At 35.3% G+C, this 72,089-nt stretch overlaps 1 long non-coding RNA gene across 2 annotated transcripts; it reads right to left on the bottom strand.

The window, feature by feature from the left end:
* Positions 1-12,483: 12,483 nt before the first annotated feature.
* Positions 12,484-42,633, bottom strand: LOC116183493 (uncharacterized). 2 transcript variants are annotated; one of them, XR_013339619.1, is made up of 3 exons: positions 42,569-42,633; positions 41,831-41,920; positions 12,484-12,697 (listed from the first exon to the last, which is right to left on the bottom strand). It is a non-coding gene; the product is annotated as an uncharacterized LOC116183493 (long non-coding RNA). The 2 variants fall into 2 exon arrangements; XR_004148127.2 differs by lacking the exons at positions 41,831-41,920; positions 42,569-42,633 and adding an exon at positions 33,818-33,916.
* Positions 42,634-72,089: the final 29,456 nt, after the last annotated feature.

A 72,089-nucleotide genomic window follows, 5' to 3' on the forward strand; every position in this document is an offset into this window, starting at 1 on the left:
TTATGCAGAGATAGTAGTTTTATTGGGCTTTTTCTAATTACTAACAAGAGGAATCCAGGCTTTTCTCTTTTCCTCATTGATGAAATTTTTGAAACCAATTTTGTTGTTTTATGGAGAACCCCATAGAGCTATAAAATGTATTCATGAGCTAGTTTTGTTAACACTATGTCTTCCATTCTGCTAAAGGGTGTTATTTTAATTTCATCGTATCTGTTTGTGTGTCTTTAAGGGATAGCCATAAGCCTATGGTTTGGCTGTCTGCAACTGATTTAAAAACAAAAAATCAAAAAACACCATAAGTAGAAGAGAAAAAACCAAAGTCTAAACAATTCAGCTGCCTTGAATGTATTTCAAGCAGAAATAATTACTGTTACTCAGACCAAAGGAAAATCACCTTGCTTTCTAGCATGATTAACATTTTTTTTTTATATTGCCAATACTAAAACTAGTTCAATCATTATTTTTTGAATGTAAAGCATAAAACATTCAATACAGTATGTTATTGAGGAATATGAAAAGCAAAGGCCTAGAATTCTTTATTTCCTCTACAAATGCAATCAGTAATAATGGACAGCAATACTATGGAAAAAGTAATTTAAAGCTTACTGTAAACAAGAATTAAAAGACAAGTGAAAAATCCAGAATCTAGCACAAGAACTATTTCTGCAAGGGGAAAAAATAGTCTCAGTGCAATACTGAATGTTACTAAAGTGAGAGCTACCAGCACAGATGATTAATCTTCTTTTTTTTTTTTTTTTTTGTCTTGTAAAAGTAGACAAAATTTTAGATAATATTTCTTCCTCAAAAGATTTTTTCAGAAAATATTAATAGATGTTCCAGTTCACTTCACAATTTATACACAAGCTGTCATTTTTAGGAATAGAAACAATTAATTGAACAAAGAAAGAATAGAAGTACAGGTTTGAAAGTACCTTCAGGAGATGATTTGGTCTGTATACCTGGTCAAGGACATAACCAAATATGTCCAGACATAGTCTAAAAGAATGCTTTTGTCTGGTATTGCCTGAAGATGCCTGTTCAAAATAAGGTCTAATACAAATTGTACAATCTCCATCGGTAATATGTATAATGATAATTTTCTGACCCATATCAAGTATTTTGAGTTACTTTAGACTTTTTTATTACTATTATTATGCACGTCTACCATTGGTGGATATAAAGACATATTTGTACTATCAATTCTGTAAGAATGTCTTTCATATATTTTAATATTATAGTTATATTCTTAAATCTCTTTTCCCCTTCTTCATTTGTGATCTTTCCTAAATTCATTTTAGCAGCAGATCAATGTTTATTATCAGTTTTAACAGCCTCAGGCAGTTTGCGTTTTCCTAACTCATTCTAGTGGAAAAAATCATCCCTCCCCATAGTGTTGATAACCTAAATAAAAGATCAAATTGTGTCCTGCTTATTACGGTCATATCTTGAGACTGGTAAAACTGACACTTTGCAACAGTCACATAAAGAAGCCAAATGTACAAAGCTGTGTTGTTGCTACAACCTTAAGAGGGATTGTGAGTTTGCACTTGCATCAGGCTGATAAAACAGCTCAAAATACTGATTTTATATACAGTCTAGACTGTAAAAGAGGAAATTTATCAAATGGTTCATTTGGTACCAAAATGATCCATTATCATTCCTTTATATTAAGCACAAGACCTTAAACAGGAAAACCAAATTTTGATCTTGCTACGTCATCTGTAGCTGTAATGTATCTATCTATTGAAATGTCTTACCCATTTTTTGGCTAGTTGGGAAATTGTCAAATATGAACTACTGCTATAATTTCTATGAACTACTGATATAATACCAGCTTTTCATTAGCATTACAGGTGATTATAAAATAGTTATTTCTTTGAGTAGATGCATTCCCAGTGTACAGTTTCTGGAACTTTTTTTTCTGCGCATTTCTTTGTCCTCAAGAAAGTCTGCATTCTTTAAGCTACAATAGTAAAAGACCTTTTTTTATTATTTATTTCTAATCATTCCAATCTCAAGTATTTTGGAATCCAAAATCAAACTATTAAATAGATTTTTCCTAGATTAATTCTTATCTTAGCCCTAGTAGCTGTTGTTTCAATTGTTTTATTACCTTAGTGTACATAATGGTTGTTATGACTTTTACATTCTCAACCAAAAAAACAATCACTTTACTGTCTTTCAAGGTCTATGTAGGTTTTCTTTTCCAATTAAATATACTTTAATTGATTTGTATTTACATTGAAAATACTGCTGTTTTTAAAAAAATTAAATAACTATGATACAATAACAGATGCCTGAAAAGAAACAGCAAGTATTCAGGAGATTGAATACAGGAGTCATATTCAACTTTACAGCTATGTTAGTTTCTCACATTATAAACCGTGACAGGTTACCTCTACAAGAAAAGAGATAAACTTGTATTCCATTTGCCATCTGTTGGAGGTTGGGCAAGTTTGTTATCTTTTCCAAGAACAATGGTTTGCTCGAAGAGGTAATGGTTTGTTAATGGGCCATTGACTGACTCACTGCAGGCCTGGTAACATAACACCATCCCATTGTGAGATGCTCCACCCAGAGGGGGAAGCCAAGCACTCTTTTATTGTATAAAGGGGTACCTTTTGGGGGACAGAGCAGCTCTCTCTTTGCGGGATTTCCCAGAGAAGCAGCTCCTTTGGCGGGATTCCCAGGGAAGCGGCGGGAGCGCGGTGAGGCGGCGACGGCGGAGCTCGGAGGCGGCCCCGGCACAGAGGAAGACCTGCCCCACTGCCACCAGATCTTCAGAGAAAACTATACCCTTCTAAAGATCACCACTTCAGCTGCAATTCATCAGCCACTGCAAGAGGAGCAGCTATCATTTCAACCGGACTGCTACCAACACCCCAAATCCTCAGGTTGTGGACTTTATCACTAGTTTTGTTTGTACTGATTGCATTTGCCTTTTTTTAAATTGTTATCTAGTTTTCTCCTAGTAAAGAATTGTTACTCCCATTCCCATATCTTTGCCTGAGAGCCTTTTAATTTAAAAATCCTAGTAATTCGGAGGGAGGGGGTTTACCTTCTCCATTGCACAGGAGGCTTTTGCCCTCCTTCACAGACTCCTGTCTTGTCAAACCAAGACATTGGTAAAGTGACAAATTCTGTAATTAGACAAAATTATATGATTGGAAATATAAAGGTCAGCATGTTAACTCTTTTCTGACAGTATTTATCTTACTAAATATTTTATATATATATATGTGTGTGTGTGTGTGTGTGTGTATTATTTCTGCTGTGCATATATGTATCTCTGTGTAGGCACACAAAAAGACATTACTGTTTTATCACAATTCAGTAATTTTAAACCATCTCATTAAAGACTTTTGAGAAGAGCTGGATCAAACCTTTGTGGTGCAAGTTACATTAAAGTTCATGTAAATTAATTTCTTTTTTACTTCTCCACAGGTTTGTTTAACCACTTGCTGAATGGGATACACCACTTTCTTGATGGGATACACCGTCTGTTAAACTGGAGTCCAAGACTTCTCTCAACAGCAAACCTCTCTTAACATCCACATTTTAAACATTCAAATTCACATTAAAACATTTCTTCTGACTGTATTCCAGACAATGTTCATGGCCTTGGACATCATCTACCCTGGTTATGAAAAAATCAAGATGCAGGGATAAGGAGTGGTATGTGGTTTTCCTGATCACTGAACTGCTAATCAAAAATGGCTGGTTTTGGTTTATCCAGGGTTTTGGCCTGCATAAACAAACTCCCTCTCACCCTATGCCTGATCACAGAATCACAGAATCATACAATAACAGAATCGCTTTTGTTAGAAAAGACTTAAAGAATCATCAAGTCCAGCCATTAACCCTGCACTGCCAAGCCCACCACCACCAATTCATGTTCCTAAACAACATTAACAGGCTAATGATTTTAAATACCTCCATAATTGCTGTTAACCAATAGCAGCCAGCTTGAACAGGACAGCATGGTTTCACAGAAGAGTGGGGACATTAGCTTCACTTGCGCTAAACATGTTGTACTTGGAATCTGTTGTTTCCTGATATGGTTTTAGCAAATAAATACTCAGATATAATTGATTTCTTGATTCTGGGCTTCAGTGTTCACATCACACACAAAGCCTGAGTTTAATCTTGACTGCAATCAAGGCTGCAGACAGACAATGTAAGAAGGGTCCCGGGCCCCACCCTACTGCCTTTTCAGGTCCTCTCATTGGTGATGGAGGAACTTCCAAGGGTTCCTCTGTTGACTTCAATTAATTTTTTATTTGAACACAAAATTTTCAAATCTTACAGGACCATTTTTAAGAGAGGGTGAAAATATTTCCAAAACAAGTCAGAGAACATTGAAACAATCTCCTGGAGGCCGCTGTGTTTATTTTGCTTTCAGTGCTAAAACCTATCTATTTGTCTTGGAGTTAAAGACTGAAAACCCATTACTTTAATCTATCTCAAGCTGTTCAGCTACTTTACTTGAAATATAGGCACCTCTCCATGATGGAGGCAGCATTTGTGACATTAAAAAGCAATGAGGAGTTAATTACAGTTATTCAAATTTGTTAAGGAAAAAAAATAGTGTATTTACATCCAAGTGTTATTTGTTCACTTTTGTTCATGTAAGACTCCTTTCTAAAGTTTCTGTAAGATCTAGTCAATTTTAACCTTAGCAATTTCTAGTGCCTATGAGCTCTGTTAGCACCCTTTGGTCAGAAGCAGTTAGCAAGCCCCAAAATTGCCCCCTGAAAATTGCACTGCAGACTGGACATGTAGTGTTTCTTTATGTCTACCTATATAGCTGAAATGATTAGAACATCACTAGTAGAACAATAAGTACCTCCATTTTTTAAATATGTTTTTTGATAGCAACCTTTTCTTCAGAATTACAGATTTTTGCAACATTTCTTGTCTTCATATTTGCTGTAAGAATGTAATTAAACTGTATCTTAATTTCAACTCTGACAGACAATCAATTACAAGTTCTTCCATCTGTGGCCTCTAATTTAGAAGAGTATTTTGACATTACATGGATTTTTGACTATGATTTAGAATCATAATAGATTTTTCATGCCTTAAGATCCCTTGGTGCCTTTTGTATCCCACCCCTACAAGGAAGTAATAATTTATGAGCATCAGTAGGAGAATTAGTCAGGCTAACTTTTGTGCTGACCACAGTTCTAGCTCAGAGACACATTCTGACATTGTGATAGATGAGATACAGCTTTTTGCTTTTGATGCACTGACAGTGTGAGAGACTGAAATGTTAAGGGTTAATGACTCAAATAATTGACCATTTGCAAAAAAGAGGGTGTTTTGCTGATGATGTGCAAGGTAAAAGCCCAGGTGCAGAGGGATCCTGCAACCACCACTGGAGGTTAGTTGCTGGTATTTGAGCCAAAATATGTGAAGAGGCAGATCCTGTCAACGTGAAATAATGACTTTTATCACATCAGTGTTGTCTCCTACACAACTGACTTCCCTTCAGGGAAGGCTTCTAGACATTCACACATAGGCCTGAAGATATTCATTCCTTCTGATGGGTCATAACCAGCAAAACTACTCTGGGTGTGAAAGAGCTATCATGTCCAGAAGGTGTCATAAACTATCAAAGATCCCTCCCACACCTGGGCATTCGATCCGACCCTGAGCATATGAAATTTGTGCTTCGTGGGTTTTCTCCACCCCTGAGGGATCATGAGGCCACCATCACTTCAACCAGCAGACAATGAAATTACAACAATCAAATCTTGCCACTGGGCCCATGGGTGGTGATATCTTTCTACTTTTATGTTATTATATTGCTATTGATAATGATATCCAAAAAGACTACATACCTCTTTCCATTGCAGGAAAATTGTTTTTAATGAACCTTATCTATCTATCTATCTATCTATCTATCTATCTATCTATCTATCTATCCACCTCAGTGGATAGAAACATCATCATTCAGTGTTGTTTCACTCTTATCTGCCCTAAGGGGTCTATTAACAAGATCCTCAGTTACCCTCACCTTCAGGGGATGGGTCAAAACTGTTTTGGTCTGGATAACCAAGGGCATATTATTTTGCTAAAAATTCACACATTTTTCTATAGATTCATTTGGCATATATTTAAAATTTACAAGGATATATATTTAGAATCCAGAATTTTCTTGAAAGCAGTTCAGTAATGGAATGGTTTTGAAATTATTATTCAGAGCTGGGTGTTAAGGCAGTTTTATCTGATCCTGAATAAAGAGAAGTGACCTTCCTATTGCATTTTGAAAAGTTTATCTTCTCTATTCCACTGCAGGAGAAAATCGTTCATGCAATAAAATCAGTTGATCATGCTCTAGAATGATTAAAATCCAGGTAGAAATTCACTACAGAAACTAGGGAAAAATATAACTCTGATAAGGAACCAAGATCTTTCTAGCTTGGTTAATATCTACTAAATATCTATTTAACATACCTATATTATGGATAATTTTTTTGTGCTGAGTGCCTATATTGCCAACACAATAACATCATCAAATGCTGTTGCTTTCTAGCTCAAAGGTTTTATATGATTTTTCACGTGACAGTATGTTTTTGCATGATCTTATGGAATAGTGTTTCACTATCATTCTGTTCTAATGTTACTTGTCTTTCCTTATCTTTCCATTTCACCACTGCTGTATCCTATAAACGTTTGCCTTGCTGATAGTTTTGTATGCACATTATCACATCTATTAGTTTCCTTCTAAGGCATCTTACTCAACCAGCATCCCTAATGCATCTACTTCTTATCTCACCATGTAAGAGTAATGACAAATTGAGTTGTACATGAATTAAAAATCTGGGAGTATATCCAGCACAGAAAAAGCCAACCAGAGTCACATGAATCTATATATAATCTATTCCAAATAATATCTGGAAATTTTTCCCTGCAAAGCTGAAAAAATATGCTGGAAGCAAGGAGTTATAAGTAAAGGGACTGGAAACATTAACATTTATTTGTGAGTTTATTTAGCAACCAGCTTTTTTTTTTTTTTTTTCTGTGTGCATGATTTGTGAAGATAGTGCAGAAAAAAAATGGATAACCTATTTCTAAGAGATACAATTTTAGCAAGAATGTTGCAGAATAAGTGGACAATTTATATTAAATATGAGTAGTGAAAATTATGACAATAAAATTATTTCTATAAGTATCCATCTCTTAAAAATCTGCAGACAGGATTCACTTGAAATTTATTAATCTAGGTGGTATTCATGTAAATACATTACTAAACATAATTATATTTTGTATGGCCTAGAAATTCCACATATGAAATTGAACTGAGCTCTCATAATTGAAATTATTATGGGAGTGGGTTTGCCTCATGAAGTTTAATGTTTGAGCAGTTTTCACCTAGAAATCATAACCTGTGCATTTCTTGTTTCATTCAAGAGGAGCTATATTTGATTGCTTTATTAAGTGGGAATTAAAACTATTTTCTTTCTGAGTGTACTACATTTGAACAGCAGTTGATCCAAGAAAGCTTGGGTAATTTGGGAACATGGTTGGAGCATTCTGGTGTTCAAAACCACTCTAGAAGAAGAAATGTTTTTTCCCACCTTCATGGAGGAGCTGGAATTCTGTGTCCAAGAATTCATTCTAGGAAGAGAAGAAGAGGAAAACCCTTTGGTGAAACTGGTCATCCAGTTCCATGAGAATGGGTGGAAGAACAGATATCAGGCCATGCAGAAATTAGATGTGTTTTCTGATTAAATGAAATTAATATGCGTCTAGTATTGTCCCTGTCACTAAGATAAGAAAGAAATTACATTGAGAATACATGACTTATGAAGTGACGGTCTTTAGCATACAGGAAAAAATATAAAAAGATATATTATTATAAGCAGCAGTAATTGGACAATTCCATATAAATGAAATTTAAAATATGTTTTATGCAGTTAATGCTATTGTTGCCTTTGTCATTTGAAAATTTTAAATGCACACACAATTTTTTATGCTGATAGAGAGAGGGAGACCAAGAACTGACAGGTGCTGCTTTCAGATTTTTAAAAGTTTTTTAATAACTAATCACTAAACCAGAAACCTGACAATGTAGACACATTATTTTCAGTGTTCTTGCAGTCTATTTTTGAAGACTGACAAACTAGAAAATATCACATTTCTTTGTATCAGATAGGTATTCAGAGTTCAAGCTCATTACTATTTTCCTTTTATAAAAGAAACCAGACTCATTCTAACACCCTTGTCAGCTGTCAAAGTCTTCTCGTGTTTCTATTCATTGGCCCGGATAAAAGCCTCAGATAGGTCCATTAATTTCAGTGAAACTATGCAATTTATGCTTGCTTAATCCTGCTTGCTGCTGGAATAGTTCCTATTCAGTTTTTCTCCAAATTATCATCATTTCTGAAGAGAAAGGGAAGAGAAATAGGACCAGACACAGCATGACCCTTCTACCTCTAACCCAGACCAACATTTGCCTATATTATAGTTACATTTTTTTATTTCCTCCATGCACTTTCAGTGGTTTTTTTTCCTTTATACATATGTTCACATCTGCCCTCAATCCAGTTTTCTCACCATGACTCTTCTGCATCTGGCATTTCTGCCTGACCCATTACATGCATGTGGATAATTTCTTATATGTGGTATCACAATCTAATCTCAAAACTTAAACTTATTTTCCATGTCATGCTTATGGAATTTATTAGGAGGGTATAATTCTATATTGATATAATTTTGGAAATAGCAGAGCAACTTTATTTACTGATTTTTTTCTTTTTAGCAAATTATATTCACTAATATGAATACATTTAATATTATTTTTACTCTTTCTACCAAACTTTTCATTAGATGGACAAAATCATATGAATATGGAGAGTTAAAGTTAAAAGAGAGATATAACTCTGCAGGTCTGTAGTTGTACAAGTTATATTCAATAGCAGTTGATGACAGGACCTTAATCCTGTTGTTTGAAATTATTTTTCTGTCTTTTTATTTTTATTTGTCTTCTATTTTCTCTTCTGTGCATTTTATATTTGTATGTTTCTTTCCCTACTGTTCACATTATGTACATTATATGCAGTAGATATTAGAGCTGTACTGTCAATGTCTTTAGGTAGCAATCCATGAAGATTACCTTATCCACTAAATATAGTATGGATGGATGATTAAATGGAAAAGAAAGTGGTTGGAAGATCAGATCCAGAGGGCAGTCAACAGTTCAGAGTCCCAGTAAACATCAATAACAGGTGCTGTCCCTCAGGGATCCCTACTGAGACCAGTGTTTAATACCTTCAGTGATGATGTAGATGAAGGTGAGTGCCCCCTCAACAAATTTACCGACGGCACCAAGCTGAGTGGTGCTGTTGACACACCTGAAGGATGGATGCCATCCAGAGGGACCTGGACAAGCTTGATGGCTGGTCCCATGGGAATCTCATGAGATTCAACAAGACCAAGTGCAGTCTGCAGCTGGGGCACAGAAGCCCCCAGTACCAATCCAGGCTGGGGGATAAAGAGATCCAGAGCAGCCTGTCTGAGAAGGACTTGGGGGTGCTGTGGGTGAGAGGCTGGACATGACCCAGCCACGTGCCCTTGCAGCCCAGAATGACAAACGTGTCCTGGGATGCATCCAAAGCAGCGTGGGCAGCAGGGGAGGGAGGGGATTCTGCCCCTCTGCTCTGCCCCAGTGAGAGCCCACCTGCAGTGCTGCACCCAGCCCTGGGTCCCCAGCATGGGAAGGACATGGACCTGTTGGAGTGAGTTCAGAGCAGATCACCATAATGATTTGAGGGATGGAGCATGTCTACTCTGAGGAAAGGCTGAGAGAATTAAGATTTTTCAGCCTGGAAAAATTAAGACATCAGGGTGATATAATTGCAGCCTTCCAGTACCTGAAGGGAGCCTACAAGAAGGGTGGCAAGGACCTTTTTACCTTGTAGGGGCAGGACAAGGGGGAATGACTTCAAACTGAAGGAGAGAAGTTTCAGATTAGATATAAGGAAGAAATTCTTTACTGGGAGGGTGGTGACGCCCTGGAACAAGATGCCCAGAAGAACTGGGGATCCTCACACCTGGAAGTGTTCAAGGTCAGCTTGGATGAAGCTCTGAGCAACCCATTCTAGGTGTCCTTGCCCATGACAGGGGGTTGGACTAAATAATCTTTAAGGTCCCTTCCCTCAAACTATTATATCATTTGTCATTAGATATAAGCAGAAAGTAAATAGATGAACTTCTAAGCATACCCAGGCCAGTTCCTATTTACCTGATTCTAGTTTGACTATATTTGGTTTCTGCAAAGTACTTTGCCTACTGCCTGTCAATGACTTTAACACTGTCAAGGAATTCATTAAGAAAAAAAACTTCAGGCAATGTTTCCTGACATTTCATCTAATTTCATAACCAACTGCTGTTTAGTATTTACAAATATAATTTTCAGACCATTTGGGTGACATTTTAAATCACAATGTCAGAGCATGTGATTAATTGATTATGCAAAAATACCTGATAAAATAAAGATTTCCTTAAGTTTTCCTGAAGAGACTGAAAGAAAGCAACCACGACGTTAACCTTTCATCCTAAGAGTCACTTTGGGCATTCTGAACAGGTTGCTAATTAGGCCATCAAAAGTACAGGGGTTCACTTGTCAGACTTCAAGGTTAAAGACATTCTAGATGACAGACATAATTTTGGCTACCTCAGGAAATAAAAATGTTAACCAGCTTCACTGATTTTAAATTGCTGTTGACAGGATCTGAAAAAAAACACTGACCCTTGTCATATTGAATTCATCTGCTAGTCAGGCAAATGCTCATGGATGGGAAGACTGACACTGTTCACTGTCTTTGATGTGTCTAAGGTTGTAGTGTGTGAATATGTGCAGGGCTTTTCAAGGAGGCAGTGAGAATACAAAAGATTTAAGAAGGTTGTGAAACCCTGTAAGCTGGCCTGTTTCTCCAATTGTCATTTGGCTTAAAAATTCTTTACTTGGCTTTCTCTTTAATTAATGCTGCTGTTCAGGAACATAGTGACTTACAAGTACAAAACAAACACTGGACATTAGCTGAATTCTTGCTTACAGACTTTGACTTTTCTGAGTTATGAGAGATAAAGATTTACCCTATTCCCATATCACTAACAATACATTTTTTTTTCTTTAAATTTTTGAAAAATTTAAGGAAACACTATCTACAAAGAGAAGAAATTGCTAAATTTTTTTTGTGTGATAAATATAATAATAATTATGTGATTGTTTTTCTTCCTCCTTTTTCCCAGCTATCACTTTGTCATTGCTGCCAAAGCCCCACAAGGAACAGTTCTATCTGAAATCCCTCTAATTTCTTTTTTTATCCCAAATTACGTCTCTCTGCTTTTTTAATTTTATTAATCATCTCCATATTATAAGCAATACTTATTTATAGTATGCCTATAAATTTTAAACCACATTTTGGATCCTCTGATGCTACACTTAGCTGCTGTCAAATATTTGAAACCTTTAAAACAACAACATATAGAAAAAATACTAAAATCCACATACAATGAACACTAACAAGCAGGCAGAGAGGTTGTTCTGTGACCCAGCACAGAAAGGCTGCTGGTTATGGTACATAGAGTAACAGGACTTCAGCTGAATGAAGCTGAACAACCCTCCACAACCCAGGAGGAAGAGTTAGCTACCAGTTGATTTGGGTTGATATCTCAAAAAGAAGCAAAAGAAACAAATTTTGACATCAGCTTTTTAAGTTATACCTCACAGAAAAGAAATATCTCTTTCAGCACATACTTTATCAAAAGGTTTTTTTGGTACAAATGGCAGAAAAAACTCAGGATTGTGACACCTGAATAGGAAGACACAAGTCCCAACATCTCAAAATTGGGCATTTAGATCTGAGAGCATGAAAGGATTTCATTTACACTTTCATGGATGTGATTAATGTAATAAATATATATAATTAATTAAATACTTCCGTGAAAATAATGCAGCCATGATATACTGCAGTGTAAAAAGACCTGATCCAGGGAGCAGCTGACTCAATAGCTCACTGTTTCAGCACCTCACCTCCTCTCATCATCTTGAATGTGAAATCCTTTTCCTAAAGGCTTCAATTCCATTGTAACCAAAAAGAAAGCTTTCTATAGTTTTTCTGGTTTACTTTCTTGGGTCATGTAAGTGTAATTGGCTCCCTAGCAAAAGGAATGAGTGCAACTAAGAGCAGATGGAACATGAGGGTATGACCTCCTCATTCTGAGAATAATAAGTTGCTGGATTTGTTTGCCATAAATAGGGTTTAAATCTGCAAATCCAACATTAGTATTTCCCCTGCAGATTTTCAAAGGCAGAGTGTAAAATCCTTACAGCATTTTGGGGGCTAAATGTTATTGTTTGAGAGCAAACAGTTGCAAGAAAAAATGTCTACTTCATCTCTTGTGCTCCACTTTTACTTTAAAAAATACTCTGAAAATATATACCATAAAAAAGTAATAGAACAGGAGATCATAGTGTTATTCTCTTTATTTCAGCTGTTCACAACTTTTGATCATGCTTCAAACACCGGTTAGCATGAAATGAAATACCAGTGATCAGAAGTTCGCTGACCCAGTGATGTATTAGCCAAGTCTCATTTGAAGTGTGCCAGCTGGAACATGGCGCATTTTCAAGATGCCAGGCATGCACAAGTCCATTACTGGAGCTGGAAGGGCTACTCTGTTGTACCTATGTAAGAGCAAAAAGGTCAAAACTTGAGTCACATCATGGGGTTACAGGCTACTGTCATCAGGAACACATTATGAAGATGCACAGAGTATCAGTTTCAGTCACTACTGCAACAGGCATATGCTATTTTATAATTAAAATATTAATTTTAAAGCCTTATTTCTGCCAGTTCATAAGGCAGAAAATGTTTAAAATAAAGATAGATAGTGGTAGAACTAGTAGAAGTAGATATGTTAGCTATCTCTTGAGATGGAATCTTTACTTTTGTGTGATGGCTCTCATGCTTTTGGACATTGCAGTTTCTTTAAAAATTCTGTGGGGTTTCCAGCCACAAAACATCTCATTTATAACTGCTCTGTAGACACAGGCTTGGTTGAAAATGTGCTGCACTTGTTGAAATTGTCTTTGTTTCTCTATAAAACTAGGGAATACAAGATTCATCATATCAATGATCTATACTGTACAAACATACAGAAGAAGATTAAATGACCTCTAAAATAAAATAATCTTTCTTCATTTCAAAGGATCTACTGAACTTAATTCCCGAACAAGTATAGAAAACAATGTGAAATTACAGTTTTTATCATTATATAGTTGCATAATAGTAAAGTGAAATAGAATGTGCTGTCTGAATTAGATGGCCCACTGTTGGATAATATGCACATACTGTGTAAGTGTTCAAACATATACCCACATACATATTTTTTTAATTTTTCAAAATACTGCATATCATAAGGTATTTTAAAAAATGCAAGTAGAAGAAATTCTTCCTATTGTAAATAAAATAACAGAAGAAATATTTTCTTTGTCCTAAGCATATAGTTTTTCATATTTAATCCTTTATCTGGAAATATTACATATTTATAGGCTAGGTTTATATCTGAAAATCGAATAAATTTAAGACCATAGATAACATTTCTAACTGAAGTACCAATGAAATAAGACATACAGTTTTTAATGTTATTTTTAAGGCTTCTATTCAGAAATCACAGAATCACTGAATGGCTTAGGTTGAAAAGTCATCTAGTCTCTGGGGGTCATCTAGTCAAACTGTACCACCTGAACAGGGCAGCATGTCCAGAACTGTGTCCTGGTGGCTTTTGAATATCTCCATGGCCCAAGATCCCACCACTTCTCTGGATGACCTGTGATAAGTCACCCTCATTGAGAAAAGGTGTTTCCTGATGTTCAGTGTTGTGATCTTGTGTTCCAGTTTGTGCCCAGTATCTCTGGTCGTGTGACTGGACACTGCTTTAAAGAAGCTGTCTTTGTCCAGTTTGTAAGCATAAATAAGATCCCCGTGAGCCTTCTCCTTGTCACCCTCTGTTGGACTCTCTCCAGTACCTCCATATCTCTCTTGTACTGGGGGGGTCCCGTCCTGGTCCAGTGCTGAGCAAATGTGAGGAAAATGATGTAAGGATACTCATGTCAGCTAGCTGGGAAAGGAAAGAAGCCGCAAGAAATGTCTCAAATTTACATCCTTTTCAGAAGGGGTTAGAAGGATCTGAGTCACTTATTAGTGGACAGAAATTTAATGGGGGCATTGAACATGCTGGCCTTTTACTACCTGAATTGGTTTGGCACTAGGGAACTTTTGAAAGAAGTGGGAGAAGAAAAATACAAGTTTTTTACTTGATTCAAACCAAGTAAAAAATCTTTCTTATATCATGTCCTCTGACCTTTTATTACAAAGAAGACAAAAATTGTTCTCAACTTTTCCACTAAGAAAATAATTTTGATATATGGAGATAGCACCTTTTTGTTCCACTTTTGAGAAAAACTTTCCTTCCTGTGTGATTTGAAAGCTTTATAATGAAAGTGAATGTGAACCACTCTGTAAAATATGATCAGTTGTCCATACTATGGAGAGCACAGTAATTTTCTGTGGGCAACTTCCCCTAGAACCAAAAATAAATGCCCTGCTAGAATAAAGATAAAAGCTTGTGTAGTGGCTGTATGTATGAAAACAAGCATCTGTGGCACACAGGCGTAGAAACTCCCTCTGCAAGAATTTAGCAAAGAAAAACATGATGAACTCCTCTTTATGCTTGTCAACATCACACTGTCCCTTCCAGCAAATTTCTGATCTGCAGACTGGGCTGTAGCACTGCAACTCTTTCCAGTCAAGGAAGAGCCACTCCAGGGAATACCCAAAGCCACAATCTTTACTATTACTGCTCTTATCACTACTGTTACTACTGCTACAGCTACTGCTGCTGCTGCTGCTACTATTACTGCTGCTGCTTCTATTTTTATAGCTACTGCATTTTCTTTTCTCTAAAGGTGGAAAATATCTTGGTTTTATAGCACTGCCCCATCTGGAAATGTGTCCTTTTAGACCTCTGCAAGGAAATTTATCTCTGCTTATGTGTACCCCCATTCCAGGAGGAATTGCATTGGGTTTGTCTCCTGTTGTAAGAGTAGCCATGTCTCTTTTCTGAAACTCCAGAGTTTTTCTTTCTGGGCCTCTCTTCTTCATCTGTTTAAAGGAGTTGATCATATGTTCCTGATTCACAAGAATCATGTTAGAAAAAATAGTCTTATGAAAACAGGGTTTCATGTTCAATAAGGGAGAAAATATTTTAAAATAAAGAATTATAATGACATATACTTTTCTTTTTTAGTAATTCATCTGGAACTTAATAGGGCATATATTTTGCTTAGAACATAGATTTTGAAAAATAGCAAATATTTTTTTCAGAGAATCATCATCATCATCACAGATGTACATATCTATAAAGTATAATAAAGACAAAAACAACAAAATAGATAAACAATAGCTAATGTTTTAAATCCAAGTGGAATATGATATTCCTTGACACTAATATGGAAGCGTTAGTGCCATTCCCACAGCATGGGAAAACTGTTTGTTTACTTCCATTTTGTATTTCCCTAAGGACATTTTCCTCCACTAGTGTAATTAGGATGACATTTGGAGCTGCTGTATTTCAACACAAGAGCAAGAGACACTGTGCAGCTTGACAAGAGATTATGATGTCAAGTCAATTGCTGCAGCAATATCAATATTTATTCCCTCGTTCCTTGTGTTTTGCTTTATTTTTGTTCCTATTTTTCTATTAGGTATAAAATAATATCTAAAACTTTTCCTATTGTGCAGGATATTTGTTTTTGTTCTAGACATCCTTGCTTTACCCTAGTTATTTTTAATCTTAAATCCTCTCCTTTCTCAAGTAAATAGTAGTTAACTCTTTCAGTAGTGCAATTACTTTCATGGAAAGTATTCTCAATTGATCTAATACAACATTCCAAATAAGTTCTGTATCTTATTTCATCAGAGAGTGATCTCAGAACTATATTATGTTTTGAGTTTTAATTGCTGCACTACTGGTGAAAACATATTAGTTCTATGTATCCATTGTATTCACCAGTAGTGAAGCAATCAAAACAAAAAAAAAGTGTAATTATTTTATAGGTACTGAACTCATTAGAAATGTTGCACTTGATGCATCCAGTTGCATTCTTTAACTAAGAAATATTTACCTGCACCATGTAGCATTACCTGAGATTCCTGATAGTTTGTTTTTGCGAAAAGTAAAAGAGTGCTCTGGTTAGAACCTTATCCATATTTTCTTTTTATAGTGTAGCAGATAAGATTTACTCTGGAGTGGAGTCAGATTAACAGGCACATATCCTGATGAGCATTTCAGCACTGTTTGTGTGTAATAATATCATAACAGCAAAGCACAGCAGCTCAGATACTAGAGCTGAGAGCCAAGAGTGAAGCAATTATGTATAATTGTTATTAGTTTAGACTGATTAATTTTCTTTTATATGTGCCTGATTTTGTTGTAGAAAAGTATATTTATGTTCAGCAAAGCTTTTTTCTAAGATAATATTACAATTGCTTAGAGATATATGTCTGTCTCTGTATAAACAGATTATCTCCTACTGAAGCACAGTATCATTGATAGGATTATTTTTTAAATGGATCAGAAAATCAGTCTCTTAATTTAAGGATCTGTTGAAGTTTGATGCACAAGGTCTTGCTTGAGAATTGTATTTATTTCTCTGTAACACTGCCAGGAATGTTTTGGATGTATGATCTGGTTAACTTCGCATGATGTTGCTAGAGTGCAGTGTCCCTTCCAGCCTTGATTTGTGCCCCTGAGCGTTTCTAAGACATTTAATTGTGATTCATAATCCTTCAACTTCTATTAAGAAGGCATAATATTAATATAAAATTAATTTATATTTACTAGTAAAGATAAGGTAAGTATCAAAGGGAATAATGTTATTACCTCTAGTTACTCTACATTTTTTACAGGTATTTATTGTTGCCCTATTCTAAAGTGACCTTAATGTCTACTGCACTTTTTATCAGTATAATTAGCTGTGTAATCAGTATAAAAAGCTGTGAAATATTTGAGCTTCCCTGAAATTAATGATTCTAATTTCATGTTTTTAATTTTGTTTTTTACTTTTTTTATCACTTAGTTCACATGGGGGTCCAGATAATTGCTGAAAATTGTATTTTTTTAATAATAACTTATTTATGCATAAGAGAGAGAGAAAGAAAAGGCACAGGGAAGGAGAAGACAGTGGGGCTCTAAAGACTTATACTACACTGTGATTTATTCTAGAGGAACTGGTGCTAGTAGAAAGACACACTCAAACAGGTGTTTACAAATTTAGTCCAGTGAGGCTGGTCTTCCATTATGCTCATTAGAAAGAAACACCTTACAAAACACATCTGGAATGGTTAAAAATGGTCTTGAAAGCAGGCAAATTTGTGCAGTCAGAATATGCTGGTTGTCTCCAATGCCTCTGGCAAATCAGGCACTTCCACAGGCTTATTGTGTGCTGTGAGGACAGCAGTTCACTCATTCATGACAGCCTTGAGGCAACCCAGCTCACCCTTTTTAGATAAATTGCTTAAGATGTGTCCCATAAACCTGTGGAGACATCTGTCTTTCTCTATTCAACAGTTATATTAAATGCACCATGAAATCTTTCACAAATTTAAGAGGTAGTCAGAAAAAAAAAAAACAAAACAAAACCAAAACTTTAAATTAGACTCCTCTCCATTGATTAAAATTGAGTACAGATGCAGTTTAGGCTAGGTTTGAGCTAAGATTTATTAGTACTTCTTCTATGTGATCCCAGGATTTTAAAATTAGCCTTTCAGTATGTGGTAGCAAATGTATATGTGTTACTTTAGCAGAAGAGTACCTCTGGTGTTCATGATTTGTTCAAGCTCCACCACAGAATAGACACAACACATGTAATTCTGAGTTACTGGTCTTTTTACTTTGAACATGGATGTTTCTCTTTTTTTGGGGTCAAGTAGAATGTCACTACTCCTCTCTGTAAAGTTTTGTGTGCTGCCATAACTACAGTGTCACCACAGCTGTGTGGGGGAGCTCTGACAGCATAAGCATTTTGGCAATAGTCTAAATCATTGCATTATTTCAATCTAAACAATGAGAGCCACATCAAGAAACATTAACTTTTAGTATGATGCCTTTCATTCAGTGTAAATTGAAAACAAAAGTGAAGCTTTCAGTTTGTGAAATAGAATAGTGTTTCTTCCTAAAATTACACTGAGAACTGCAGTTGTTCATATGCAGGAACATCTGTCTCAGTCATTCACAAAACAGAACTGCACAGGGTCTGCTTGAAAGATACCAATTCTGCCAAGAGTGAGCAGTCACAACTGTATTAACATAGTCAATATGCCTAAAGAAATTAAAATATACTCTTCTTTGGTAAGGAAGTTAAATTTATGACTTAGGCATATTTTGTGAATACTACAGTTAGTTCTCAGTATTTGAAAGATTAGTTTTTTTATATTTCTATAACTCTTTGTAAATAATAATGATTTATATGCAAACAAAGGTTTGCATATGCCCAAACCGTCAAACTGGATTGCCTAGTGGCAAAAATCCATAAGTTTTATTGAAGTCCCTGAATAAAAAATGGGCTCACTTTCAAAGATTATATGCATCAGTGTTTTTTTATGGCATAGTAGCTGCTCAACAGTTTTGGTAAATGAAATATTGTTAAGGTGAGCCAGTATAGAAGAAGCTAGCTTAAAAAGTCAAAGATTGTTTTACCTTAAGGCCAAGTTAAAAGGATTTTCACTATTCTGTTGAAATTCTGATTTGTTTGGGTTGGGTTTTTTTTGATACAAACTTGCTTTCATTCTTTTTATTCTCTACAGGTTGTTGATATCTCCCTGTTTATATCCAGTTTTAGTTCTTTATTCATTTCATTCTGAATTACTTTTCCCTCCATATTATTTTTCTCTATGCAATTTTCTAGACACATTTCATTTACATTTTGCTATTTATTTTATAAAATTAAATGCAAACATAACAAACTAAGGCTTCTCTTTTTTACCTCCTTTTTATAATTAATTATAGTTGAATATAACTAGTAATCAAATGAATGCATTTCTGTTTCTTTTTCTGTATTATAAGAAAAGATATCTAGAGACTGAGTTAGAACAAAAACTTTAAAAATGTAACAAGATTAAAATGCAGGGTCATTATTGCAGTGTTTATGTTACCAGTCAATAGAGAAATATCTATGCATTATTAATGATGGAGTATTTAAATATTTTTCACACCCAGTGATAGAATTATTTTATTTTTTAGGTTCTTTCAACTATATACTATAGAGTTTTAGGAGCATAACACTGTTTTCTGGGAGTGGTAAATAACCCATTAAAACAACCCACATTCCTACTCTTTGTTTATGTAGAGTACTCTTACTTCTTGTACACTGATATTAATAATTATTTTACAGGGACTCATATTTTCTCTGTTAATGGAAGCAGCAGGCTCAGTCCTACTTTCAGGCTAGAAGGGCACAGGGGAAAGAATGAATTTTTGTAAAATTTTTGTAACAAGTTAAGTGAAATTATGCACAGGTATTATTTTAAATCTTCCTTTAACAAAGAATGAGTGATTTTAATGAAAATTTTATTCTTGTTTTAAAATAACTTTTTTCCTCTCTTGGTTGTATAGTATTTGAGAATCTCTCTAAACGTGCTGCTGGATCTCTTATTCCTTTAGGTTTCTTCCTTATAAACCATTTTCCTGAGCATCAACTCCCTTTTGTAGAGTTCTGAAAAATATCAAGAAATTCCTTTCTAAGGGCTTTCTCCATGGCATGCCATTATTGCATCCAAAGGGTTTTTTTAGTTGATTTGTTTTTTTTTTCTCATTTACATAATATTGTGTTGGCTTGAGAGCTGATGAACAAACACATTGGAGAAGCAATTTGAAAAAGGATTGAGTGGGAAGTGTAGATAATTTTGCATCACTGAAAAACTGTTGAAGTGGCTTGTTTTGTACCACCTTGGAGTGGTACAAAATAATGAAGGCTTTGGGATGAAGACTATTTGGAATGTCTGCACTTTTTTAACTAAAACCTTCTTTTTGCATTTTGTGTTTAGGTTAAAATGGGCAACTATCATTGTCTAAAATCTCATGCTACTCAGTCTCTGGACACAGCACAGCACACATCTTCCACTGAAAGCTATCAAGCCAAATAATACAAATAGAAAGGCTATCTCTGTCAGAAATGTGGAATACAAAAGCAAATTAACAAATGGAATATTAAGGCAAATATATTTATCCTAGTTTAACAGAATCATTGCATGCTTTGAGAGTCTGTTCTGCAGCTTGAAGTTCCCAAATGCAGTACAGCATCAATAACACTCCAATTCATGTGAGTACCTGTGACTGTTTTAATGAGTAAGACATTGTCAGAATACTTTCATAACTAGAAGTGGGTGTACTCAAAATCATGAGCTATTTACCCATATGTAGCTTTCTGTACTCTGTGCTTCTCTTCTAGTCAAGATAAAGCTGTATTTAGGACATATGGGAGTCTGTGATACCTGACCTACAGGTGTTTCCTCCACACAGACTTTTACTAATTTTCCAAAAGAACAAAAGACTTTTCTGATTCTTTCTGCTGAAACTTTTCTTTTAATTACTTCATTAGAATCAAGCAACACAGTATGGCATCATTGAATCACAAAGATGGATATAAAATTCTATTGTATTTGATCATGAATGTTCACAAAACCAACCATGTTTTCGCATAAAAATATGCAGTCCTTATGTTACATTTATCCCTTAACTTTTAGAAGAAATTACTGTACCTCTGCATGTTAATTCAGAATATTTAAATGCCAGATTCATATACCACTCAGGTGATCCATTTTTGTAAGCAGAGGATGATAAATCTGTTGATGAAGTCACTTTTGCAAGTAATTGGAAAGAATATCATTCATAAACACACACTCATAAGCACGTTCATGTTGATCCAAAGTCACAACATTTCTATTTGGTACAATAAAACTAAGAACTGTGTTATCAGAAAAGTTCAGTTGTAGAGGCAAGTATTTTCTTACACAGTTGTTGAATCAGCATTGCAGTTTAAAAACAAAAAAACCCATCAAAATATACTGACTAAAGGCCATATCCTTTTCACTCTTTGACATAAACCAAGAGTTATTTCAAAAATTGCTCCAGGAAAAGAATTAGATTTCTAGTTTTAGCTGTACTTAAGTACAAACCTCAGCTTTGGGAAAGAATCATAAAATGGGGTTTGTTTTGTTTTTTTGCAGAGCATCTGATTGTTTCACTGCTTAGTGTGTTTGGGTGAAGTCAAAGGACACCTGTTACATGTTCTGGTTTATCTTCATCCTCCATAACATACATTATATCACTATGGGAAAAGAATCTATAATCACATGGTAGAGTATTACAGAGTATTTTTTCAGTTATGAAAGCCAACACTTAAATTGCTGCATTCTTGCAAATATATGCACTGAATTTTTTTTTTTTTTCTAAAACAGAGTTATTCTAATCCAGGTCCACAGACTTCTCTATTTTGACTTGAACAGAATAATACCACATCTATCTTCAGGTTTACTGTCAAGCAATTAAATACTGTAATTTTCATTATGGCTTAAAAGAACACACTAGATTTTGTAAAGAAATTGAGGATTATTTAGGCAGCATCATTGTATTATCAAGTAAAGTGGAACCAGAAACATGTTTTATCAGCATCTAAGCCATCATTTCTTCTTCTTTTTCAACCCTTTCAAATAAGTTAAAAATATATTTTCTTCTTTAATAGTTTTTTTTTTTTAATCTAAAATTAAATGTGGAAAAAAGAATAAAATATTCAGACATTCTTTTCTAAGCTTTAATAAATTACCAGTTCTAAGCTTGAGAGATAGCTTGTAAGAACAATTTTTATTTATCTCCATTGTCTTATAGCTGTGGTGGTGAAGTATTACTGAAATAATGTGTTGCATTGACTGCTACCTTTCTATAATTTCTACAACTGCAATTGGATGAGTAGATTCTAGTTGTGCTTCAGTTTCTTAGCCTTGAATTCGATGATTTACTCAGGATCATTAACTCTGTTTGTTATGAAATGAAACATTCACTCCAGAACTGAATTTAGGGTACTAGAATAGGGTTCCCAGGGAAGTGGCCAGGGCATTGACTCTGTTAGAGTTCAAGAAGTGTTGTGAAAATGCTGTCAGGCACATGGTGTGATTCCTGGGCCTGTCCAGTGCAGAACCAGGAGTTGCATGTTGATGATCCTTGTAAGATCCTTCCAAAATTTCAGACATTATCCAAAAATTTTTTAGAATCTCTTTCCATTTGGCTTTAAAACTTAAAAATATATGCCTTTATATATGTGCTGTTTAAAGAAGTTATTCTGAGAAGTAATAAGTAACATCACATTATTAGAATTTGTTTATATAATCCAAATTATTCAAACAGAATTTTAACCAATAAATTTTACAGGAATAAGTTACCCTGAGTTCATCTCTGATATTTCACGTACAGTATATCAGAATATTGCCATCTCCTACTCTATAAGCAAATAAGAAATCATGACTGTGTTTTCTTACACCAATTTATATTGCTTGTTTTAGAGTCATCCCTTATCATACTACTTGAGTATCTCTAAATAAGTTTTCATAGGGCATTCAAAAGCAATTAGCTTCAAAAGAAGCTAAGAAAGAAATTGTAAATTTAAGCTCCTTAAATTTACAATTTAAATTCAGGTGTGTTTCCTCATAGAAGGGTACTTAGCTACAAAACTATTTTTGATGGACCATCAGCAATAAATGAGAATCCAGAAATTCCAGTCATATGAGGCATGTGACCCTCTGATTAGCTCTGCTGGTTAGAGCATTTTGTGATTTCTGTGACTGATTTATTTCCAGAATAAATTGAAAGATAAGTGGCATTTCCTGCTCACAACACTGCTGAACAGGTCTCCTTTTGCAACAGAATGAAAATTTCTGTTACCAAAATGATGGTGCATAAATTCTTCCTTATGCACAATCAAGGTGAAACTCACTTTTCAGTAGATGTTTGATTTCAAATTATGGTATTAAACACATGCAAGTGATTAAAAAAAAATCATTGTGGAAGAAACCAAATAAAATTGGAGTTTAGTTACTTTTTAACGTACTTGTTGTGGCATCACAGTGCATTGTCCTTATCTATATTTATATTTTATATTGTCTTGTACAATCCCCCATCCACAGCATTGTACCTAGACAAGAATTTAAATTAATTTTCATCTTCTTCTGTTGAAAAGGGGAGAATGTAAAAGACAAATGTATATACTTCACAGAACTTGCACATAAAAAAAAGATGGAATTTTTTGGTTATTTCTTTACAGTTTTAAGCAACAACATATTTTTTTTAACCCTGTAGATAGCAAAGAGATCTACACTGTTTTGCCCAGTGCCATCTGGAGCAGCGGAGGAGGCAGCATAGGTGCAGACCAAGATCTACCCCATGAGTGGAGAATCATTTTGTGCAATGGGCACCATGGACCAAAGTTCATGTGAGGAGGAAGGCACCAAACTCCTCCCTCCAGCTTCCCAAGCTTTCAGTCCTGCCACCTGGACTTTGTAAAGGATTGAACAGGGGCATCAGCACTGCCTCTGATAACAGCAGCTGTCAGAACACAAAGGCTTTTGCCAGGGCTATGTGTTGAATGCTCACACATGATTTTACTTAATTGTTGGAATACAGCAGTAACATAGAAACTTCTGAGGATGTCATCACAGACACTGAATAGAGAACAATTTTCTGGAAGAATCTTTCATCTTCAGAAATCAGCATTCTGTCTCATTTCCATTTTAGGTGCAAGGCTGTGGACAAAATGCTCCATGGGGGACCTTTGAGCTAGTGCTGAAAGAGCTGGGATGTTTCACAGTAAAGCCTTCTGAAGAAATTCATAATTGCAATTTTCAAACAACAAGATAATATTGTCACTGGACTGCATTCACTAGGACATTTTTGATTGTGCATTTGGGAGCAATATGCAAAGACCTCTTTAAAAAAGATAGGATCTAGAGTCCTGAAGCCAACAAAAAACCCTGCAAATGGAGTGAGTTTTGTTATTGTTTTGGGCTGTATCATTGTAGTTCACTGCTTTGCCATACTTAAAACTACACAAGTAGTACAACAGGGTGTTCTGACATTTAGAGAACAATTAAAATGTCCATATGGCATACTTGCAGATTATTACTGTGCTTTTGCTTAAAATAAGTATATTCACTGTCTCTAGGAAACAGTCAAGGGACAAAGCAAAACATTTATTTCAAGTCAAAGCAGCCTCACCTGGTGTAGAACAGCACAAATACAAATTGCCCTACAACTCCAGTGTGTGATGGTAAGAGACTTGATTCTGATTTGAGATATGCATTTGAGAATTATATGGTTGTATACTTTCCTCATATATATTTCCCTTCCATATAAATCTCCTGGATTTGTTTCCATGATATCTGTGCTTCTTTCTCTTCCCCATACTACGGCTATACAGGATACATAATACTCTGTCTACTTTATTAACCTATAGCTAAACTGTAGCTCAGTTTACACTGGTCTGTGAAGTAATGCTTGTATTGCCTCTAATAGATAGCTTATTACTTAGTAAATGCAATCCTGAACTTTTAAGAGTCCACAGAAGTAACTAACCTTATTAAAAAGAATTAAGATTTAATTTATAATAAAAACTGTTTATATGAGTATAATTCAAGAGCTCCTCCATCACACACTTATTCATAATTTTACTTAGTCCTTTGTGAACATTTGAGAAAATAAGACCAAATTTTACCCTGCAGTATTAGGCAAAAAACTCATATTCTTCATTTCAGTAAATTTACTTAACTGAATATACATCAGTTCAAGGGCAAATTCAGCAGCAGTGGATTTTTTTATTTTAATTGAATACCTCATATAAAAACCTTAGATATTGCCAGAAATCCTTCAGGATGGTACCATTATAAATACTTAGGAAAATGATTCAGCTTCTTGGGAAATCAGCAGTAGTTTTTTTCTTAAAAAAACCCAAAGTTTTTGGTTATTGGTTTAAAACTATAGTTTATATTAATGGGGAAATGTGAGCTGTAGCTCACCAAGGGCAAACTGCTCAGTTCTGCTAAATTGTCCTGGGAAGATGCAACAGGTATGGATGTTCAGAACTTATTTATTAATTAAAATAAAATTCCAAGCTGTTTGCTGTTTGTAAATTTGCGATACAGTTAATAAAAATATTTCCTAGTGGTTTTTTCAATTCATAAACTATTGCAATTGTGCTAAATTTAAGAGATAGGGATTTAAAACACAGATAAACAAATACTATCAATTAATTACATGACATGTTGACAGAAGACTGTTTTCTATAACCCACAGTGTTTCAGAATTATAGGCATTGTGCTCAGTGATCATCACACAACAGGGCATCCTTTGCTTACAAATTCCCAGGCCTTTGGCTAATGATGCTGGGGCTTTCTCTGCTGTGACCCATCACCAGAACATAAAGGGAACAGCACCATGCCATGGCAAAGCTGCAGTTCATCTGAGTGCTGGAGTAATTAAAAACTATGACTAATTGAATGGGCTCTATAGTCATTATGGATGGTAATGAGATCTTTGCACAGTTTGCTCTCTATCAGTAAAACATGTCCCTTTGTGACTTGCAAATTTTGGCAATTTTCCCTCTTAGGGGTTTGGTGGACTCTGGAGTAACAATGAGGAGGAAGATAAATGTGAGATTTCTCCCATAGAAAATCTCAAACAAACATTTGCAATGCATTTGGGAACATTCAGAATTGCAAAGGAGATTGCTTATATATTCTGAAGGAATGCACCTGGAGAATTTTAAATTCATTTTTAACTCTACTCTGGAATTCAATATGTCCACACAGTGAAGCTCTACAGAAAGATATAAATGCCTTGTATATAAGACCTCATTCATTGCATGTTTTCTTGAATTTTGAAAATAGCTTCTGTAGACAAAAAGTACAATAGCTCTTTCATGTCTGTTGTTGTTTGTATATGCCAAAAAATTCCTTTCCAACATCCATTCCATTTTTGTGGTCATTTGGACTAGGACAAACACTTATTAACATGGGTCATAGTTCCCTTTCAATCTGAGTGCCTGAGTTTATGTGACATATGTGAGGACATGGGTGCAGGGCAGGGAGGGATAAATGTAGCTGGGATGCATCCCAGGATAAATCCATGGCATGGAAGATGTGTGTACCAAATACTCATGCCTGGAAAATCACTCCAGGGCCCATTGTAGACACTTAGCATAGTGGGCCACTACACTTCTAGGGAAACCAGTCAAAAATGGGCAGCTGCCACCTTTTCTAGTTGTCAGGACATATTGGATCAAAATTTCTTTATTTTTATTGCCAGAAAGTAAAGACATAATTTTACTATGTACCCTCACAATCCTCATCTTTGCTGGATTTAAAACTGTCTATTACCTCTTTTGAGACAAACATTTTTATTTAAACAAAGGAAGTTTACTGTCAAAGAAAACAAAATGGGAATCAAAATATCCATAGCCAAGAAATTATGAAGGATCTTAAAACAAAAAGCTTTCCGGAGTTTCAATTATCTCTTATGTTTTGTAGATAACATCTTCAATGATTACATGATCTAAAGCATAGAGAAATCATTTAAAAAGTTGAAAAGCTTTTACCTAGATTAGAAAATACATTCCTGTGGGAAATTAATCAGACAAAGTAACATTTAAAAAAGAAAAGAAGAAAAAAGGAAGAAAACACCTCAAACTTTTCAGCTTTAATGAATTCTTCATTTTATCTTCAGAAAAGTATTGTAAAAATTTGCTCAAAACTATCATGAGTTGACCCTGGCAGGATGCCAGGCAGCCATGAAATCTGCTCACTTACTCACTCCCCTCTGCAGCTGGAGAAGAAGATGAAAAATTGAGTCGAGACAAGGACAGGGAGAGAGATCACTTGTTAAGTACCATCACAGGCAAAACAAGCTCAACTTAGAGATATAAGGTGAATTTACTACTAAAAAATCAGAGCAGGATAACGAGAAGTAAAATAAGCCCTTAAAAACACATTTCCCCAACCCTTCACTCCTTCCCAGCAATGCAAGCAGACAGGGAATGGGAGTTATGATCAGGTCATCACCCAGGCTTCTCCAGCTGCTCAGGTAGAGGAGTCACTCCCATGCTATAGTGTGCGGTCCCTCCCACGGGAGACAGATCTCCATGAACTTCTGTAATATGAGTCCATCTCATGAGCAACAGCTCTCTGCAAACTGCCACAATGGAGGTTCCTCCCATGGGCAGACAGTCCTCCCAAAACTGCTCCAACATGGGTCACACCTCCACGGGGTGCAGTGCTCCAAGGACAGGCTGCTCCAGCCTGGGAGCAGGGGCTCCTCTCTCCCCCTGGATCACAGCCTTCTCCAGGCATCCTGATCTGGCCTGGGCACCTCCCCTATGGGCTGAGGGTGGATCTCTGCATCCCCCTGGATCTCTGTGGGCTGCGGGTGGATCTCTGCATCCCCCTGGATCTCCATAGGCTGTGGGTGGATCTCTGCATCTCCCTGGATCTCCAGGGGCTGCAGGGTACAGCTGCTCCACCATGGTCTCACCACAGCCTGCAGAGCAATCTCAGCTCTGGCTCCTGGAGCAACTCCTCCCCCTCCTTCCCCATTGACCTGGGTGTCTGCAGATTTATTCTCCTCTCCTCTCCTCTCCTCTCCTCTCCTCTCCTCTCCTCTCCTCTCCTCTCCTCTCCTCTCCTCTCCTCTCCTCTCCTCTCCTCTCCTCTCCTCTCCTCTCCTCTCCTCTCCTCTCCTCTCCTCTCCTCTCCTCTCCTCTCCTCTCCTCTCCTCTCCTCTCCTCTCCTCTCCTCTCCTCTCCTCTCCTCTCCTCTCCTCTCCTCTCCTCTCCTCTCCTCTCCTCTCCTCTCCTCTCCTCTCCTCTCCTCTCCTCTCCTCTCCTCTCCTCTCCTCGAAATAAAACTGCACCACAACTTCTGTTTTGGTTTTATCTTAAATATGTCATAGGCTTTACCACTATTTGCAATTGGCCCAGCCTTGGCTGGCAGCGCATCCATTGATGGAGCCATCAGGGATTGGCTCTGCTGGATGTGGTAGAAGCTTCCAGCAGCTTCTCACTGAAGCCACTTCTATGGTCCCCCTGCTACCAAAAACTAGGTCATGCAAACAAACAAACCCCCCCCCCCACACACAAACAACAAATCAAAAATGTAACAAATGTACCTGGGGCACACAGAGAAAAAAAAGGTTAAAGGTTCATGACAAGATAAGATCACACATGAAAAATTAAAGCCTGGGAAAAATGATATTTTTTCAGAGTTATATATAGTATAGTTTAAAGTTAATATTGATAAAGACCTTTATGTGGAAGTGATTATACAGCCAAAGCTCAACACTACTGCTATATATATGATGTGATCTATGACATTAATATATATATTTAAATTATATGCTTGGATACATACAACAGAATTAATTCAAGCTTGCATTAGAAACCATACATTGTGTAATTCCCTAAATATAGGATTTGCAGTGATGAGATAATCAGGTCAGAACAGGGTCAACTCGCTATGTATATTTAATCCTAAAAGCAAAGTATTTGAAAGCAAAAGTGAAAGCCAAAGAACGAAACAAGCCAAGAAGCAATACAGGGAATAAAGCATCTATCAATTCTTATTTCAAATTAAGACAGTGATAATTCTGGACAGTTACGGTAAGATTGTTATTTCAGTGCAGCAATTACTTTTTCTTCAAAGGATTTAGAAAATCAAACCTTCATCTTTGAATATTCACATTAAGCTGTGCTTTGTTTCTTTTCAAAATTTTGTTTTCTTCTGGTGTTCTTGAAAGATTTCAGAATTCTATTGTTAATTTTGCACTTTTACAGTACATAATATTCCATTTACTTTTCACAAAGATCCAGTGTCTCTAACTGATTTCATTTTACCATTAAATTGAATTTAATATTAAAGGTTCACTATTAAAAACATTAATGTTATTTATTATAATTAAACATCAATATTTGTTATGCTCAAACCATTTATTAAATTTATGTGTAAACATACAGAACATATCTAATTAGATAGAAGTTGTACTGAACCTACCCTAATATTCCATTCATGTGGATTTCTGTTAGCATTGATCCCTCTTGATACACTAGTATAAACATATATTTGTAGTTTTGTATTATTTATAAAATTGTCTTTTGTCCAAAAAATGACATTTTATACACACATGCACTTGATAAGACACTTTATGCTATATAAGCCTAGAGAAATCAGAGGAAAAATTCCAGAATATTGGAGATTTTCTGACTTAAATTTGGTTAAGCATCTATTTTAACAACAAAAAGGGAAAAATTTCAGTTGGTTTTCTTTCACTTTGATAAAGGAAGCATGGTTCTGTTTTCAGTGCCACCCGTGGTGATAGTCCTCCATGTCCACAACAAAGCACAATAATTTGAAGGATTAGAAAAACTGATCTTGTTCTTGAATGAAATCCTTATAAAATTACATCTTTGCTGAATGGGAGGATGCAGTGCAAAGGTCATCAGAGGTGACCCCTTGTGTAGAAGAGAGGCAGAAGCAGAATAAAATCACTTCTGCAGTTGTTAAAATCAAAGTATGGATCTACATGGCAACTCCATGAATTTTAAAAGTCTTCCTTGTACACAAGCAAAGAACAAGATCATAGCAGTGGTGCCTTGAAAGGTGATAATTGTAAAGTGAATTTGTAACAGTTCATTTCTCTAAGTGAAATATTAGTCAACTAAATTTTCTGATACAGTAATTCTACAAGCCATAATATAATTCCACAGTTCTTAAGTTCCATTCAAAATTATTTTCTCGTTATTTATGTTACCACCTCATGTGATGTTATTTGGAGGGAAAAAAGTGAGAATGTGCTTGATTTTTTTTAGAGATTAATTAATGCAGGATTCATCTTACCATAATCACCTAGAAGTTTTGTATACAGGTCTGTTTAAGATTTCTCTGGAATCATAGACAGACTTGGGCACAAGAGGTGGGAGCATAGGTAGATGGCATGACTTGTGCAGAAGGGCATTACTCTCTTTCTTGACCAGGAAGAGTAATCCTAGCTTAACTAATTTTCTGGTAAGGCCCTGTCTGTTGGTTGTCATCTAAGGCAAAAGAGAATTTGTAACTCGAGGACCAGTAATATAAATGACAGGTCACTCTGCTTGTCCTCATAAGCAATTAGCAGAGCATCTCAGACAGAATTAAGAGTGTTTAAATATTTTAGGAAGCAATTCATGTAGCACAGTGTTCATTTAGGAAAAAATAACTACTTAAATCTACCCTGAGTGTTATGATTATTGTTATTGCTACCACTAAAAAAAAACTGCAACAAATATATACAAAGACAATTAGAAGAACTGTGCATTAAAATAACCTGACAGAGAGGATAGACATGAAATGCTTTATAAAAATATTAGGATTATGAGTACATCTGTAGCTGAAAATCTTACACCCAGTGGATAAATGTCACACTTACAAGAGTAAGTTTGCCACCATGTTCTATTTGACTGGTGTTCTTGTTTGGATAATACATTGCAGCCTTTTTTTGCTTGTTGCTTTGGAATAAAATATAGAGAATCAAAGAATTTGATCCTCTTGTTTTTAGTATTTTTTCTAGAATCTTGAATTTAAATATTCTTTATAAAATTTCTCTGTCTATAATATGAGGATTATTCAATTATACATCTGTATTACCAACGAATTTTTAAGGTCCATTGCATAGTGTGCATAAAATACAGAGATCCTTTGCTGAAAGAATATAAACATCTAAATATATTTTTTATTATTAATAATCTCTAGCTGGAAAATTTTCTATTAGGGCTAAAGTCTAGATTATAAACATTTAATTCTGTTTAAGAATCAGCTATCTGCTTGGCACCAGAGTCTGCTTTCCTTTTCAGAAGCACTTTGCAAGCTTTATGACTCCCTTTTGTCAATTTCTGAAATATGCTTGCTAGCACAGACCACTTTTTCATTCATTTCACTTAAATGCATTGCAGATTTTCAGGGTATTTACATAAAGTCTCGAATCTTTAACTTTATGATCCATTCTCTATGAGCTCAATTCTCTTTCCTGATATGTGTCATTCCCAGTTTGTTTCATTTATTTCCAATAGATTGGCTAGACATGTAAAATATGCCTCATGGATGTCAATTTTAGCAGAATAGTAGTAGCAGGTAATGGTTAAATAATCACTTTGGATTGCAAATCCATACACTGTCTAAGAGATCACTCCTGCTGAAGGGTAGAAATTACATCCAGGAGAATGCCTGGGCACCTTTCTTCATACAGTATCTCAGGGGAGCTGTAAATTGTCTTCTTAATTAGTCACTGAGTGATGGAAACAAACTCAGTCCTAAAATATATACTGAATTCAGTGCAAGTAGATCCGGGAATTAATTTGGCCAAAAAGTATTCTTTGAAGACAAAGTTCTTTGTCTAGGCAGTGTCCCTTGTGGTGGAGTTTTGTGATTAGGTCAGTCATCAGGCAAAAATTAAAAAGGCATCTAGAGACTGTTAAATTCAGAGGAAATTTCACAGTCTTAGGAATGACATGAAGATGTCTCAGGCTAGGCTTTGATGGCCTTCCCTGACACTGATGGCTCAGTGGAGCAAAAAGAGAACAATGACTTCAGAGTCTGAGTTCAGGGTAAGGAAGAACAGGGACCTGATTAGGTTCCAACTCTCCAGTGGGAGAACATTTTCTGCAGTACTTCAAGGAAAAGGCTGGTGTTTAAAGGTGAATAAAAAAAGGAAGATAGAGAAATCCTGCAGCACTGACTTGGTAATGTGATGTAGCTATGAGATAAAATCTAAAGAAATTATGTTATCTGCCCCTGCTGTTAGGGTCCTGATTATCTAGTAATTTAAACAGAGCAAGTTCTGCCCAGAGACCTGGTAATATTTGCGTAGACATCTGCTGTGGTGGGGAAAAAAAAAGATTTATTTTCTACTGGAAGGTCTCCTAGGAGAAGGCTGTGCCTAGGTGTGGTGATGAGGGCTGAAGGCAAAGCACAGCTCTGTAGCCAAGGGGGTGGCCCCAGCTGCCAAAATGTGAGCGTGCCTGAGGCTTCAGTCTGGCTGGGCCAGACGTGTTTACACAAGCAATCCCAATCAAAGGATCAGTCATTTTTCAGCAGAAAAGTACCTATTGAAAAATAACTGCTCAACCCTGGATCTATCACTCTTAGAGAGAGTGAGAAACCTTGAGAAGGTGAGCCTGGGAACTAAAACCCATCACTCCTGTGGATACCAAGTCATGGCCTTGATAAAATTACAGGTTTGTGACATACTTTAATCTTTTTCTCACACCTTCTCATCCTACCTTATGCTCTGCATCTTGCTCTTTGCTTTATGCTATAAAATGCATACAAAATAACCACCTTTGTCTCCTTGTCATAGAAAATAACTACCACATCTCTCCCCTTATTTAAATCCTCCCCATTTCAAGTGTGCAATCTACATTTTTCTCTTGATAATCTAGCTGATAGATTTCCTAAAAATATCAAAACCTGGCATTTAGGTTTTAGGTTTGTTCCTTTTCTTTCAAATTTGAAGGAATGCTTGCCATGCCAGGAAACACATCTATTTTTGTCCCTCAGTAATCAGTAATATATTCCTTTACCTGCAAATGGTTATGTTGCTTATGGTTACGGAAAGATTCAGTTAAGTTTACATTGACATTTGAACAATTTTCTCTTAATAACTTAATATCAGCAGTAGTACAGAACCTTCAATGACAGTCTTGTGTCTTCTCCTCTCCAGGGAGGGAGGCTGGCTGACAAATTGCATTAATTCTATTTTAGTTCTTTTTTGTCTATGTGCTAAAGCATTTCTGTAGACTGCTCTTAACTGTACTTGAATCATGTAGCCTGTCTTAGATGGAGACTTCAACCAAAAGATTATCTGCATAGATTACAGTATTTTCTTCTGCAGTCCAGAGTATACTCATGATCTCATTAATCACATCAGAGAGACATGTAAGATTAAAAGTTATCTAAGTTAAACTTAGTGAGATTTTTCAGAGATAAAAGGCCATGAAATTGAATGTACAGGTGTTGGCAAATTTGCAGTGCTTCCATGAGAAAACAGCTACTGTACAAAGAACATCACTGCCATCAGCAGAAAATCCATCTTACTGGGAGCATCAATAGATTTTGTGCAACTCTGACTGTTCATGCTAATCACACAATGAAACACTTGTTATTTGACTTTCACATGCAATTGATACTACTTCTACAAAATAATCTCTGTAATTATCTGACAAATAAAGGGTCATCTAAGCAGAATTCAATAAATAAAAAAAAAATCTAAGAAAAAATTTGATACTTACCAATTTTGAATTTATTCAGAGGCCAAGAAAGACTGTATTTTTGTTTTCTGCTTTTGTCTTAGTTAATTTCTTTTCCCTCACAGTGTTAAGGGGAGTAATCATGTAAGTAAGTAAGTTCTTAGGTTAAAGATAAAATAAGTAAAGAAAAGATGTGCAGTAAATGGTAATTTATTTTTTCATCCAAATTTAGTCAGATTGTAAATTCTATTTTGAAGCTCAATGAATTTCTTTTTTCGAGTAGAGAGCTGATAACATTGAAATATATTGTGTTGTGACTCAAAAGAAAAAAAAAAGGGCAGTGCACAGGCCCTTGCTGCATCATTGCAAACAGAGCTGAACTACAGTAAAAAGTATTATTTAAATCAATAGAAATTGATTACTGTAATTACTTACATTTCATGAACTCCTAGATGGTTTGGTCATGGCATGGCTCAAAAGCAAAATGAAATGAGAGAATGTGTGAAAAAGCCCCTCATAGACATTGGAAAGAAAGTGACTGAAAGCAAAGAAAATGCCCTCTGGTCTTTCCTACACTGTAGTGACTCAGTGGAGAAATCTGGTTGAGCAAATGCATAATCAGTTCTGCAGTGAGAATGCCTACTTCAGTGAAACTAGGGCTCAGCAAGCCTCTGTGTTGAGATGTGATGCCTTAGGCAAGCTCCAAGCAATGATTCTATCCTCATATGATTATTCAGGTAAAAAAGAAAGTTCTAAGCAAGGCATGAACAGTCAGAAATATGATTAGTAAAGGAAATACATTTGTATGCAACAATTTAAAGGAGGTCAAAGGGTGCAAGAAGAAAATCTACAAAAGCAGGGTCGAGATGAGAGAAGTACAATATTGTCTTCCCTTTCAAGTTAATAATTAAGCAATACTACAAAAAAAGCAATTAATTAAAATAAAACATTAATATTCCCCATTTGTCCTAATGCAGATAATCAGTAACCTTTGCAGTAGTAAAACTAGAATGAAGAAGAACACTGGCTCTATGACAGTAGAATGGATATCCAAGAGCTATTACTTATTCAGATAATATCCTCTAGTCCTTAGCCAAATTTGAAATTTTTGAACTCGTGTTTTACCTTGCATCCATGTTTGCCTTTCATGAAGGGCTTGTATTGTTGTCTATGCACTGATGTGTTTTTTTATAAACTTCCTATTACCCTTATGATTGGCAATACAAGAGAGACTCCAGTTTCTTCCCTGGAGAAGAAGAAACTGGAATTCACACAACATTTTGTAGACAGCTAGAGTTAGGACTTTTGTTCAACATGTGTTATATTGGACAGTCTATAACGAGAGATTTGTGTGCTGAATTCTGACTATTACAAAGAAAATTTCTGATTTGTGACCTAATTCTACATTTTTAGATCATGAATAATCTCTCTGAAGGTTAGAAGGCCAAGCTGTATGTTTGTGGAGACGAAACTTCTTGAGAATAAGCTTTGGTCATTTTCTTGAGAAACAGCTTACCTGCAGTCTGTACTAGACTTCAAAAAGTCTAGACTTTAAAAAAGACTATACAAAATTATCCCAGTATGGAGATTTTTTGTCTTCAATTAATTAGGTTTAGAAAGCTAAAATTCCCATGTAATCATTGTTATTAGGTTTCATTTTGACCTTTGTTGGTTTATAAATTTAGGTGCAGAGAAAAACACTGACACAGCATTGGAATTTGAGGAAGGAACTAGAAAAATTAACTTTATATAAATAGCTCTACACCTATTTTGATCGTGAGTAATAGAACTGTTAAGGAAAGAGAATTGTCTAGCTACTGATATTCAATTAACTTATTTTTTAAAAATTAAAATATAGTACTATTTGCTACATTAAACTATTTTATTGGGGTAAATAAGAAATTATTTTTCAGTGTTTCTTAGCACTAAAGATGAAAGGCTTAATTTCAATGAACAGTGAATTAAACTTTTATCAATACTTCAGAAAATCATTTAAGTGAAGAATATAAGTCAAACCATATGACAACACAAAATCCCATCTATAAAATCAGAGAGACTATTTGGAAATAGACCAATTAATGAGAACCATCTTATATAAAACTTCAGTTGTGTTTTTTCTCTCTGTCAGGATTATCATATTTTGCCTCTTCAAGTAAGGAGTTTGCATTTATTTTATTGCTTGAAGGAAGAATTTATTAAGTGTTTCAGGCTACCATATCTTTTTAATATGGAAGTACAAGATAACATGGAATGACTAATATATTTTTATGTGCTATGTTGGAACACAGAAATGACTGAGCTGTGTCTGACCAAGGGCCAGGTACGTCAGCTTTTGAAAGAAGTATCAAATGATCTTTTTTTCTGATGTAGCCTCTAGCAGCACAGGCTGCAAGATTTATTCCATTCATGATGAAGAAACAATGCTGCTTCATTCAGTTAATTGCTTTGCTATTTTATTGTTTTCCTTCATGAAATGAAAGCATGTCAAGCAATTAAAATATTCCAGTAGTAGTCATTAGTTATGTTTTATTTCTATCTTATTTGCTTGCCAAAGAAACAACCCGTACCTTCCCAAGCCTAGCTGAATTGAGAAAATTATTCTTTCCTTCCCTTGGTTAACTAGTCTTTGTACTAATATCTCAATGTTTTAATACTAATTTTATTCATTCATATGAAGTAAATATTAATAAATAATAGCTCTTTTCTGGTGACAAAAAATTGTTACTTGGTACCAAAAGGCTGAGGGTTTTTTTTCTTTTTCATATACAACATCACTGAGATCTTTCTTTCGAGACAAAATTGAAGCATTAAAACTTAGTTGCAAATTTGTAGGTTCTGAAAGCATTTATTTATACTGAATAGATTGCTTTGTTTTTAAGTATTCTTTTAAATTCAATTTTTTAAAAAAAATTAAAATTTGAATAATAAGGACATAATCTCTTCTGTTATTTTCTATCTTTAAAACTACTTTGTTTTACTGTATTTGATGATGTAATTACATCAGGATGTAAGGATGATGAAATATAAATGAAAGAAATCTTCAGTGTGTGTTATTTTGCTAGTGATATTGTGATATTGGTACATTAGTTCTCAGGCTTTATTTTGAAATATTCTAACTTTGTCATAAGTAAGGCACATAAAAGTTATATAAATTTATATAAGGATTAATTTAAAACAGTGTAAATGATTTCTAGAAAATAACAAATATCACTATGTGAGAACTAAACAGCTGTTTTTAATAGTGAGAGAAACTGAACAAAAACTAATAACATCCTCCTGAAAAAACTTCTGGGTCCTTAGTATATTTCTTTCAATTTTTAGGACTTTTGAGGATTTATAAAAGACAGGTAGTCTCAATAAAAAGAAGAAAAAAAAGGAAAAGTCAACACCACCTTTCAGGCATTTTAAGCTTTAGAAAAGTGGGTTTCCTTCTCCTTGCAAAAAGAAGCAAGTGAACACGAACTGGTTTTAGAGTGTATTTTTATGACAGTGACAGAACACTTCTCATTGCTTCTTATTCCTGAGCCTAATATTTTCACAGCTTTAAAGAGAGAAGTCCTTCTTAAAATAGATACTTTGGAACACATTGCTTTAGCTGTAGTGTACTCTTTAACAAAAGACATTTTTCAAAAGTGCAAAGCATTCTCATTTTTGATAAAGGAATTGTATTGTGAATTCCTTTTTTCAGTCAGTGCTCTTCAGATTTACTGTGTGACATTTATAGGGCTTACTACTTGCTTTGAAAATCATCCATGCAATGTTTTTTTCAAAGCCATATTACAATAGTTAATACTTGGGCACAATCTTCAAAATAAAATGCAAAGAGTAATGATATACAGTTTAAATGCAAATGTTTGCTGAGTTTCAGGTTCTCTGTAAATCTGCTCTCTTTGCAGTCAGCAACAGGTACAACTCTTAGAATTGTCACTGTGAATGCTTTGTGTATATAAAACTTAATGAAAAAAAAAGAAAATTTTATTACTATCACTATAAGCACAATAGAAATAATCCTAAATATCACCTGAATTCTTAAATAAGAGTTGCTGAAGCAGAGAGAGAGTAAGGAGGCTTTTATGAGCCTTATTGATTCAGATTTGTACTTTGCTTTTTTTTCTGGTGGCAAATAAGTTTCCCATTTGACTTTATTTAAAATTGTTAACTCACCCTCTCACCTGAGGGGATAAAGCCATGAGTACGTGATGCTCTGAAGCCTCATTCTCTTTAGTGTCTTTGGCTGTTGGAACTGACATTTGTTGACTGTCAAAGTCTAAAGGGACAGCATAAAATCAAGAGAGCCTTTCACCTTCTGGCCACTGTGGAAGAGCCTAGATGCAGTACAATAACATTGTAAGAATATATATTCTGATAAAAGATTGAACCACTGGTGACAGTGCCTAATCTCACAGTGACTGTGACCTGTAAAGAATGTATGTTTCATTTTCTGTAAGAAGTCAAAATTATTTCCTTTCAAGTGAAGATGAATGAGTTGCTCAAGTGGAAGAAGAGATTCACAGACCACAAGGACAAGACACATCCTATTTATAGTGTCTAACTTTAAAGACTTTTTGGGTGATGACTACAAACCCCTCAGACAGAGTAGAGGATTGGCTACCAAGGTAAAAGAGAGACAAAAGCAGCAGAGTAGGCTGGAGAGGAAAGCACGTTTTGCTAGGAATTAAATTAGATTACTTCAAAAACTGTCATGTATCACAAAAACACTCCTCTGACAAAACCAGTACTCTGCCAGCTTCTGAATTGTAGCTCCTTAGCTGTGTGTTTGAGCATGCTTGAGTGTCTTCATTAGACACTGTATAAGGTAGACTTGATGGTCCTGCAAAGCTGTTTCATTTTAATTAGTACACTTGTTACACTAGTACCCTTGTGCCAACCATAGCCTTCTGCTTTCTCTCCATTGGTTTCCTGACTGCTCAGTTCCTCTTGCTCACCTATTTATTGTTTGTTTGCAGTCTTTTTTTGCAATATAGTAATATCTAAACCACGGATCAGTGCCAATGCCCTACCAGCACTACTGTCAGAAGTTATGTGATTTTTCTTTCTCCATCTCCTTATCCCCTTCCTACTGCTGACACAAAGTTTTGTACAGCCAGCAGTTAAAACAGGTTAAAATATCTCACGTTAAAATCTATGAGATGAGTTTTTAAAGGTAGTGAGAACCTCAACATACACTTAAACGTGGTCATCTTTTGAAAATGTTATTTTTGTCTCTCTAAGATTAATCATCTTTCACAATCCAGACTTTAGTTTCATAATATGCAAAAGTTTAATATTTGACTTTTGCCTCTACTGTTCATTCTGCCTATAGCCTGGGAGAGAAAATGTACATGTCTCCTGCAGTACATAGATGTACTGTGCTTAAAATTAATGCTTAGAGAGCTATGTTTTACTATTTTATTTTATTTCAGTTTATTTTGTTTTGTCAAGATTTTCAACCATCTTTATATTTTAGCTACAGTAGTTTTGTTAAACATTGTTTAAATCAACAGTTCTATGCACATTACACTGCACTGAAGCCTGTTAAATGTTGGAGTCCATCACAATATATCTCATGTCACATTACATTGAACTGTGTCATATAGGGACTAAAGTGTAAAGTGAATGTCAACTTGTCATCTGTGATACTACTTCCTAAGGGAAGTAGTGGAAGCCCAGTTGTTAGAATAATTTAAAATGAGGCTGGGCAAAACACTAGAAGATTATACTGTGGGGAACTGTCTCACTTTGGCAGGAAGGAAGAAAGAATAGGGTATCTTTTTTTTCTGTCTTCAACTTTGGTTAACCTACAAGATGTGGTAGGTTTAGTTTTGGTTGTGTATCATGCACTGTACTGTCCAGTGGTTGTTGCTTCTTATATAATGTCACATAGAGACATCACTACCCATTACACAATTTATGGTTTGTAACAGGTCAGCTTTTGCCATTCTACAAGGGATTATTATCAAATGCTAAAACTGAGTCACAGATGTTTGTCTTATTTCTCTTATTGCTATCTGTTTTCTTAACTGTTGGAGCTTAACTATAACTATAAATAGCAAAAAAGAAGAAAAAAAAAAAAAAAAAAAGGAAGAGATAAAATTATCAGGTATTTTCAAACTTAGGAGGAAATATTTTCTTCTGCAATAATCTTTCATTGACATTCAAATTAAATATAGGTATCTTAATGCAAATACTAGGACCCAAAGTACTTGAGATGAAGGACAAAACAGGGGCAAATGCCACCCATAGAGTCCTTTCAGCTTGATTTTATTCTGCACTCATCTTATAGAAATGGAGCAGGAAGGATTATTGTGCTACTATTGGAAATTCTTAAGTATACCATCAAAAAGACTTTTTTTCCTTTGTTCTGAGATATAAAACTTTAACTGTGCCTAAGCAACAAAGAAGTTCTGCTCCAGTCTTCTTGGATAGCTCTGGTAGACAGACCAACACTAGAATGCCAGGAAATGGGGTAAAATGTAAGAACCAATGAGTCTGCATCTATTCCAGTCAAAACCTCCAGCAAAGCAGTATAATATATGTATATATTGTGTACTAAACATTCTTACAGATGAGATGCTCTATCATACAGAAAGTGCAGCTTCATCCAAAATGTTGAAGAGATTGATTTGGTCATAGCACTTGCTAACACCCACCATGCAAACTTTGGCATACTCCCAAATTGGTATAGTTAAATAATAAGAACAATGTCAAGCTGCATGATGATATTGACCCTGAGAAGGAAAGACAATGAAAACTACATACAGATACATGTCTTTGTGGAAAAATATTTTAGAAACCAGAGAAAATAAAACAAAACAAAGCAAACAGCAGGAATCAAACACCTTCCTTTTTCCAGTCCATATACTCTCACACATACAAGAGAAATATTACGATATAAAACAGGGTTTGTACTACAAAAAGACCAGTAAGACTTTTGTTGCATCCCAATTTGAAATGAGATGCCAGATTTCCTGCCACTGTTCCTCAGTAGTAGGAAGTGAGTTGTGTAGTTCTTGCCAGTTCGTGGCTGGCAATTTTTTTGTTAATACTATGCAATTTGGCTATTTTGATAGGGTGCTGTTGGAATTTAAAAATAATTCATAGAGGAATGACTAAATTTTATTTGAAATTAATTGTAGCATTGACTGAAAAATTTTTAAGGAGTGATATTTGACATAGATAGGAATAAAGACTGGTGCAGGGGAATTGTATAAATAATTTGACCTATGTATATGGATAGATTACATGCTGAAGCTAGAAATGAGTGCTGCTTTTGCAGGTAGGATTAATTAGAGCTTCCAGAGGGTCCCTTTGTCTTTGTTTCCTTTTCAATGAGTACATGAAAATCTCATAAATTTTTTTCTTTTCTGATTCTGCATCAGGAAGATGCTAAGTGAACAGAAATAGTTTTAACTTTAAAGAACTGTGAGGTAGGGAACTGTGCTGCAGACACAGGAGTGAGTGCAGGATGAAAGAAAGTGTTCAAAGTTTATTGACCTTTGCAATTGCCAAGAACAATACTTTGGGAATAGTTGCAATGAGTAAACCCACACCTCATATTGATTCAAACAAGGTTCAGAGATAAAATTCACACTCAGTCCCAGGGGTGCAAAACCTACAATCTCCTGAAACAAATGTAGCTACATTACATAAGAAAATAACAGTCCTATCAGTAGAGAACATTATGTGATGCTGTTTACTTATTAAAAAAATAAATATTTCTTCTCCTGTCAATAATTATTTCAGAACCTAATGAAAAGGTTAATATGGCTATCATATTTTCCTGTTGCACAATATTTTCTGGTAAATGATTGAGTCCTCAGAAGCTTGATGTGATTAGATTAACACAATTTTTCATTTGGAGGTATGAAAAAGTGTAGAATAATTTGGCATTACCCAGTTAACCTCTAAGATGAAGGAATGATTATGATTGCTTTTTAGGTACATACACAGCATTCATAATTACTGAGTATGTCTGTATGAGAATAAATTAAGATTGTAGCCAAAGCTGTCATTCAAGGAAAAATAAATAAAGAAAAACACCTACAAAATACAGCATTTGTTGAGAAAAGGGCATTTTGCACTTTAATTAAAAGGAAAACCTGATAGGAAACAAGTTCACAAAAGCATAACCTGCCTGGGGATTCTATGGCAATTGGCTAAGCTCTGGAAGGAGTGAAATACATTTTTGACTTGTAGAACAAAATTTCTGCCAGGTTTGAGTAAACAAGTTTCATGCTGAAAAAAAAAATGTAGTCACAGTCAACTGTTTTTTTAACTTAACAACTAAAAGTTAGAAAGTTACATTTATTTTAGTTATTGCCATGTCTTCCTGCAGATTCAGCATGTACATATTTCTGTAAAATAATATATATACAGTACATATTACTATTAAAAAACAAAAATAAACCCCACAAACAGCAAAAACAACAACAACAAAAAAAATCTTACCATGAATTGGCAGTGATTTGGCCTGAAATAAAGCAGAAGCAAGAAGTGGCCAGTTCCATGTTAGCTGACAAGATTCCATTCTCAAAAGGCCTGGTTTGTTTCGATGTCAAGTCAAAAAAAAGCAAAAAGGTAAATTAATAAACATTGCATAATGGTTGATTATTACCAGAAAAGCAAATCCTGGTATTCACTTGCAATGATGAGTTACTTGATACTTAAGCCACTGCTATTGAATTTAATGGTATTTTCCTGGAACTTAATGGAGTGCTTTAATTTGCTGACATCCATATCTTTTTTTATGCCTCTGCTTTCACCAAAAGCCTACCTACACATCAAAGCTTACCTGGTTCATTTCTTTTCTTGATGTCAAGACCCAAATTTGTCAAGTGACTGTAAACAAAGTAATTTGCCTGAAATTATTTGTAACTTCTATTAAATGTACTGTTCATCTTGTTTGCTATGAAAGACCTATCATACCAAAACTTCAGAGTGCAGTAATAAGAAAATAAAATCTTTTCAAGATCCTAGGCAACTTATTTAGTCTTCTTGAAGTGTTTCTTTGATTGTTGCTTTCCCCAGAAAAATGCCAAACCTAATTTCTTGTGCCTATTCACATCCTCACAGTGTCTTAAACCAATTTTATATTGTCTTTTTGTAGGAAAAAACCTGAGTACATTTAGATGTGAAAGGATTTATAATGATATTCCAGATAGGTGAGAATTTAAGCATATTACTTACTTTCAACAAAGGACTCATCCTGTTAATTTCAACCTCTCTGGAAGACTCCTGGAAAATGTTAATGTAGTGTCAATGGTAAGAATGTAGTTGTCTTTGTTCCTTATCTTTTGAAATCATCTAAATTATTTCACCTAAAATACATCTAGCTATTAACAAATTTTAGCTCTTAGTGCTGATTATTATTTGTAGTGAATACAATTATTGCATTTTCATGGGGCACTGTGTCAAACCATGACAGCTTTCCATTTTTTAATAGCAGTGAATTGTAAAGAGTTGGTATTTGTAATTATCATGTCCATAATGGGGAATGAGGCCTCTTAAGTTCAATAGAACTGTCATCTGCTATCTGCAGGCAGATAGAAAAGTAGTTGAATAAAAACTACATGTACAGTTCCCAGTCCTACTGCCTGTCCTGTCTCTGACATCACATTCCCTGACAGGTGTAGGAAGTGATTTCCTAGGAAACCACCACATCATCATTTTCAGCCTGAAATATGTCAGCTGGTTCCAACACACTCCACTTACAAAATTATTAGCCATTGAGATTAATCACTTTTGTGAGCAAAAGCTTACTTTCCAAAGTAAAGATTAACCCCAGTAGACAGCTCAGCCCCACAGGTCTCTACACTCACTTACCCTGTCTCAGTGGGATGGGGAAAAGAATCACTAGGGTAAACCCAAAAATTCATGGGTTCTGATAAAGAAAATAGGTTAAAAAAGGATGTTCATGCTACCAAAGCAAGATAAGGAATTAATTCACCACTTCCCATGAGCAGGCACGTGCTCAGCCATCCTCAGGAGAGCAGGGTTCTATCATGGTTATCCATCACTCTGAACACATCCACTCTTTCTTCTTTTGCCAGCTATATATCTTGAGCATGGCACCTTACAGTATGGAATATCCCTTGAGTCAGCCAAAGCCAGCTGCCCTGGCTGTGTCCCCTTCCAGCTCTTTGTGCATCCCCAGCCTTCTCGATGATGGGGTGGGCTGAGAAACAGAAGAGGCCTTGATGCTGAGTGGGCCCTGCTCAGCAGAAAAGAAAACATCCTTGTGCTATCAACACATTTTACTGCACAAATCCCAAACTCAGCAGCATACCGGGTACTGTGAAGAAAATTAACTCCATCCCAGCCAAAGACACTATGTTTCATCATAGGGAGTAAAGCCAACCAAATAGGTGATAGTAGTAGTGTTAAAAGTGCCCTTTTTACCACAGTTGGAAGACAATGTTTAATGAAAGAGATAAGAGGTATAAAGAACCAGAAAGGAATAGAACACAATCAGCAGAAGTGTCTGTGTATGGAGAGATTTAAATGGATAGCCTTTGAAATACACAAATAAGTTTAAAAAGTAATTAGGGTGACTATGTTTATTTCCTGCATTAAATTGGGTTTTGTTGTCAAACTCAGTACTATTGTATTTTTAGTTGTTTTGTGCTGCCCTACAAAATATTTTTACAGATACCTTTGTACAATATAGCCTGCTGAAGAACTCTAAAACATCTAATTGTAGCATGCATGCAAATGTGACAACTGTACAAATTAATGAAGGCCTATATTTTTTTTGCTGCTAAAAAATTCTAGCTTTTCTGTTTGTTGAAAGGGCGCTTTTTTTTCCTTTTAACAATCGTAGAATCATAGATTAAAATCAGACATGTGTTGGTTTTTCACAGCCTTTTTTTTTTTGGTAGTGGAGGGGCCACAGAGGTGCCTTCTGTAAGAAGCTGCTGGAAGCTTCCACCACGTCCAGCAGAGCCAATCCCTGATGGCCCTGAGGATGGACATGCTGCTGGCCAGGGCTGGGCCAGTTAGAGAGGATGGTAACTTCTCTGTGATTACATATTTAAGAAGAAAATCAAAACAAAGGCCACACACAGTTTTTCTTCTAGCAAAGGAAGAGGAACAAGAGAACATGTAAAGGAAACTACATGGTGACACCAAGGTCAGGGGAGAATAAGGTGCAGGAGCTGCTCCAGGAGCCAGAGCTGAGATTGCTCTGCAGGCTGTGGTGAGACCATGGTGGAGCAGCTGTGCCCTGCAGCCCCTGGTGATCCAGGGAGATGCAGAGATCCACTCACAGCCTATGGAGATCCAGGGGGATGCAGAGATCCACCCACAGCCCACAGAGATCCAGGGAGATGCAGAGATCCACCCTCAGCCCCTGGAGATCCAGGGGGATGCAGAGATCCACCCTCAGCCCCTGGAGATCCAGGGGGATGCAGAGATCCACCCACAGCCCACAGAGATCCAGGGGGATGCAGAGATCCACCCACAGCCCACAGAGATCCAGGGGGATGCAGAGATCCACCCACAGCCCATAGGGGAGGTGCCCAGGCCAGATCAGGATGCCTGGAGAAGGCTGTGATCCAGGGGGAGAGAGGAGCCCCTGCTCCCAGGCTGGAGCAGCCTGTCCTTGGAGCACTGCACCCCGTGGAGGAGTGACCCATGTTGGAGCAGTTTTGGGAGGACTGTCTGCCCGTGGGGGGAGTTCACATGGCAGCAGTGTGGTAGGACTGCTGCTGCTGATATTTGAGCCATGCTGGAGAAGTTCATGGAGAGCTGTCTCCCATGGGAGTGTCCCCATGGCCTCACAGGGGAAGGGCCCCACTCCCAGAGCAGCAGAAGAAAATCTGGTGATGAACTGACCAAAGCCCCATGCCCTGTCTCCCCGTGCTGTTGGTGGTAAGGGCTGGGAGAAGAAATGTGCTTTTAAGGACTTATTTTACTTCTCATTATCCTCCTCTGATTCTGGAAATAAACTCACTTTTTAGCTTTAAGTTGAGCCTGTTTTGCCCTTGGAGTGTTTTTGCCTGGTCCTTATCTCAACTCATGAACCCTTCATTCATTTTTCCTCTCCTCTGCCCAGCTGTGGCAGGGGAGGGTGAGTGAGCGATTCTCGTGAGTGCCTGGCATTTGGCAGGCAGTATCAAATCACAATAGAATGGGACATGACTTGAGTTGCAAATGATCTTAAAGATCATCTACTTCCATGGACAGGAACACCTCTCACTAGAGCAGGTGTGGTCCAAAATAAAACAGTGTTTATTCTTTTTAAAAGATCGTTTTTCCTGCCCCAGAATGACAAACCTGTAGAAATGTGCAATTTTGAGGGGTGGAACAGATATCAAAGTGGCACTGAGAATTATTTTCATTATATTTATTAGGTATAATGTCACTGTCATTTTGAATAAATGGAATGATTTTTCATATGTGGAAGAGATATTAATACAGCTTTGGTATATGTCTAGAAGTACAGCCAGCTCTCATTTATTTTCTGGAACACAGTCTGAGTTTTGGAGAGAAATACAAAAAAATAAGGCACTATAATTGCTTGTATATATATCTATGAACTGCTATGTTCACCAATGTTATATTGAGTAGTGTTATATTGAGTACAATGATAAAACATTAATTCTGTAGATTTATCATGTTGACTCTTGTCCTTTTTGGTAGGAATGGTCATCCAAAAATCTTGAGTGCATTTTAAATTCCATTACCTTGAGAGATAGAAAAATCCTAATCTCTTTATTTTACAAGAGAGTTTTTAATATATTTAGACAGAATAAAATGCAAAGAGAATATGTTGAGATTATTTGGAAGCATTTTAATTGAATATGTTTAACCTTAGCTATAAAAAGGTAAGGATGAATGGCTTGCACATGCCTAATTTTAATAGCAAATGTACGTTTCTAATTCTGAACGAGTCACTTATACAGTCAAACCAGACACATAGGCACCTGCAGAAAGTAAATCATTCCGCTACCTTCCATTTTCATTTATGAGAAATTGTCTTTTGTGATACTTCATTATTAATCAAAGTAGCCCTGATGACTAGATCAGATTTAGAGATAGTGAATACTTAAGAATCAGTCTGGATGCTCTTCTAAATAATAGCTTCTCTTCCTTTTCAGACAATGAGAGCAACAGACTTCTACAGATGATAATTACTCCCAGATAACTGTTTTAAAAGAAGCTTCTGTCACACTTTGGTCTCTATATAGAAAGGCTGGATAATTAGCTTAAGCTAAATACTAATTTTTTAATGGCTAAAATTAGGATATATGAAGTCTTCCTAGAGCTAGTTATATATATAACTTTTTCAGGGTCAGGGCTTAATTATCCCGGTATGGAAACACCAAAACTCACACTTCTGAACTGTCAAAAGCTCTATAATTTAGATGTGTTCCTTTGAAATTCTTTTCTACTAATAATATCACATGGGCTCCACCTTTTCTACATGACAAGGTTCTACTCTATTGCTTGCTGAAAAGCTGCTGAAGAAAACCAGAATTCTTCCAACCAATATGCTTGAAATGACATTGTTAAGTTAATGATGAAGTTTTAAAATAAAATGTTCAATTAAAAAATCAAATGAAAAAACAAACCATCTCTAAGGGATGTCAGTGAGAATCTCTGGTCTTTCTTTGAAGATAAAACTACTTGGCTGACTCATAAATAATGTATGGCCTTTGCAGAGAAAACTGAAAAAGTTCCCAATTCCTCCAGGAATAAAGTGCAATAGCTAGTGTGATTTAGTAGGTTAGATCATGCTTTCAACCTTGGAAACAGAAATGTATCTCCTTATTTATAGGTAAAAACACTGAATATGTGCATCTCATTTGGCTTTTAGAACAGTGCCTCTAAGGAGCACTATCTCTCCTGAGGTGACAGGATTTAGAGTTCTACACTTGACTCTTGAGAATGTGGCACCAAATATGCAAAAGCTTTAAGAATAGACATAACTAGACTTTCAGTGCTGCACTTTTTTCCTCTTCAGATCTTTTCAAGGGGTCATATTAAAAGTCTTGTATTCAGGAATCCTACAGAACAAGTTTGAACCAATAGTTGAATTTGTTTCCTGCATTTCACCTGTAAAGGATTACTAATCGGCTCTTTTTCAAACTGTCAAAATTTGTATTCATAAATGAGCTTTTTAAAATAAAGACATAATAATTTTGCTGTTTACATATCACTTTTTTTTCTTCTTCTGTGAATTTATGTAAATTCTTTTTGTCTACTATCTAGTGTCTCTCATCTATCTTTCTTTTTATTTCTTTAAACTCAACAGTGTTATTTTCATGTGAAATTGCATAGGTTTTATATCATGAGAAGTAAACAATCATATCTGCTCACCTTCTGTGTCCCGCTCATTTTAAAGTCTGTTACAGAGTCTCAGTTTTGTCTTTTCAAGGTTATGGAATCTCAATTTATTGACTCATTCCTCACTCCAAATATATTCCATTATTTTGACCATTCTTGTTGCCTTTCTCTGTCTTTCAGATTCTATTGAATTTTTAGGTAGAAGGTCCAGATAGATTTTGAAATCAAGCAAGAAACAGCCAGACAATAGATTCATACCAAAAAAAAACCCCGACTTTCTTTATACTTTCAAGTCAATGATGACATTTAGTTTGGTTTTTTATTTCTTATGTAACACTAACCCAATGTTTTGATACATTTTATGCAAATGCACCACTATTACCTATAAATCCAACAAAAATCCCTATGTTGTTTTCTTTAAATTACAGACTGCCAGCTACACAGTGTACCTGTATATGTATTTATGTATGTATATATATATGAGTGTGTCTTTATGTATTTATGTGTGTTTATGTATATATGTGTGTGTGTGTGTGTGTGCATATATAATGTATATGTATATATATATATTTGTGTATATAGATGTATATATATTTCTCTGTGCGTGTATATGTATATATATTTGATATTATTATCTCAGATTGGTTTTGTAACTAAATAACAAACAGACACTCATGAAGCATGATTGATCTCACCTTCTTTGTTGTAAGTAGTAACAAGGATCCTGCCCAGGCCATATCCATTTTTCCCTGTGTAAGAGAGTGTGTCTGGACATTGAGCTCTGCAGTGGAAATCTCCTGCAGTTAAACACATCTGACCACAAGTCTCACTGCAAAGTTCAGCACCAGACATATACTTTGAATTTTTGCTTTGGTGTTGTTTTTCTCTTGAAATGTCTGGTTTGCTTCTTCTGGGCCTCAAACCCACACTTTACTGAATTTTAGCAAAGGTAGACAAAAATGTTGATTTCTGCTATTAATAATACAGCAAAATTTCATATTATTTTGCTGGGAAAGTAAAATGGTATATATGTTTGCTTGTTTATCTGTAATTTCTGAGAAAAAGCAGAAAGATGGTAGAATACTGGCAGTGACTCAATAAAAATATTTAAAATTTCCTTTGTCATTTATAACACAATGTGGTCACATAAAGTAGAAAAAGCATTTTTAAAAAAATTATCACAGGCAAAAAACCAAAACCAACCAACCAAACAACAACAACAAATAAAAAACTAAGAAAAATTTAAAATTATAAAGCCTATTTTTTTCTATGATAAGGAAATCTTGTGCTCTGGATGACAATCAGTTCTATCTGTCCCTAGATATAATACAGCTTACTGTTTATAATGCTCACTAGCAATAAGACACAGAAAAGTATTAACCTTGGTCCTAAAATGCTATTAAGGTTTTAATAAATTTAATATTAATGGTTAAAGAATCATATAAATTAGAGAAAAATGTCAATTTTAATTAAAATGTATTGGAAAACCTATCTGTATAGAACACAAACATATTTGACAACTTTGATTAAGGCTTTTCTGTGTGAAAATGCCAGCTTTCAGTTTCTTTTACTCTTCATGTGTGCTGCATTTGGAGGTCAAACAAGAGAATTTAGCGCTTGAGTGAAATCATCGCTGTTGCACTGTCATCTGGAGGGATGTGACAAGGTGCAATGACATTTACAAACCTTTTGATTGCCAAGGATGATTAGATGTTCTGGTCAGGCAGAGGAACATGTATTGCTTCTTTGTAGGAACTGTAAAAGAGTCAGTCATCAGATCCTATGTGCTTACTAGAAAAGAGTATAATAAAAGTGAAATATCTAACCTAGAAATATCAGAAACAATGTCCAAGGCACTAACTTGTTTTACCTGCTTTTTCAGTACTTAGAAACATGAGTAGAACATGGAATAATAAGTTGATTATGAAACTGTAAAGTATGTGTTAATTTTCTATAAATTTGTTTAATTAAATGTCACTCAAGGAAATAAAACCTTACGGATGCATGGTAAAACTTTGTTTCAAGTTTAGCTACTTGTATGAGATTTATCTGTTAACAACTTATTCACTTCAGGCAGCAGCTCAACACCTCCTGGATAGTCCTTTCCATGTTCACTGCAGAATCCCTATTTACCTGGCCTGGTCACTAGTCAAACATGAATTATTAAAGTTATTAGATAAATGGGAATATGACACAAACTTCCTCTGAATCATGGTCAAGTTCCCAGCATATATCCTCAAAACACTTTGCATTCTTGTGGGAAAGTTATTTTAAAAATTATTTGTGCCTTTGGTATAAAGGCCATACCTAATTTTGCTGGCACCTTGGAATTTTCTGCTCGTTTATCTACAAGGAATATATTATCTCATGGTTGACCAGAGAATTTCAGTGCATGAGGCTCATCTCAAATTGCAAAATAGAGAAGACATATTCCTCCTACCTCACCTCTTCAGATGTGAAGTTAAATTATCTAACACATAACAGCAGAAATAGTATTTGCATTAATATATATAGGTGTATTACTTCAAGTGTAACAATAATACACTTGTAGTTTTCCCTCTGATGAAAGAATTACAAGTGTCAATCATATTTCTAAATACATAAAGAGAACTTAGTACATAAGATAGAATGAATGCTCTACAACTGTTTTTTAGCTTTCCTTAGAATTTGAACTTTTTTTTTTTCCCAAAAAGATTACAAGTTACTTTTATGTTGTGAGACTAGGTGGTACCATCTGCCTCCTACAAGAAGTTTTTGTTATTTTGCACTCATGGACATCTTACAGCAGCAGGACTGCAATTACATGGTGATTAATGAGTTGCCCAGTTTTAAAAGAACTAGGTTTGCAGAAAGCAATGCACCAGTTGCACTTCTATCAAGATGTTTTGTGCAGATGGTAACTGTGTGCTAGAAAGTATAGGTATATAGGAGACTGGTCAATTAACAAAAAAATGGACCAAAATCTTTAGGATTTTAAGAGGGAATGCGATGCAACTTTTCTTTTGGGAAGACAAAAGAAGAAAAGAAAGTTCTACAGCAACTGAATATAGATGAAACCTCTGAAAGCAATGTACATTTCAGTCTTTCTACATTTCTCCAGTTGGATTTTTCTTTTCTTCTGTCTACAATGTTACTCATTGTAGAGGTTCAAAGCTATTTCATTACAATTTAAATACAAAGGGAGGGATAATCTGATGCAACTTTACCAATTTCTTTGAAAGATCTCTCAAGAGACATTATCTGCACCAATATAAAAAAAATTACAACAGTGATGAGAGAATTTTTCCCCTTTTTTGTAGCACAGATTGCCATAATCACAGAATAAATTATTTTACTATAGATGATCTCTTCAACCCAGATGGACACCCATTCACATTATTTCCCTGGTTTTCAGCTTCCAGGCCCTCATACCTGTTTATAAGGACACCTGGGGAGGTGGGGTAGGTCAGGGGGGGTTTCAGCAGCCACCCTAAGCAGAAACTCATTTCCAATCCCCTCCATGTCAGAGGTCCCCTCCTTCTGCCTGGTTGGGAATGATTGGTGGGTCCATTTGTCTAAGGCATAGTAGAGTGTGGCTTCACAAGCTTGAGAGAAAGAATGCAGATGGGGCAGTAGAACAGGAAATTTCAAGTATATTGGGTTAAGATTGATAGCTCAGTGAAGTATATCAGAAATAGAACTCTCTGAATAGTCAATATATAATTTACAGGTTTGATTGAATTTTATTTTGTTCTAATTAATAAATTTTTAAAAGTATATAGACATTAAGACAGATTACATTCTATTGTTTAATTTCGCTGCTTGAGAAAATAGTTTTTTCATTGAATTTTCCAATTTTTTTGGAATCTCCTTAGCTTTTTTGAGCTTTCCCACTTAAAAGCTATTGTTTCTAATGCCTTATGATTATCACTTCATGTCAATCTTTATAGTTGACTTGGTCAAATTAGGTGCTCTTAGTGTCTGAGCCATAAAGGTCCATGTCATATAAAGCCAGAATTGCTTGCCTTAAGTTTGTATTCAGACAGTTTAAACACCAGCTGCTCACTGCTATAGGTGATATATAGTTTATTTCTCTTTCAATCACAACCCCTAGTACTTCTTAGGAAGGCAGTCTGAAGAATGATGGCCATTAATATAAATAAATTTAAAGCAAAGATTAGCACAGAAAATTTCTGTGCTTGTGCCAGAAAACATTGGCAAAGCCCTGTGATTTAAAATACCTCCTTGACAGCTTTGATTATAATTAAATCGTAGACATACGGGAGGCGAATTACTGAGTATCATTTAAGCAAAGAGAAATTTTAGAACCAAAGAAACAGGGAAGTTCTTTCTTAATTGAAGGTCACTTTGCTTCTTTCTCCCCTGTTCTTTTTGTAACTGATCCAGCAATGTAATAAGTAATTTATTGCTGGCGTTTTTTCTGAAGTGAAAAATAAAGATTCTGATTTTTAAAAAAGGATTTTTATTTTCTTCATACTCTGGAATTATAGAAAATTAAATTTATTGAGAATATAGTTAGGATATCCTAGAAAATAGAACCTGCTCACCAGATCGGAATACCTTCTGGACTTATTGCTTGATTAGCAGTTTCTTGAAAACAATCTACCTGTTACAGGTGTATATAACAACAAGGATATGGTCTGATTGCCTTTGTGTATAAGTGTCATTATTGATTCAGTTCTGAGGAGATTTAAAGTGTGTAGCAATGAGTAGGACAGCTGTGTTGATGACTATAAAGATTAAAAGGAAAGAATCAATATCTGGTTTTAAAATATCAAAGTGTCTAAATAATCTGTTATTTTTATTTTCTTGATTACCTTTTATCATGCTGTACCTGAAGTAAAAGTGAACTTCAGGTGGATAATTTTGCTCCCAGTGAGATTTTTCCAGTATTTTGAAATTCACGGGTTAACTCTAAATCCTGTTTATCAAGAGTTTAAATAGCTAATTCAACTAGACTGAAGCTTAAAATGTTCAAAGCTTTTTTTACAAATATTTAACACTAAAAACTTAATCCTTGATCTTGCCAAACACAGAAAATTACTAAATTTTTGCCATAGATATACTTTAAATACATAATGCTTGTAATTTCTTTCAAAAATATTTGAAATAGTGAATTTTTGAACCCTGAGGACTAATCAGTGTGTTTTCTTAAATGTTGCACATCTGCAGTTCTGCTTCATAATTTATATGAAAAATTGTATGCAATAATAGCAGAATAAACCAGAAGGGTCAGTTGAAACTTAAAATATGGGAGAAAAAAAGTAAATTTATCTTCAAACTAAGGTTAGGGATAAGATTAGTGGTGAGCATGGAGTGAGATTAACTTTCTAGGGGAAGTAGAGAGAACAGTGCAGATTTATTAGTGGCAAATAATTTGGATACAAGAATAAATGTTTAGAGTGGGCACACCCAAAGAAAAGAATTTTCATTCAGGTTAGGCAGGTAGTTTTGGTAGTTCTTCCTTTACTACCATTGTAGTTTATAAGTTGATATTTTGATTTTTAAATCACTTTCATTTTAAATGTCATACTTAAAGTATACTTAGAAATATTTCCTCATGTCCCTTCATTGATATGAATGAAGCTAAGAACCAAATCTTCCATGCTTTGTGTGGGTGGTGAAATTGATGGATTAGGGAGTGTTTAGATGAGACAAATCTCTTACCATGATTTAGCTTTGCAATAACTATTGCAGACTTTTACCCCTATGTTAAAAAATGGATCAATAATCTTGAAGTGAGTGTAGAGCCAGAGCCAGACACATTGGCAGTGTGTGCATCTGACAAGTCTAAAACCATTCTCTATCTCACTACAAAACACCTGCAAATATATCCATACTGCTATAATATTATCACCAGTCCAGTGTTCACCATTCTTTCAGGGTGTCCAGTATGTGGCCAAACGTATAAAATCTCACAGAACCGCAGCTAATTAATATAATTTATATGAAAAAATGTTTAACATCTGCTTTTTAATCTTCTTTACTCGTATTGTTCTTTGAAATAGTTGAGGTTTTTTATAGCTTACTATATTAGATTACTCTAATCCTCTTTTCATACAGGACACCCAGTACTGCCCCTTGTATTCTCCTATATTTGGCATTTACTTTCTCTATACCAGCCACATAATTTCTATCACTATCCATGTCTAGATACATTATCCAACAATCTGATATTGACCTAGCAATTACTGAAGTAACACATATAGCAGCCTACATTTTTACTGAGGTAGTTTTTTTTTTTGTTTATTTGTTTGTTTTTCCTATTTAACCTTGTACTGCAAGAAGTCAAAATTAGAACATGATAAATAAAATGATGCTATATGAGACTGTAAACTAAGACTGAATAAGGGTAAACTTGTAATCTATTTTTGATACAACTCTTTTACTGGTAGGAATAAACCATAAACATTCCTCTTTGTTTACAATTTTGAAGTTCGGCATTCTGATGATTCTAATAATGTTAAGGCTGGACTTAAATCATACAGTAAAAATCAGGAAAAAAACATACCTTTTTGATTCATTCATGCTTAGAAGTTAGTTCTCTTCTTTCCCTTCTGAGAAAAGCTGGTTTCTGGAACACAGACTTTTATTATCAGACATCTACTTCATTTAATGGATTTTTGGTCATTAGATTGACCTCAGAAAATTATTTTATTGACTGTTCCTTTGAGGGTCTGCCATATTGACACTTCAATCAAATATATACTCCAAAGGGAGCATATGCAGAGAAAAAACTAAAGACATAGTAATCCATTATATTTGAGAATAGCCTTTCATGAAGCATCATTAGATCAGTAAAAGGTGATAATTTTGAGTATATAAATAAATAAATTAATCCATACTGAAAGATGTTCAAACTTAAACTGTCTGGATTATTTTATACTTTTTCTAGACCAAATCAATATTTCTACAAAAAAGCATTTCTGAAGACGCCACATTTTTTTCGCTTTATTGCAAACAAGAAATAATTACGTGAATTTCTGATTATTTGATTTAGTTCTGATGCATTTTTAAGATTTAATACATAGGTGGAATCATCATTAATATATAATTAAGCTTCCCAGGTATTAATATTAATGGGCTATTTATTTATCCAGGGATAAAGATGTTTATAGGTCGGAAGTTATCATTTGACCCAATGGTTATCCAGCTTGACATTGTGATTAATGGGATTTACACACTGAGGTGGCTAATTGCTGCTTTTGATAAATCCTATTATGCTCATTTGTCACTAGCCAAGTATTGAAATAAATGGGAGATGATGTGCAATTCAGGTAAGAAATCTGTGATCACAGAAACCTAGCTGAAGAAGGAAAAGCAAATACCTCTTGAGTGAATATACCCTGACCCATTTATTATGAGAAGAGTTATACAGTCTATGCATATGTTATGACTTAGTAAAATTATAACATTTGTAAAAGATGAAAGAAAAAATATTAAAAATATTTTTAAAAAATTCATTCCTTTAGTTTTCCATGTTCTGGGATAAGAATACAGGCTACTGAAGAGGAAGAGATTAGTATCATTCATACAAATAAGGCTCTTGCTGAGGACTTCCTTGATTATTTTCAGGGTATAAATTATTCTTTGTGTTGAATGCTATCCAGAGTAGAGAAGAAATTACCTATTCTTCAATACCTATTCCTCTTTGCAGCCTAGTAATCTAATGTATGGGATTTAGAAACTTTAAATTAATCAAATAAATCAAATGGACTAAAATACAAAAAGAAATAACAGGAATTAAACACAAACTTTAGTTTCTGAGAACATTCAGATTAGTTAGCAAAAAATTTAAAAGTTTGTTCCTAATCCAATTTTCAAACTAGAGGGTGGTGCACTTTCCTTCTAATGGCTAGCAGGTGGTAGTAGCTGTTAAAATGAGGTTTACTCTTGTTCCCTAAAAACTGTTTCCTCCCTGACCTATAGATAATTCTCATTTTCTCTTCTGCCTTGTGACAGTTATAGCGCATTTTATACAGGCAATATTTAGCACTAGCCAATCCTTGTGTTCTCCAAAAAACTTTACAATGTTATACGTAGGAGCCTCAAATTGCCTGACTCAAGACATGGGTGATGAGTACGAGCATATTGCTTCTCTTAATAGTCTGAGTTTAATTTGTCCAAATAATCTGATTTTACTAGTAGGTAACTTCTAAAAACATATCAAAAAGCAATATTGCTACTTGCATAATTCAAAAATAAATTTGTATCAACAGGGCTTATTTAAGATCCTGATAGATTAATGTGTTATCCCTATTTTGTAAGCATAGCATAAATCATAAAATTACTAGGATTTCTGTCCTGTGTCCTGGGAATTTTACTAAGTTTTGAAAACATATGAACTTATCTACTTTAAAAAAAAAGGTTTCTAAATGAAATCATTGTCTGTTTGTCATAAGAGACAAAAGTCTAGAGTTTACATTGTATACCTCTTCAGTAAAATATCAATATCATTTCTTTCTCAAATTTAGGCTGCTTATATCTGTATTATATATACATTATATATATGTTACATAGATATATATCAAATATATATATTATATATATACACAAACACTTTTGTTACTAATTCAGTAATTTTGCTATTAATACAATTATATGTGCCCTTGCTTTGCTTCTTAACACTCCTAGCAGGTTTTCATCACTATTTTGTATGCAGTTATTACATGAATAATGCAGAAGCAATATTTTTAGTGTGATATCTTGACAAAAATGAGTTTGTTCAACTGTAGTAACAACACAGTGCTGGCAGTCAGTAATTTCATGAGAGACTTTTATTGCTACCAGGGGAAAGAGAAGTGGATAATCAGTACCCTAAGGGAAATATATTAGTACTATAATTCAATTCCTAAGTGACCTGGCAATTAATAACCAATAATGATGAGGGCCAAAGAGCAAAAGAATAAGATATGCTGTAAATTATTTCATGAACAGTCTGTGTGAGAAAGGGCACGGTTCTCAGACATCTTATAGGCCAACAGAGAATTCTTTAATGCTCTTATGTCTGTAGGCAAACTTTACTATATGAAAAAAAAATAGTCTTCATCCTCTAATGATGATAAAATGATTACATAAATAATGTTAAATTATTTTTCATGGCTGAAGTATGCAAAGCTCAGCAGTTTAAGCAAAGTAGGGTTCACTAACACCTGCATTTGCAGAAAGTATGGTATGCCTTAGGGGTAGAAATATGAAACAAGATAGATAATCATGCAATTTAATACACTGTAAAGGAAAAAGACAAGAAATAATCTCTGTCAACATAAGTACAGAATAATATAGTGTAACAGCAAATTATTAAGAAGGGAAAAAAACCTGAGTTAGTATGAGGAAAAGAGATGTTCCTACAAACCTGTGCTTTATTGTTAATCTTGGATTTTCCTTTTTTCCTTTTGCTTTTTAAGCTTACTCTTAAATATGTACTCACAAGATATAAGAATGTCTCATGACCAGGCTCATCCTGACACTTAAATATTCATATAAAATCAAGTATCAATATAGTCAAGCTGCTTATCCATTGGAAAACAGAAAAAACAAATATAAAAATATTTTTTTAAAATGTAACCACAAACACCTACACAGAATAATTTAGGTTGGACAAGACCCCTAATATTGAGTCCAGCTGTAGACCTAACAGTGTTGCCAGGTGAAAACTGTGTAAAAATATGGAAATATTAACTTTTGATAGTTCAAAAGCTGTTATTTTTTCCATAAGAATGTATAAAAGTATAATTAAATAAATTACATATATAAATAGTAGAGTATAAAATAAACCTCAACTTTACAATGTCAAAACAAAAAAATTACCTTAAAAATATGAATCATTTAAGTAACACTGATATGAAGCAAGCAAGAACACTAAACATTCTGAAAAAAATTCCACATACTTGGAATAAAGGAATTTTTTAGATTGAGATTATACAGAACCAAGGAACTTAATTGGGAAAATTATGGATTTATGCAGTCATTTAGCATAAATTCCAAGCAATGTAAATATAAAGAAAAAGAGTTCACCTATTCCAAGGAAACATGTATCTACTGGGCAACATTCTTAGACAGTGGAGCTCAATTTCTCTGTAGAGCTAAATTGTAATAAAAGCCTCTGGCATAACTTTGGTTTAAATCACTTCCTACTCTTCAGAGCACCTCCTTGGCATGGATTGAAATCCAATGTAGGGCAAAGATAATTCAAATACACAGTCTAGAGGTAACCCTCGTAGTCTGCTTTCAAAGACAGCTGAACACTCATGCTTGCTAGTACAGATTTAGCCAATAAATTTATTCTGAGGGCTTACATAAAAATGAAGATGAAATTTCCCACCTTTTCCCAAAACAATTATTGCATTTCAAAAACTTACTGTTTTGCTTGAAAATGTATGTGGCTTATGTAAGTACATAGGAGTATCTGATTCGCTTCCTCCCTTTTGAATAATTAAGCAGTTTTATGAATATTAGAAAGGTTTTTACTTCAAGTGTCTTGTTATTATGATGACTAAATGTTTCTGTGACATTTTAGAACCTTTGATCTGAATAGCTCCTATGATTTTAATGAAAACTGTGTTCTTTTCTTCCTTACTCCCTGTTGTAGTTTAATCCCAGGCAGCAACCAAGTGAGCTGCTCTCTCCCACTGTCAGGATCACTAGCAGGATCAGGGAGACAATCAGAAGAATAAAAGCTAGAAAACCCATTGGCTGAGACACAGACAGTTTAACAGGGGAAAGAAAAAGCTGTGCACACAAGCAAAGCAAAACAAGAAAATAGGTTACTGCTGCTTAAGGTCTGGCAGCTGTTCAGCCACCTCCAGGAGACCAGGGTCCCATCACACATACCAGTGACTCGGGAAGAAAACTACGAACACTCCAGACATCCCCACTCCTTCTTCCTCCCATTCTATACACTGAGCATGATGTCCCATGGCCTGGGTTATCCCTTTGGTCAACTGGAGTCACCTGTCCCAGCTGTCTCCTCCCAGCTTCTCCCATTCACTCCCAGCCCCCTTGCCAAAGTGGCAATAAAAAAGTAGAAAAGCCATACTGCTCAGCAGTAACAAAAATATCTCTATATTATCAACAGTGTTTTCTGGATAAATCCAAAGCATAGCCCTATAGCAGCCACTGTCTAGAACATTAACTCTACCCCAGCCTAAGATGTCAGGACCACAATTTGAAACTTTGTCAACGTGAACAATGTTTTGAACATGAGTAAGGCTTGAGTTATATCATAAGTAATTTTACCATTCAGAAAAGTGGTGGCTATTCTCAATTAGCATTTCATTTCTGCCTTTTAATGGTGTACCTCTACATTTCTGCAGTGACAAGTATATGGAAGAAAACTAATATACCTGGAATTGCTTAATCTTCTTTTACAATAACAATAATAAAATTAAATTGTTCATGCTGCTTTTCAGATGTTGGATGCTATAAGGTGTTTTACAAAGTAAGAAATTAAAATGTTGGTAGTGCTGTGCCCTGTAGGCAAATAGAACTTCTATTATGTTACAACAATTGTTCACACACTTATGTAGAATTCCAACCTGATTTTATATTGAGAGCATGAATGAAGAGGACACTGAGGTTATTCTCTACTCACTTTATGCAGTTCCAAAAGCTCTAAAAATTTTTTACCTAAATAGACAAAGACATACAAGGCAAAAAGAACAGCTATAGATGAAGAAACTAGCAGTGGCTACATTTCGCTGATTTATAACACCAGAACTAGTTAATCTAAAACCTTTGTTGGCATTGTGATTTGTCAATATGGAAAAATTGTGTAGTCACAGAGAAAAAATGTTCAACAGTATTCATATTTTGTTTGCAAATTACCATATCCAAATTTATCAGAAATATACAACAACTATTGTAAGTATATTAATAAAGTACTAATGTAGATCTGAATAAATAATTTATTCAGTGCCCTTTTGGCCAGATTTATCATGCTAATTTCATCTGATCCTTTTTTGCCTTTTTTTTTCTTTCTACTGTGAATTGAAATGTTGTTTCTGTTACTTCATCTCAATGAGAAGTGATTTACATAAAAAACTAAACATATTAGTTTTTGTTAAACAGGAGATTTAAGTCCAGATTTAAAGGGAAGGCCCTGCAGTAAGGGGAAGTAGTGTTTAATTCAAGGTGTCCCCAGCCAGTCTGCTATAGAAAGGCCTTCTAAATTATGTTTATCTAACTGATTCTTTCTTCTTCCCAATGTAGTAATTTTAAACTAGACAGCCACTTACAGGCTAGTTTTACAATCTTTGCCATCTCATTTTACCTCACTCCTGCTCAAAGCAGGTTGTTCAGGATAATTTTCTTTTGAGTTTTGAAAATCTCCATGGATGGAGACACCAAATCTTCATCAGTAGAATGTTTCAGTGTTCAGTCACCCACACAGTGAAACATTTTTCTTAATTTGGGATAATAAAGGTCACTGGAGAAGACAGGAAATAATGGAGTACCTACAGAAAGCCTATTACACAGAAAATTAGTATATGATATAACCAAAAGTTGAAATAGAGATGGGGATGCCCAGCAGCCATGAGATGAAAGTGGCAACACTACAGTAAGGTGGTATTAAGTATGAAAATATTAAATAATAAGAAATTAATTTCTAATTTTTGATGCTCCTGACCAACACAGAAAAGGAATTTTCTTCCTCAAAATTGATTGAAAGAAAAAATTATGCTTGGGAAATTTTCAAGATGTTACAAAATGGAATAGTTTGGATTATCTTGGTCTGTTTTATAATATCCCCAGATAGTGTCAGTATCAAAGTTTCACTTTCTGCTGTGATAGGGTTTACCTTATGACTTCTGCAGTTGGATCTCTGCATCCTTATGGACAATCATGGGCTGCAGGAGCACAGCTGCCTCACCATGGTCTGAAACACGGGCTGCAGGAGAATCTCTGCTCTGGCACCTGGAGCATATCCTGACCCTCCTTCTGCACTGTCCTTGGGGTCTGCAGGGTTCTTGCCTTCACATATTCTCTGTGCTCACTCCAGTTGTCCTTCTGCAGCTCTGTAATCCCAGAGGTGCTACCACTGCTGGTGGTGGGCCAGTTCTTGGCCAGTGGTGGGTCTGTCCTGGAGCTGCCTGGCATTGGTTGTGCCTGTGATGGGAAAAGCTTCAGGCAGCTTCTAACAGAAGCTATCTCTGAAGTCTCCAGAGGCTTGACATGCAAACACAAAAAATGCATTTTGAAAAAAATGCCTGGCTCTTGCCAAAATCTTATATGATTAACAGAGGAAGTGGTGGCAAGAAAGGTAATGATGGAAAAGGACATCCAAAGGATACAGAACCTGCTGCTCATTAGAGAAGAACCTCACATTTCTATAATTGTGACCTATCAAATTATACAAATAATTTGAAATTAATAAATTTAGTATTAAATACATTTATCCAATTGTAGTTTCAACAGTTGCACAATAATAACAACCTAAATGTTAAATAGCTGCTCTGAAAAATGTAGAGGAAACAATTATTCCTGTAAGGCCCAGCAGTGATCTGTACCTATACAGTAATGTGATATATTTTTTAATAATTACTTTACAGCTTTTGATCACCACACAGTATTGTTAGCAAGCCATAGGGATTGCACTTGAATTGAGAAAATTGAAACCCCATGCACTGAAAGAGTATAATAGACTGCTCAGTGTGTAAGTTATATTTATTTGGCTGCAGCCAGCAAGATAAAATGCTTAATCTAAAAAAACTAATAATCACAAAACAGAAATTCATCACTATAACTCATTTCTGTGGTACATGTTACAAATTAAAAAATAAACACTAGAGGAAACAATATATAAAGGATCCCAGAAGCTCTTACAGTATTCTAAATGGATCATAATTTAAAAGCTGAGCTATGGTAATATTACTTTATTGATTGATCGTGATCATAAGTTGTGACTGTGCAGATAAATTAATTTTTTTTAAATAAGTAGCAAATAATAGAAATATAATAATGGTGCTATTGAAATTCAGATCTTAAGTTTCATAATTTTGCTTGCCTTCCTCATGAAAAGTTTCTCAACACAATTAAACAATCATTAGTCATCTTTAATAGATGAAGGTGTTTATCCTGCTTTGATTGAAATTAGAAAAAAAATATATGCTTAATAGTTAAACTAAAAGTTTAACTATTAAGCATATAAAATAGTAAAAGTATTGTTTCCATTGGATGGAAACATGCTGGATTTAAAATAATATACAGATTTCAGAATGCAAAGATTATACCTTTTAAAATCATCCAATAAATTCATCAAACTTTTAGATTGGAGAGGACCTCTGAGGTCACTGAGTCCAACTGCTAACCCAGCAAAGCCAGGTCCACCACTTAGCCACGTCCCAAGTGGTTTTCTGAATATCTCCAAAGATGGTGGCTAAACAACTTTACTGAGCAGCCTGCTCCAATACTTGAACAACTCTCTCTGTGAATAAATTGTTGCTAACATCCAGTCTAACTTTCCCCTGGCACAGCTTAAGACTATGTCCTCTTGCTGTGTCACTTTTCAACTGGGAGAAGAGACCAACATCCACCTGGCTTCACCCTCCTTTCAGGGAGTTGGAGAGAGCAATAAGGTCTCCCCTGAGCCTCCTTTTCCTGGCTTGTGCTGTGTTGGAACTCAAAATTTCTCTCAGACATTTTTAGAGGTTCCAGGCCTTGGTCAGAAGCATTTTAGACCCTGGCAGGCAGCTGGAAACAGCTGTGATTTTGAGTTTGAGCCATGGAATGAGTGATCAACTTTGGAGGTGGAACAAACAGTCACAAAGGGTTAGATAATACAGTAGAAGTAGTGACAAAGAAGAGGGGAAAATGTACAGGGGGGTTTTAGCACATATACAGGAGGGTTTTTACTCTGTACATGGGGATCAGAAGTTCTAAGATGGAGGAAAGTGGGCCGATCCTGTTCTTCCTTCTTCTTCTTCCTTGCCTCCATGTTCTTGATGATGTTGGCACTTATGGATTGGTTTAGAGTAGAAAAGCACCATTTAATATAGGTAGTAGGTATTGGGGGAAAACTGTAAACGTGGAACACATAATATATCATATAAAAGATAGCAGCAGCCTTGGGCGGGGAGAGAGAAGAAGACAGCAGACAGAGAGGATGTCAGGGTGTGTGTGTGTCTCTGCCTGGACTGCTGAGCAAACCGCAGTAGCCGGAGAAGAAAATCTTTTAGATAACTCATAATAAACTGCCTTGAGACAGAACAGCAAGAGCCTGGGCAGTTTTTCTTTGGAAGCACGAGTTGGAGGAGAGACTTAACCACCACACAAGACCCCAGACCAAGCCCGGGGTTCTCACTGTGCTCCAGATGCTTCACCAGCTCCATCACCCTGCTCTGGACAAGCACTCAGCATCTTTTCTTGTAACGACACCCAAAACTGAACGCAGGATTTGAGGTGCAGCCTCACCAGTGCTGCGTACAACGGGACAATCACTGTCCTTGTTCTGCTGGCCACACTATTTCTCATACAAACCTGGATTCCATTGGCCTTCTTGGCTGTTTGGCCACATGCTGACTCATGTTCAGATGGTATATCTTTTATTGAGTGAAAAAAAACCATTTTTATGTCTATAAAGAGAGTTATGAGGAAAATGAATGCTCAATTTAAATTAAGTTTAATTAGTCACTTATGCAGAATTTCATACTAATGAATAAAATAATCTTTATTTTCTGAATTAAAATAGAGAGGGCAAAGACTACATTAAATTTGAAGACTACTTTCCCAGATCAAATTTATTTGTCTTGGGCATGCTCCTGTAGACAAACTACAAGACAGTCTGTGCAGGGCATTTACAATTACATTATTGTCTGGTTGTAATCAGTAGAAAATACACTATCAGGTTCCTGATGAAAGCTAGAACATATATCGATTTATTGATTTACTTGTTAAGCTAATTTACAAATTTTACACTCTGACAAGCATTGGCACCTAAATAACTGGTCCAAAAATAATAAATTATAATATGCCACTTTTCAATTTAGGTTTTCTTTAGGAAATCTTATCCACTGAAAATTTTGTCAGCTTGTTCAATGCACTTCTTGGCCCTCAAAATTAGCATATCCACAGAGTAGAATGATATAAATATAATCTTCAAAGGTACTTTGAACTTTCCTTTCTCCTTGGAAATAAGTGAGGAAAAAATTCACTGTACACTAAGTCAGTCTTTTCCTACCTATTTTGACTATGAAAATAACAGGTAGTAGGAGACAGGGTGAGACTGTGAAAAGAACAAATATTTAATAGCTACAAATAGCTACAAATTTAATAGCTATACTTGTTAGTGTCAGTTAGGCCAAATCTTACAAACATTTTCACTCTTGATACTACGTTGAAATAGTTACATTAAATTCAGTTCTATAAATAATGAATCAGGAATATTAAAGTCTTAAATAATCACAGTCTGCAATTCCTTGGTTATAGAGCCTCTAAACTCAAAAAAGGATCTTGTTGATGTTAATTAGCAGATGTGTACCACAGCAATGGCAAATAAAATATAATTTACAGGTGACTGGTAAGGAACAATTAATTGATGATCAAGATGAAATTCAAAAGAATTATAAGTTGTGTTATGTCTATTACACCTGACATATTCTGATCTGGATGAGAAAAAACCTTTGGTTGCATTTGTAAAATTTAAATAGATAATTAAAACACCCACAAGCATTTATCAGTTTTCAGATATATATGAACTCAGTAGAACATAAACCAAAATTCTTTCACACGTTGGGAGACAATTTTAAATGATCATGGGCTCTGATTTTTTTATGTTAGTAATGAAGTAAATCAGTTTTCAGAAAATCTGTTTCCAGTTGTCATGCTAGAAGTAGCTTAAAAATTATCATATCTATAAAGTGTGGGAATAAAGCTCTCAATTCTACTCATGTATTTTACATTAAGCAATTTGAATAAAAACACCCAGATTCGATCTAGGAAAGGAATATATCTCATTCTTGATGTTTGTCCTTAAAATTCTTCCTCATTAAAATAATTTTTTAAAATGCAATTTTATTATTTTCTTTAAAACAAATGAAAGTGAATCAACTTTTTTGTCATTCATACATGAATCTATTTATAGTTAGAACATATGTTAGCTTTTTGGAAACTACATACTTGGTCAGAAATTACTTAACTTCAGCTGAATTAAAAAAAATAAGAGTAAAAATCTTAGCTTTTCAGCTTTACTGGAAACATTTTATATATTCATCTTGAAGAACATATTCATCACATGTGATTATAAATGTGAGGAATCTGTATGTGTTTAAACATCATTTGAAGCTAACAAAAATTCATGCCTTTTTTTATTGGACTCCATAGAGATTTCAGCTAACTCAAAAATAATGTTGAGAACTATTTCAAGGCATTAAATCTGAGTGAGTACAAGAAGTAGTGAGTAACATGTTGGTTGTAAACAATTCTATTTATAATATACTTATAATATATTAATATATGTTTATATTCAAAATGTATTCTGCATTAATTTCATCTTATTAGCAAAATATGCTGCTAATCTTTAAAGTGATGATAAGAATACTGTTGACCATTACCAAGGACTTTAGAGTTTTTTGTGCTCAACCATGTAAATATATGAGTTCTATTTAATGAGTGGGAAATGCTAGTAGATTATTTGTTTTTTATTATTTAGAGAAATTGTGAATTTCTTTATTGAAAGAGCCCAGTTATAGCCACCTGATCATATTCACCACCTGCTCCCAAACAAGTTGACAAGCTAAGAAGGCTTACACTTAAAATGCTCCATCAGAATAGAAGACCTTTATACAAGAAATGCAACAATCCCAATTTAGAACAGAGATCAAAGTCCATATTTTGTGATTAGAGGAGATACTTGGACTGCCCTTGTCAAGTAATATAAGTCAAGTAAAAGCAGCAATAAGAAAATGGAGTTTCAATCATTTGTCAAAAATTAGTCATAGTACAGATAATTGTGTAACTAAATTTTGATTTTAATTTGGCATCTATGAAAACTTGGTGCAAAAAATGGTGCTTTATAAATATGTGCTTTTGCGTTTTATGTATAATTTGAAAGACATTTTAAAATAGGTGTTTTTCTCATCACTACATGTAGCTAATTATGAACTACAAACTTGTTTTAAATAAGAAAATTAATTTACAGATTTTTTTCAAGTTCTCTTAAATAAGACAAAAAACCAAAAATCATCAAATTGCTCTATATGAAAATTACCTTTCTGCTGCTGTGTATACTTATACAGAAATTCTGTATTGAATAGAGTAATTCTTTGTTCAAGAAATATATATATTATCATTTACAACTCATCTGATACAAGAAAGTCAAATACAAAGGGCTTTTTATAGCTGCAAAAGGCTATTTCTATCTTAATCCTGTTATTGATGTTTTGTCTATCAGAGTGTATGTACATGAAGCCATCTTCAATAGAGCTGAATTATTCTGCTGGACATGTTTAGGCCAAGTGAAAATCCTTGCTGGCCTATATATTTTCAGTCATATGAGCAAAAAAGTGGGGCAAATGAGGGTTTGGAAAACTGCAGTGAGATTTATAGCAGGAAATTTACTACATGAAAATATCCATTCTACTACATGAGCACTTAAATGTATAGACTATATAGTTTCAGGAATAAACCAAACAATTTATACTATTTCTAAATACATTGAAATTAAAAAAAAAATCTGAATTATAGAATTACATCAATGTCATGACCGTCATGATTTTTTTTAATGGACAAGAATGTCACGCTCAGAATTTGAAATATACTTCAGATAGTGATCACGAAGGAATATTGAATAAGTTGACAACAGAGGAATGTATTTCTCATAAGGGATTTAATTTAAAAGCACAATTAAAAATTCAAACTGCTAAGACAGTAATTTTTTACTAAAATGGGAGTGTCTATGCCAAGGAAATTAAGCAATGTTAATAAGGAAGTAATTATTGAAGAACTGTGATAAACTTACTGAGATCTAGGCAGTGTTCCTGAAAATCTTTTCAGACTGAATGAGTAAGCTGACTGATTCTGTAGTTTATATTTTTGCTTTACTTAAACTATATGATAAATATTTTAATTTCTGAGGATTTTAATTCCCGTTTTATTCTCTTGCTGTTACTTCTTCATACTGAAATGAGTCAAGTGAAGCCATTTACAACACTTTTTTAAAATAAAGTTTACCCAAAGGATCATATTTTTAGTCAGTCTTCACTCAAAATACCTAAAAAACCCCCCTGAAAAACCCCCAGAAACTCCTGAAATATTTCAGTTTTGACATCATTGTTAAAAATAAATTTTAAAAACTTTATTATGTATACAGTACTTTCCTTTTATCTTGGCAGAAAAGTCTTCAATTGTTTTTTTAGGTTGGAAAATGAATCAAAAAGGAAATAATTGCTCAAGACAGAAGGTTCTGAACCAAGATATTAATATGTGTAAGCAATTGTTTGACATTTTTCTAACAGGAGTCATAAAGAATATCAATCCATTTCTAATAAAAAAATTGAATTTACTCAAAACTTAATGTTTCACCATATAATAATTTTGACTGCAAAGCTTTGTGAGGCTTTACCCATCTAAGAATTTACCTGCTGCATCACTAACTTCTGTTGGTCCTCCAACTATTTGCAAGGACTGCTGCTGCTGCTCTCTTGAAAAGAGATTCAGGCTTCTGGATCCATTAACACTTTCAAGCAGATAAAGTCCCAAAACCAAAGTTTTTAACCACTTGCTTCAACATTTTTGCTACTCTTTGTCACTGGTTCTACTTACAGAACAAATGCCTTTATAACACCTCCAGAAATGCTGGGCATTTTTCATAGCTATAAGCAAAGGACATGTTCCTGTCTTGATGGAGAGAGAATATCGACCTCTTCTATTTCCTTGTTTATTTAAAAAAATACATTAAGCTAGAGAGCTTTCCAGCTCTCTAGCTGAGAACACAGAAATCATATCACAGTCAAAAGTAGACGGGAGGGGGAGAGGTGGCTGCAGAAATGCTGCCTTGATCTTGGCAGTTCTTGACATGAGTTGACAATGGGAAAGCAGTTATTAAGACACATCAGAATAATTCCTTTTCTTCATAGCCAGGCAACATCTACCCTCTTTGTTGAGCTCATAAGGCCTTTGTAGATTCAAAGGGTTAATATAATTTTTTTCATAAAAGACTCTACTACATAATGCCAAAGTAATTGAAGACTCAGTTCCATTTCTGCTTCCTAACTAATTTTGCCACCCCATCCTTTGGCAGCCAATGCATCTCTACTTCTATAAGAGAGGTCACTGCATGTCCAGCAGCTCCCAAGTTATGTCTCCTGCTAGGAGAGCAGAAACCTCAGAGCTATGCTCTTGGCTGATGTCAGTTCATTGATACGGCAGCTGCTGTTTGCAAATGCAAAAGAGTAACTGGTAACTAATCAGCATGTCTTCATCCTCTATACTTTATATCATAAATTGTTTTAAATTAATTTGTTCTGTTTTTCTATCCATTTTTCACTGTGCATTTTGTTTTCAGTAGAGCCTTACATGCTTCATTGCTCACTGTGGAAGTGTAATCATATTTTTTGGCCCTTCAGGGTAAGTCAGTATCAATGACAAAAAGACCAGAGCTGGGAAAAAAACTTCCAGAGCTGCCAAATTCAGTTTTTGGATCCCAAAGGCTGTAGGGTTGGGATTGAAAATGCAGCTGAATCTGGATTCCCAGATTCAGGCCAGTGCCTGCCAGAGGCTGCAGTGTGACAGTTCAGTGACATCAGGGAAAAGAAGGAAATGGGAAAAAAATTATGCATACTTATTTTAATGACTTGCATCTGCTATCTATGAAATTTCCTGGTGCAGGAAAAGAGCTGTCAAAAATTTACACAAAATTTTCAGCCAAAATATCCCTTATGATTTTTCACTTCTGGTTCACAGAGTTTAGTGAACTAGACTCAGCTGGCACAGGTAGTAGTCATGGCTTTCCTTGATCTTCTGGTCCTGTTCTTTTTATATGTGCCACTTTTGCTTTTGCAAACACCAAAAATTGAGACTAAGTAAAGAAGAGTGATTTAAGTTCACTCCTCCATGAAAAACTTATTCCCTGGCCATCTGGCAACTCCTCAGGTGGTAACTAAAGATGTAATGGTGATAGATGAGGTTGTGTTTGTGAACTTTATGAGCCATGGTAATAAGAATCTCTAAGTGTTCTGCCAAGTAACAATGTCGCAAAGGCTCCATTAATCTTGTCTACACCAGCACCACAGTTATACAGGGATGTTTCCCTGTTGTACTTTAGGAAGGTGGTGTGAGCAGGGCCACCATGCATTTTGCTAGGCCATCTCATAGTGGTGGTAGCTAGCCACAGGCACAGGCACAAAAAATATCCTTTAGAATGGTGGAATACCACCCCTTTTGGCTGCTGAAGCATAACTGTTGGGCAGTCTGGATAGGTTATGTCTGTGTCATTAGTATTGCCAAAGCAGCTGAGAGGGTGACTTGAGCAAAGCCTGATATGATTGCACACACCACAACTGAAAGGTATCATGGATTAGGAACAGGGAAGGTTACTCCCCATATGGTTTTTCAGTCCTTGAACTGACTATTGGCACAGCAATGGTAGTATGTGGGAACCCCGGCCTTATTCTGGGTTCCCATGTGGTGGTGAAATTCCTCCTCCAACCCGTGCTTCCAAAGAAAAACTCTTGCTGTTCAGTGTCAAGGTAGTTTATTGTTAGTTATCTAAAAGATTGTCTTCTCGGGCTGCGGCTGCTTGGTCAGTGGCCCGGGCAGAGGCACACACACACCCTGACATCCTCTCTGTCTGCTGTCTTCTTCTTCTCTCCCCCCGCCCAGGGCTGCTGCTATCTTTTATATGATATATTACATATTACATGTTTATAGTTTTCCCCCAATACCTACTTCCTATATTACAAAGTGCTTTTCTACTCTAAACCAATCTGTGAATGCCAACATCACCAAGAACATGGAGGTAGGGAAAAAGAAGGAGGAAGAACAGGATCAGCCCACTTTCCTCCATCTTAGAACTTCTGACCCCCATGCACAAAGTAAAAACCCCCCTGTACAATACATGTACTGTACATGTGCTAAAACCCCCCTGTACAATACTAAAAAAATTTCCCCTCTACTTCGTAACTACTTTTACTATACTATCTAACTTTTTGTGACTGCTTGTTCCGCCTCCAAAGTTGGTAACTCATTCCATGGCTCAACTCAAAATCACAGCTGTTTTTCAGCTGCCTGCCAGGGTCTAGAATGCCTCTGACCAAGGCCTGGAACCTCTAAAAATGTCTGAGAGACATTTTGAGTTCCCACAGTAGTAGGGGTTGTAAGCTTCCAAATGAACCAATTAAGTTGTCTTTTTAACAGTGACCCTTATTCCTATACCAGTCCTTTTCAATTTTTTTTTTTATGCACAGAACATAATTTTTCTTATCCTGTAGTTTTTCTTCTGCTTAGAGTTTAATTTTCATTTTACACAGTGACCCAGTGCAAAGAGGTATCATTGCTCTAACAAACCAAACACTGGTGGAAAATGGTAGCTGTTGAATTTCATTTTCACTTTTCCTCTTCTTTTTAACAAGTACAGATCTGCCAGTTTGGAGAAGTGTAAATTAATCCGCATCTGTATCTTGGCTCTGAACAGCTAAATTCAGGTATAGTGCAGATTCTTCTTAGAACAGTGCCATTTGTGGATTCTGCGTGTTGCTATTGCTGCTGATGTGGTTGGCCAAGGCAAAAGATAAAAACACAGTGCTCCATTTTTGCCCCAGTGCACTATAACTGCACTGGTAGATTTGTCCCACTTTGGAGTTCAAGGAGCTGTTTTTACAGGGGTTGATCTGATATCCAGAGCAAACAAAGGACACTCTTGAAATGGTGATATAAAATGTTTGTCATAACAAATCCCACAGGAAAGTGGGAACACAATATAATTAATACAACGAATGCAATGCAATGTGAGAAGCAAGGCAACATATCTGTAATGCCCACTCACAAAATGGACTTCTCTACATGCCAGCCCATTAGTTCCTTCTTGGAACATTCATGCACCAATACTGTTTACAGTCTCAATTTTCCACAATTTGATGACCATTTATCCAGTACCAATTATAATCAAACCAAAATTTTGCTTTTATCATATTTCATAACTTTGTCTAGTACCTAACATAACTCCTTCCACTCTTCTACTGTTTTATTTTATGTATCTTAGTGAGTTGCTCCTGGTTTCAATTTCAGTTCTTGGATATCCAATTGTTTTAATAAATATTCAGTATATTTATGACTTATTATGACATATATATTAATTATATTTATGACTTTCTTTGTTCTTGAGGTAGAACAGAACTTTAAATTTAACTTTGTTTTCTAGTATTTCAATGAGTCTATTTTCTGTTATAGGTTTTCACTTCGAGATTTAATAGGATTCAAAAAAGTTAAAAGAATCATAGTTTATATGTATGGTTTTTTAAGGTCTCAAAACACTAATTTATACTTTGAGTTGTTCTGAATTTATTAGAGCTAATTTTAAATCTTAATTGATCATTAACAAAGATATTAATTTTTCTTCCCAGCAACCTTATGAGAGGTGTCTCTTCTGAATTTTTTGAGTAGGTCAGATATTGCCAGATAACTAAGTCCTCAGTGAATACGAATTCTCTCTTCTCAGTTTCAGTATTAGATATTATTCTTGTAATATTAAGAGACTTTATTATATTGCATAATCATTCTTAATATTCTTAGAATTATAGAGTGGATTGGGTTGAAAGACACTATAAGAGCATCTAGTTCCAATCACCCTACCCTGGGCAGGGGTGTCACCCACTAGATGATCTTGCACAGGGCCACATTCAACCTGGCCTTGAACACTTACAGGGATGGGGCATCCACAGCTTCCCTGAGCAACCTGTTTTAGACCCTCATCACTCTCACAGTAAAGTTCTTCCTTATGTACAATCTAAACCTGACCTCTTTCTGTTCAAAGGCATTCCACCATGTCCCATCACTATCTGCCTGCATAAAAGTTGCTTTCTTCCTTTTTTCTTCTCTAGACTAAATAAACCCAGATGTCTCAGCCTGCCTTTGTAAGAGAGGTGTTCCATTCTGATCATCTTTGTGTCTTTCCTTGGGACTTGCTCCAACAGGTCTGTTCCTTCCTGTGCTGAGGTCCCCAGAGCTGGATGCAGCACTGCAGGTGGGGTCTCACCAGAGGGAACTAGAGGGGCAGAGTCCCCTTCATTGCCCCACTGCTCATTAGACTTTGGATACAGCCATGGAGGTGACTGTCATTCTGAGCTGTGAAGGCACACTGTTGTCTCATGTCCAGCTTTTCATCCATGAAAGGCCCCAGGTCCTGCTATGCAGGGCTGCTCTCAATCCCTTAATTGCCCCACCTGTACCAAACTGCATGACATTGATACTCCATTTCTTGGTCTGTTTC

Source organism: Lonchura striata, chromosome 3 (genome assembly GCF_046129695.1).
Source record: "Lonchura striata isolate bLonStr1 chromosome 3, bLonStr1.mat, whole genome shotgun sequence".
Lineage (NCBI taxonomy): Eukaryota > Metazoa > Chordata > Aves > Passeriformes > Estrildidae > Lonchura > Lonchura striata.